At 41.4% G+C, this 72,089-nt stretch overlaps 1 protein-coding gene across 1 annotated transcript; it reads right to left on the reverse strand.

The window, feature by feature from the left end:
• Positions 1-1,600: 1,600 nt before the first annotated feature.
• DUSP19 (dual specificity phosphatase 19) lies at positions 1,601-32,386 on the reverse strand. Its single transcript, XM_075529485.1, has 4 exons — positions 31,669-32,386; positions 24,923-24,969; positions 14,471-14,623; positions 1,601-4,181 (listed from the first exon to the last, which is right to left on the reverse strand). Exons 1-4 carry the CDS (start codon positions 31,892-31,894, stop codon positions 3,942-3,944), a joined length of 666 nt encoding a protein of 221 aa, XP_075385600.1. The 5' UTR covers positions 31,895-32,386; the 3' UTR covers positions 1,601-3,941.
• Between the last annotated feature and the right edge of the window lie 39,703 nt (positions 32,387-72,089).

Consider the following 72,089-nt stretch of genomic DNA (forward strand, 5'->3'; position numbering starts at 1 on the left):
AAACTGATGGTTCCTGACTATCAAAAGATATGGCTTTGTTAGGTAGCTTAGCCTAGGGAATTGGGAAGTCCATTACGCACGCCCAGGAGAGCCAGCAAAAGACAAAAGCTGAATTTTCCCGCCAGTGGGCTTGGATGGGCGTCACACCTGGAGCAGCCCACCTGGGCCAGGTGATTGCAATTCAGCCAATGGGATCGACCTGGGGTCGTTCACCACACCTCCCCCGGGAACCCTTAAAAGGCAAGGGACCTGAAGGGAGAGGCGCTCTTGAGCTCTTGGTCTTGTCTTGCTTGGGCGGTCTGGTGGTCTTCGTGGGAGGAGAGAGATCCTTGCGTGTCCCGGAGCAGTCTCTGCCAGGCCGCATGGTCAAAGGAATCCTATGGGTGCTGCGTAAAACCTGATGCTTCTTTGAACTTTCATTAAATTCACTTGGATCACGAGCCCGGCTTCGGCATGAAATCTTTCTCGCGTGGAGCCAAGGACAGAGGCTGAGATTTTGGGAGGAGAGAGAAACCTAACAGCTTCTGGGGTCTTAAAGGCTTGGAGATAAACAAGAGGACATCTAGCCGAGAAGAAACAAAGCCCACATGGAAGAAGCACACTAACCTGTGTGAGCATGAGGTGCCGACGGGATCAGGTATCAGGCATCTAAGACCCAGAACAAAATCATACCAATGTGAATGGGGTGGGGGAGGGGTACGCAGAGTGGAGAACCAAAGCCAGTTGTAGACAATTGGATATCCCCTCACAGAAGGGTCACAAGTGTGGGAAACAAAGATTTCTTCCGAGTTGTCTCCCCCAAATATATGCCAAACTTAGCTGCTTGCTACACATGGTAAGCACTTGGAGGTCAATGAAAGTAGGTCAGCCATCTAAAGCAATCAGACTGTATAGTCAGTCTGTCCCACCCTAAGTAGGGCCCACTCCCTTCTGATAAGGATAGTAGGTTGTTTTCCTGAAGGAGAGCCCAGGGAGGTCAAGGCCACTCAAGGGTGACCAAGGTTAGGTTTCCATATTGAATCCAGGGACTACTCATCTTGTCACATGTATACCCCTAATCCCTCCCCTTCCTATTACGTGTACCTCTAGCTCAGCCCCTTCCTGTTATGCTTATGCCTATTATACATCCCTTTCCTGTGATGTGTATACTATAGCACAACCCCTTCCTGTGATGTATGTCTTTACCTGCAATCAGGAGGCTTGCATGTCCTCAAAAGATATGTAAGCCTTGGTTAGTAATGAATGGCTCTCACTCACTCCTTCCCTCTCATCTCCCATCTCCATGTGTACCACCAAGAGTTGCTGAGCTGAGCATGCTACCATGAAATGTGTCTGACTTCTTTATGTTACTCTCTCCTATGTCTCCTTATTCTCTATGACTTTACTATAATCTTTATATATCTTAACCATACAATTGCTCTTACTGAACCCGAGATAATGTGAGGGGCTGGCTTCCCCCACAGCAAGGAAGAGGCAAGCCAGTCAGTGTGCAGTATAGCACCAATGAAACATACAACTTTTCTCTAATTCTTTAAAGTTTCCCCCACCCCACCCCCACTATCGTGACCTCAAGTCTACCTTACAAATTTGACTAGACCAGAACATGTATGCTGCTACAGATAAGAGCCCGCAACACAGGGAATCCAGGACAGATAAACCCCTCAGGACCAATAATGAAAATAGGAAAAAACAGAAGGAAAGGGGGAGGTAGGGGGAGAAAAGGGAAATTGTTCACAATGATCGACATATAACCCCCTCCCAGGGGGATGAACAACAGAAAAGTAGATGAAGGGAGTCAAGGGACAATGTAAGATATGAAAATAATAATCTATAATTTATCAAGGGTTCATGAGGGAGGGTGGGGAGAGAGGGAGGGAAAAATGAGTTGATATCAAAGGCTCAAGTAGAAAATATTTTGAAAATGATGATGGCAACGTACATACAAATGTGCTTGACACAATAGACGAATATATGGATTGTGATGAGCCCCAAATAAAAGCATTTAATAAAATTTTTTTAAAAAAAGAAAGTTTAGAAACTGTGGTAGCAATTCTACAATACTGCTTGATGTGATTGAACTATGGAATGATATATGTATTAACTCCCAATTTTAAAAGTATTTTTTAAAAAGCAGGTATGACAGAGCAATATATCTCCATGGGAAGTTAGATATAAAATAAATGGTACATGACTTACATAGTATTCCTTACATATGCACCTCAATGTCTTCCATAGTATTCCTATTTTACAAACCCTATGTTACATTGATCCATTTTAGTGTAGCAAAATACTGTCATTTAGGATTAAAACAAAATTTATGCTCAAAGCACTTCTGAAGATGAAGCAGAAGATTTCTGTTTACGTGGAAACCAGATCACTACAGACATCCACCAAGCATATAAACAGATATAAGTATATATACTATCCGTTATGAAAAGTTTTATTCAAGGCTTCATGTCAGATTCAACGACTGAAAACAAAACAGCATCTAAGAAAGGAAAAATGTATTTAAATGAACTCTATTGTATGAATGGAGAAGGTTCACCAGCAAAACTTTGGTAATGCCGATCATAGAGCCATGATACCTCACTCCTATTTAAGAGAATTCAACCTGCCCTACGCAGCCTAAAATAGCTCACTGTGGGATGAAATGTTGCTGCTTCTCATATAGGATGGCATCTTTTCAGGCTAGAAACAACCTAACTTGCATTTATCACTTCTATTTTCTCCTGACTGCATAAGAAAACCCACCTTCTAATAATGCACACATGGGTCCAAGTACCTTTCTCAAATTTCTGTATAATATGCTTTCTCTACATAATGTATAAGTAACAAGGACTCAAAAGTTTCACATATAAAATATAGATGATATTTTCTAAGCTGTGAAAGGCTTTTAAAAACTTATTTTAAAATCTACGTCTCAATTACTATAATTAAACTTTTTAAAGTTTTCCTCAAAAAAAATAATCAAAGCATGTGCTTAGCCTTGCCACTGCATCCATACGCGCTCCATCCATCTGGCCACTGTAAAGGGAGGGACGGAGGGGGGATACAGATAAAATCTCTGACCAGAGATGAAATGGTAAATGATTCTAGGTCTTTTAAATACTTATTTTAAATTTCTTACAAAACTATAACTCATCTCTCTTTAAAAAAATTCTTCCAAAAAGAGGAATTCTGAAATACAAAACTTTCCCTCACTGACCCAAGGAGAACAAAAAATGATCACATGAGACACCAAACAGGATGTAAGCGATCAAGGGGCGAGGGGTATAGGGGGATGAGGTGTGACTCACACAGTGTGGAAGACCGGGTCACTTAAACTTGATCTCACAATAACATGAGAGAACATTTGTGTATACATTTGAGAAGGGAGGGATGGGAAGTAATAGAAATAAGTTTTAAAAATCAGAATGAAAAGTAGATAAGAGCATAAAAATGTGTGGCTGTTGAACCATTCTATAAATATTGCATATACTTCCAGCTTCATGTAAGCTCACTGGGAGTTTAAACGAGCCCCTTTAATCGTGAAAAGTTTCTTTATAAAGATGTTTACTTTCCTCTAACACAGGGAGAAGTAGCATTACAAATCTTTCCTTTGTGAAAATAGTTGCTGGAGTAGAAAAATGCAAAAAGACTCATCAACAGATTTATCTTTTCTGTACTCTAATACAGATTTCATATCTGGGTCTTTTTCCTCTACAGAAATCAAAGGTGGTTGATACATTGTTATTTTTCCTCAGCAAATCAGAGAAGCCCTTTAATCACACACTGTAGCAAGAGAGAAAAAGCAATACCATTTGAAAGTCAATGTATACATTAGCTCTGTGAAAAAAGCAAGAGGAATGGGAGTTTGTGCACATTGATGCCTCTGAAAAAGGAAAAGAGTAGCTACAGAAAACAATTCAAACATTAGTTCTCAGTCATCATCTAAGTACAACTCATGAACTGTTGCTATTTTCGAATTCCTTTAGTTCGCCGCCCTTAGTACGGCCCTTGTCCTCTCCATACTGACGAAGTTGCTCCATGAAGCCAGAATTTGGACACACACAAGGCCTTGCATTTTTCACCAAAGAAAAAGCACTGGGAAACGGGATTTCCTCAGAATTCATCAGGAAGCCAATTACAACTGCAGCAGCTCTGGAAACGCCTGCATTACAGTGGACAAGGACCACTCCATCCTGCAATAAGAATTGAACAAAAATCATCCTTATCTATTTATATATGGTGATGAAGTCAATAGAGCATATGCATATTACTTCAAATCTTTATATAAAAAGGACTCAGCAAGTGTCTTCTTAGATTATCAAAACACAATTCATGGGGACGCAAGTATCTTCTTCTTTTTTTTTTTAAATCACTTTATTGGGGGTTCTTACAACTCGTTACTATCCATACATCAATTGTATCAGACACAATAGGTCACATATCCCATCGTTCTTTTCTAGACATTTACTCTCTATTGAGCCCTTGGGGTCAGCTCCTCTTTTTTCCCTCCCTCCCTACCCCGCCCCCAACCCTCCTGGTCCGTTGATAGATTGTAGATGTTAATTATTTTAAAATCTCACACCAACTGCTGTCTCCCTTCCCCTCTGGTTTCTGTTGTTCTTCCCCCTGGCTGGGGGGGTGTGGTTATGTGCCATTCATGTGATCGGTGCCTTCCGACCTCCCCACTTCTCCCCTATTTCCCCCTACCCTTTTGGTATCTCTATTCCCAATCCTCTTCCTGGGTTCAATGTGTTTGAGTTTTGTTTTTTTTTAAACGTTTTATTAGGGGCTCATACAACTCTTATCACAATCCATACATATACATACATCAATTGTATAAAGCACATCTGTACATTCTTTGCCCTAATAATTTTCTTTTATTTCCTTTTCTTTTTTTACATTTTATTAGGGACTCATACAACTCTTATCACAATCCATACCTATACATACATCAATTGTATAAAGCACATCCATACATTCCCTGCCCCAATCATTCTCAAAGCATTTGCTCTCCACTTAAGCCCTTTGCATCAGGTCCTCTTTTTTTCCCCTCCCTCCCTGCTCCCCCCTCCCTCATGTGCCCTTGGTAATTTATACATCGTTATTTTGTCATATCTTGCCCTATCCGGAATCCCCCTTCCCCCCCTTCTCTGCCGTCCCTCTCCCAGGGAGGAGGTCACATGTGGATCCTTGTAATCAGTTTGATTTTTGTTTCTTTTTTTTTTACATGAAAAAAAATTGTAAGATTTTTATTAGAATTGCATAAGTATATACCAATGTGTTTGAGTTTTATCTCCTGCCTATACTTAAGTACATGTTCCCGCCTAGTCTAGATTGGGAATGGCACTGGGGTCATGATAGTAGGGGGGTGAGGAGGCCTCAAGGGATCAGAGGTCTATTGCGTGACCCATTAGTGCTCTACTGCACCCTGATTGACTCAACCCCTCCCTGCGATCCCTCTGTGGGGGGATGCTCCATGGTCCATAGATGGTCTTTGGGTCTCTGCTCCACCCCCTCCTCCATTCTCACCAATGCATTTTTGTTTGTTTGTTTACTGTTTGTTGTGAGTCTTCTGATGCCCGTTGCCCAGTCTCAATGACACCTCACGGTTGCACCAGTGAGCTTCTTCCATGTGGCTTGTTGCTTCACTGTTGGATGGCTGTTTGTTTAACTTTAAGCCTTTAAGACCCCAGACATTATATCTTTTAATAACCAGGCACCCATCCTCTTTCTTCACCACATCTGCTTATGCACACATTTTGTCTTCAGCGATTGTGTGCGTGTGAATGCCGCTTTGTTAGAGCAGAGTGTTCTTGTGTTGAGGGAAGGTTTAAGCCGAGGCCTGAGGCCCGTCCTCAGCCTCAGTGTATTACTTTGTAAATATAGGTACGCAGGCCAATACCAAAGCACACCTCACTGCAAGCGGTGAATGAACCATCAGTCAGCCCCGCGGTGCCCCACCCTCCCTTCTTTCCACAGTCTTCCCCAGGAGGGAAATGCCTTCCTGATATATTCACAATTCTGGAAAACAGTATGTTCTGTTAAACTACAATAATCAAACTGCAACCTTTTTAATCCCCATGTTCCTATTGGCCAGGTTGGCACAAAAAAATAAAACTCTATCACAAAGTAGTAAAGTATACACAAAAACCCAGATTTGGTAGCCACATGTATATAAAAGAGGGGAAAACTCACAAAGAATATATGTGGAAATATAAATAAAACTATATTCACAAATTACACAACGCCAAAGACAGTTCGTGTGTGTGTGTGTGTGTGTGTGTGTGTGTGTGTGTAATGTTCCCAAGAAAACAACAAAAATCAACTAGTATTACTGGCTTGGTAATTTACGTATAAAACAATCACGTAGGGAAAATGTTCTACTCCTTGCTCTTTTTTGTCCTGAAGAGAAATAACCTTTAAAATATTTTAACTTTTCAGATAGTAAAATCATGGAGCAAATGGGTGACAAGAATGTGGAGTGGCTCCCGACACAATGGCTGGAGCCAAAGTGGGTGAACAAGTAAATGTGGTGAAGAAAGCTGATGGTGCCCGGCTATCAAAAGAGATAGTGACTGGGGTCTTAAAGGCTTGAAGATAAACAAGCGGCCATCTAGCTCAGAAGCAACAAAGTCCACATGGAAGAACACACCAGCCTGTGTGATCGAGTGGTCCCAAAGGGATCAGTTACCAGGCATCAAAGAACAAAAAATCATATCATTGACTGCACACCTCCATGATAGGATCACTGAAGACAAATGGGTGCATAAGCAAATGTGGTGAAGAAAGCTGATGGTGCCCGGCTATCAAAAGAGATAGTGTCTGGGGTCTTAAAGGCTTGAAGGTGAACAAGCGGCCATCTAGCTCAGAAGCAAATAAGCCCACATGGAAGAAGCACACCGGCCAGTGCGATCACGAGGTGCCAAGGGACCAGGTATAAGGCATCATGCAAAAAAAAAAGATATAAGTGTGTGTATATATGTGTATATATGTGTATATGTATATATATATATACATACCATATTAAATGAAGGGGGAAGTGCAGAGTGGAGACCCAAGGCCCAAGTGTCGGCCAATGGAGATCCCCTCATTGCGGGGTTTAGGAGAGGAGATGGGTTAATTAGGGTGTGAGGTAGTATCGATGAAGAACACAGCTTTCCCCCAGATCCTGGATGCTTCCTCCCCACAACTACCATGATCCGAATTCTACCTTGCAGGGCTGGATAGGACAGAGGCTGTACACTGGTACATGTGAGGGCTGGAGGTACAGGAATCCAGGGTGGATGATACCTTCAGGACCAAGGGTGTGAGGGACGATGCTGGGAGAGTGGAGGGTGAGTGGGTTGGAAAGGGGGAACTGATTACAAGGATCCACATGTGACCTCTTCCCTGGGAGAGGGACAGCAGAGAAGGGGGGAAGGGAGACTCCGGATAGGGCAAGATATGACAAAATAACGAGGTTTAAATTACCAAGGGCACATGAGGGAGGGGGGAAAGGGGAAGGAAGGGGAAAAAAAAAGAGGACCTGATGCAAGGGGTTTAAGTGGAGAGCAAATGCCTTGAGAATGATTGGGGCAGGGAATGTATGGATGTGCTTTATACAATTGATGTATGTATATGTATGGATTGTGATAAGAGTTGTATGAGTCCCTAATAAAATGTAAAAAAAGAGGAGAAAAAAATGATTAGGGCAAAGACTGTACAGATGTGCTTTATACAATTGATGTATGTATATGTATGAACTGTGATAAGAATTGTATGAGCCCCAATAAATTGTTAAAAAAAAAAGAAAAGAATGTGGAGTGGAAAAGGTAAGCCGATCCCAAGATGAGGACAACAACTGGAACATTTCAGGTACCGTGCACATGATACTTTACTGGTGAAAAAGGAGACGGTGCAAGACCAATGCTGATGGGGCAATATTGCATCAATAATGAATGGGATAGATGTGCTGGAACAGAAGCGATAAAGGTTGGCCTGACTAAGGCTTTTAAAAAGTCAGTGATCTAAATGAAATGCACCAAATGATGAACATCCCAGTGACAGTTAAGAGCATGTGTCGGTCAAGAGCCCAGCCTCAAACAACACCCTGCCGAATTAGACATCTTAGTACTTTCCTCCCAGTTCTTCCCTGGGGACAGCACAAAGGAGCAGTAGGAACAAGGGAAGGAAAGGAGGAAAAAGGGACTGGAAACTCTTCCCAGTGCCTAAGGTCACAATACTGTAGTCTTTTCCTGTGGCAAGGCGGTTTTCTCAGGTTGATAAGTCTTCTCAGGTTGATAAGTCTGTTGCAAAATCCTTTTTCTGGATCTATTACACCAAATTTGCAAGCGTCTATGTTTTCAAAGACACCAAGTAATGAATGACAAAAACAGTGGATATTTTGAAAATCCTCACATCAACGGGAATATTTACAATCTAATTTCCTAAAGATTTTTACTCGTTTCTAAATTTTACTATCTGTATAAAAGAAAACAACAGACAAACTTCATAGCAATACGTCTATGAGGCTTCTGGCATCAAATAAGGATGAAATATTTCATGAGACTTGTATTTATGAGAATTTTGTTCATTTGTGACAACAGGAAAGCAGTCTTTCAAAAATTAAAGTCAGCATTTTGCTCTGGATAAGTATTTCTGACATGATGGTGATTCCACTTCTTAGAATTTGCTGTCTTCTGGAGCTATTATGAATAATTCCAAGTAGTACACAGCTTCTTCAAGGCAGCACGATCCATCTCTCCATCTTCTCAGCATGATGGATATTTATTGGCAAATTCACTGAGCCAAATCTGGGCCTTCTTTGTGACACATATCTCCCAACAGCCCCCGTGCATCATGCGGTCTGACAGCTTCCAGTAGCAGCGCATGGGGAGCACATGGTGGAAGAAAATCAACAGTATTACTAAATACATGAGGACTTCATGGGGAAATTCCACGATCTTTTCGTAGTTTGCAGTGGTACTTTTCTCTCCTTTTCCCTCGTTCCCACTTCTCCGTGGCATGTACCAATGAAAGAATCAGATATAAAGTAAGTAAAATGTCTAACTCTGTAGTGTGTGCTCACAGATAATGGAATGTTTCCTTTAATTTTTGGAAGCCTACACACACACACACACACACACACACACACACACACACACACACTGTTTGGTGCCATCGGATCCATTCTGACCCCTAGCAATCTGTGCACCACAGAACAAACCACGCTCAGGCCTGCACTAGCCTCACATGCTCCTGTGCTTGAGCCCGTCGCTTGTCCGTCAGTTTGCCATCCTGTGGGGGCTTGTGGGCTGCTGGAAGCTGTGTCACTGGCATTTCAAAGGCCAGCAGGGTCCCCCACAGTGAACAGGTTTCTGTGGGCCTTCCAGACTCAGAACAGACAGCGAAGGACTCTGTTGCCGACTTCAGAGGAGGTAACCACTGAAACACACACACACACACACACACACTTTATTATACAGGTCTAAGTTGGTTCATGTCACTTAGGCAACTTCGAACTCAACATATCTCTGTAAGGTGGTTTGCTTGTTGCTTTTCAAGGGAAAGCCGATTCTTTTCTCCTGATGGTTTTAAAGACCCAATCACGCTGAGTGAAGGAGCATACGGCGCCCAGACACATCTCAATCCCCACAGAATCTCCTCCTCCTGGGGCCCCTGCAGTGACTCCCTCACTCCTGCTGCAGGCACTGGTCACCCTCCAAGTACTGGTGGGCTCCTACCCCAGGCGGCAGCAGTGCCCGTGCTCGGGAAGCTGCGCACACCAACAGGGCAGTGGCAGCCAGGGCCACGGCAGCTCACTGTGTCCCAGTCCCCACGGCCACCTCTCTGCAACCCCTTGTGCACTCTCGCACCCCACCTGTCTCAGAGTGTGCCAACTCCTGATCGGGCTGCGGGCACACCCCTTGCCCGGCACAGCTAGGCAACTGTAAAGGCCAAGCTCTGTTAGTGGGCTTTGTAGAGCAGGCTCCCATAAAGTTTTATTATAAAAGCTCTATAGGTATGTAACTACAGATTGTACAGGGACTGCCTGTCTATAATGTGATGTTATTACAATGTCCAAAAACCTAATGTCTTATTTTAAAGAAAGCACAGGAAAGATTTACAGCCCAGGAAACCTTGGGGAATAGTTCTCCTCTGTACTGTAGACTGGTTTGGAGTCAGAATCTATTCAATGGTAGTGGGTATTGTTTGGTTAACGTAGATTTAAATAACATATGTATGGGTATATGACTGTTTCCTGAATATATTATACCTGCATATATAATAAAGGTCTGGGGAGTATATAAAAATGTGTTTATAGCTAGCTGGTGGGAATAAGTGTGATTACAATTATTATCTATATTTTATAATTTTTCTATAAGGAATATGAGTTTTTTAAATGTCCATCATCACATCTTCTTAAGTAAATGATATGGCAATCATGGAATATGAAATGCAAGCTTCCATATTAAAAAAACAAACATTTTTCTCATAAAAGAGGAACCAAGTAAACTTTAATTCCCAAAAGAATTTCTAAGGTTCCCATAATAAGCATTACTACTTCCCTCTTATGTGTATTTCTGCCCCTTAAAACAAAACCTGGAGAAAATGATGTATATGAGGTGGAAACACTAGAAGTTTGGGAAAAAAATCAAGAGAGTTTTGTTTAGGTACAAAAGAGAAATTAGGAGAGGCATAGAGAGATGGAAACACACTTTGGGGCAGCTATATGTAAAAAGATGGAGCCAACAAACTAAAACTTGGACAGGTTGTTGCAAAGCGGACAATTCACTGAGACACTGAGATTTAACAACTCATGTATGTACTATAGACAAAGTCATGAAGACATCGCTCCTAGAAAAATCAATAAAGAAAACCCAAGAATTTTTATTTTTAAAGCTTAATATGTATTAATATAAGTAACGAGTTTTCAAGACAAGGAAATATTGGTTGCTCTTAGGAATAACAACATAAAATACAGTGTTCGAGGAATTAGAAAATACAAGGAGGCTTCAAAACATTCATGGAAAACTTAAAAGATAATGGAATTTTTTTCTGTGATCTTTTTGAAGCCCTCTCCTATTACAGAATTCTAATCCATCTTTTATAAGCTGCACTCTGTTCACTCGCTCAGATGCTCTCCTTGCCACCATGTCATGGACTCTCATCAGGCATAACTTCTGTAGCCAGTGGCCCGTTCAAGTTCGATGGCCTGGGAAGGTCTGGCTCTTGCCATGTGGTATCTCTTGCACAGACAGATACACCTAGAGTTCTGGTTTCTCTTCCTGCTTCTGAACTTGGATGAAAATCTCCACCACAGACCATTAGATTTGGCTTCCAGTGGTTTCTGGACGACTACCATGTAGTAACATAACTACATGATAGATTGCTCCCACAACTACGCTGACCAATGGGAAGGAGGAGTTAACCGAGGCCGAGGAATAAACTCCCTTTCTTTTCTCTCTGCTAATGTCGGCCTTAACATGAAGTTTGTTTTCTTGTCTAATGCTGATTTGCTAATTATTACTTCTCTTACTGAAAGCTACTTCTTTATAATTGTATCTAGTTTCACATCAATTCATCTCATATAAACTTTGGGAAGAATTCCATGTTGTTGCTCTTAGTTCCCATCAAGTCTGTTGCAACTCACTGAGACGTGGTGTACAACAGAACAAAACACGGCCTGGTCCGTGCCGGCTGTCCTCACAATTACTGCTGTGTTTGAGACCACTATGGAAGCTAGACTGTCAAGTCACCTCATCGAGAGTCTTCCTCTTTTGTGCCCTCTCCTCTTTACCAGGGGCTGCTCTCTCCCATTAACATGTCCAAATTATATGAGACGAAGTCTTGCCATCCTCACTGCCAAGGAGCTTTGTGGCTGTAATTCTCCCAAGAAAGAATTGTTTTCTTCTGGAAGTCCATAGTATATTGCCAACCCCATAATTCAAATGCATAGGTTCTTATTCAGTCTTTCTTATTCAATGTCCAACTTTTACATGCATATGAGGTGACTGATAATTTCATGGTTTCAGTCAGGAGCACCTTAGTCCTCAAAGTTAAACCTTTGCTCTTCAATATTTTAAAGAGGTTTTGTGTAGCAATTCTGTCCCAAATGATACATGGTTTCATTCTTAACAGCTGCTCCCCTAAGCATTGGTTGTGGGTCCATGCAAGATGAAATCCTTGGCAACTTCAGTCTTTTTTGCCATTTACATGATGCTATTTTTCCAGTTGTGAAGATTTTGGTTTTCTTCACAATGAGTGGCAACCCATACTGAAGGTTACAATCCTTGATCTTCATCAGCAAGTGCTTCAAGTCCTCCTTACTTTCAGCAACCAAGGTTGTGTCCTCTGCACATGCGTGCTGTTAATAAATCTTCCTCTAATCCGAAGGCCACATTCTTCTTCACACAGTCCAGCTTCTCAGATTACGTGCTCAGCATACAGAGTGAATGCATATGGTAAGAAGACATACCCCTCACACACCCTTCCCTGATTTTAAAGCATGACGCATTCCCTTGTTCTGCTCAAACGACTACCTCTGGGTCCATGTACAGGTTCCACACGAGCACAATGTCGTGTTCTGGGATTTCCTTTCTTCTCAAGGCTACCCATGGTTTGGTATGATCCATATTGTAGAAAGCCTTAGCATAGTCAAGAAAACACAAAGAAACATCTTTTTTGTATTCTCTGCTGTCAGGCAAGATCCATTTGATATTGCCAGTGATGTCCTTTGCTTGACATCCTCTTCTGAATTCAACCTGAACTCCTGGCAGCTCCCTATTGATGTACTACTACAACCTTTCTTGAATGCTCTTCAGCAAGACTGTATTTACATGGAATATTAACGACATTGTTCAATATTGTCCACACTCTTTGTGGACATTGGTACCCATTCCTGGAATGGGTACAAATATGGATCTCTTCCACTCAGTTGGCTATGCAGTCATCCTCCAGATCTCTTGGCATAGATGAAGGGTCCAGTTCGTCACCAGCTTGTTAAAACAATTCAATTGGTATCCCTTCAATCCCTGGAGCCTATGACTAATGCTTTCAGTGTTTGGGTTTCTTCATTCAGTACCATTGGTGCTTGAGCATATGATACCACTTGAAATGGTTGAGTACCAACCATTTCTTTTCGGTACAGTGATTCTATGCAAAACATACTAAAATGGAGCCATTTCAAGTTGTAATTATTTAAAAGAGCCAACCAAGGAGATCTGCCTACCAGAGAGTTGGCTCCCAATACCAAGATTAAAGTGTTATATTTGTTGATTTTTAGTCTTCAAAAGTCAGCAAACCAATGGGCAGCTTTAATTAGCATTCTCATGTAATCTTAATAAAGTAAATAAAGAAATAAACATTTAGTCCTTAGAATGTCCTGAAATTTTATTATAAAAATTGCATAGGCCACTGAGTTTCTGAAAGTCATAAAAAATACTGGAACAGTTTATGGTAATGAATGAACAATAGCATGAATATAACTAATGTCAGGGAACTATGCATGTGAAGATTATAAAAATGGCAAACATTTGCTACCAATATTTATCATGATTTTTAAAAAAAGAATTGGTGAAAGGGAAAAATATGAAAAAAAGGGGAAAATATGTAGTTCATTAAAACGCTGAGTTAAAAAAAAGAAAGTAAAAAGTACTATTTAGTATTTCAACTCCTTAGTCAGTCACTAAAATGAATGTTCATATACTAACAGGGCTAGTTCCATCCCTAATTGAAGACTAAGGAGCTCCTGACCCCAGCAAAGGTATTTTCAATCGCCTCATATGCATGTGAAAGTATGGAGAGTGGATTAGGAAGACCAGAGAATTGATGCCTTCCCATTATGAAGTTGGTCATGGATATTGGAAGTAGCATGGCCTGCCAGAAGAATAAACAAATGTGTCTTGGAAAAAGTACAGCCAAAATGCTCTTAGAAGCCAAGAGGACAAACCTCTCTAGTACAGTCTTCATACAGTCCCTGGAAAAAGGACATCATGCTCGGTAAAGTAGAAGAGCAGTAAAAATTAGGAAGATCCCTCACTGAGATGGTTTGAGACAGTGTTTTCAACAATGGGCTCAAACACAGTAACAGTTGTGAAGATGGCCCAGCACTGGGCAGTGCTTTGTTCTTGTACATGGGGTCCCTGAGAGCCAGAACCTACTCGACAGCACCTCGCAGCATCAACATGAGTTGGAACCAATGAGAGATTATCTACAAACAAACAACAAAAATCCCACATATCACCTGACAGCTGGTCAACAACCAGATAGATTCTCGAAGGAACTCTATCCACATCTTTTTACAAGAAAATTCAGTAAGAATATCTTTCTCCTAACAATTTTCAGGAAGGTATAGTAAAATGAGCAATTGAAATGTTAAATGTCTCAGAAAAAAATGCAATGGGAGAATGTAAGTAATAGGAAGAATCAATGAAATAATTGGTAGAGGGACCCACCCACTATACATTCTGTTTTTGGAGAACTTGATCAACGTGAAACTTACCTCCACTTTTGCATGTTCGATAAATTCAAAACACTCTGGAAAATAAGATAGGAGATCGGTTTCTGGCAGATCCAATATAGAAATGCTCTTGTAGGTAAAGTCACTGAGGAAAGCATTTTCAACTCCACAGGCAACATTAAGAATATGCGTCACCTTAAAGAGAAAAAAAAATTTTTTTCAATCGCTGAAATTAAGATGATCAAAAAAAAAGATTAAGATATGGAGAGTTGTATCAAGAACAAAAGTTTTAAGAATGGCCCATTTGAATGGTTCTTTCACTAAGTCTCTGACTGCCTCAACCCTCAATAGACGAATGCCCTTCTACATACTTCCCCACCAGCCTACGGCCCTTCACACGTGGAGCTTGTCTCCATCACGTACAAGGACAACTAAAGCCAGGCTTGCCTTTTTCACCACGGTAGGAGAACACAGAAAGCACTTAACACACTTGCTGAACAAATCAGTGAGTGCCACTGAAGGGAGCAACGTGCATCAGTGGCGCAGACACTCATTTCTGTACTAATCTCCTTCTTACCCTTCCCATTCTCAGCGAGTGCAGCGGCTCTCGAGCTGACTGCACAGTAGAATCACCTGGGGAGCTTCCTAAACTTGCCATCGGCGCGGCCTGATAGGCAAAGGCGCTGATGGATTCATGTGGGGGAGGTGCCACGAACGACCTTTCAGATGATCTTCCAATCACGCCCCATAAGCGACCTCCTACACCTGCGCATGTCAGAGCTTCCTGGAGTGGGCCATCCGTATGGGCTGAGCCATGCAGGAAGTTTGTAACGAGAATCCAAAGGCTAAATGAGTAAGAAAAATGAGCCACTCTTTCTTATCATAATGGAGTGACTAGCTTTACATATTCTCGTTTCTTAGTGGGGTTCATATGTTTGGCTGAACCTCATTGTTTTGGATATGTTTTCACCTATATCTTGAGAGATGTGTCCAGCCCCCTCTCTCTGCCCCATCACCCTCAGAAGTTTGGTTTCGTCAGTGCCCCGCTCCTTCTCCCAGCATAGCTGACTGTATCCAGCAGGTGCTGAGTCAAAATAGGTCGGATTATCTTCGAAGATTGAAACACATGTATAAAGGGCAGCTAGAATGAGCCAGAAGCTTGGGAGCTTTCGGGAAGTGATGTTTTGTTGTGTGCTAGTAAAAGCTCAAAAATGCCTGCTGCCCAGCGAGAAGGATGGAGCAGCGGGCAGCGAGGCGCGCTGGCACCGTGGGAGAGCGGCTGTTCCTCATGTGACCATTCACTCTCTGGCTCCAGGCCTTGCTGCCGCAGGTCCATTCTTCCTTACACATGGGATCCGGGAAGCCCCTGTAGCATTACTGCACAATCTCTTTCCTTACCCAGGGAGCACAAATTGCTTTCTGTGGCTCATAATCAGGAATTTTGACTAAGACACTGAGAGCAATCAGCCAACTATGAGCCTAACCACCTCCTGGAAAGAAGAGAACAAAAAACTCCAAATACCTAATGAGTTGTTATGCCCGAGTTGTTGTCAAGTCAGCTCTGTGTACAACGGAAGGAAGCAGTGCCCACGGTTGTTAGGTGAGTGGAGATTCATAAAAGGGAGGAGATGGGAGAAAGAAAACAGAAGGAAACCCACTTCTAGAAGACAAAGTCTGGGCCATCCTTCCACTTTCCTCTTTCACTCCTGGGGCCAGGATTCTAAGGTGCTGCTTTAGCCACAAATTATCCTCCCATGCTTCATGGTATATACGTAGTTGCCTGATCGTTACAACTCTATCCAAAATGCCAGCAACGAGACATTTTTTGTACACATCTTACCCTCTGTGCAGTCAGGATGACACATAGTTAAACTCTCGGCTGCTAACCAAAAGACTGGTGGTTCAAAGTCCACAGTCACTCCGTGAGAAGAAGATGAGGCTGTCTGCTGCCACAGAGGCTACAGCTCGGGAAACGCTACGGGAGGGCCTACTATTGAGTCACTCTGAGCCCCACGCCACCTCCCAACCAGATGTGCACAATGAGGGAGAGGAGCAGACGAAAAGCTGGTCAAATGCTTTCTAAACCTTGGGCTGATTTGGCCATCCAAGCTCTGTGTAGGGGAATAACTTGGTGAGGAAATAGCATGAGGGTCATGTCTGACTCTTTCTAGAGACACAAAAGCGGAGACTCCAACTCCAGAGCAGTCCAAGGCCTATTCTGACACCAACGTCCCATGCACACTACTCTACTTCTCTGCTGACTTTGACAATTTGTTGAAGTGGCCACAAAGACCCCACAGACAATACTTGTGATTATATTATGAAAGCCAAAGAGTTTAAAAAAATAGTAAAGACACAGTTATTGTATCAGAAGCACTCCTTCGCAGCCATGTTGGTGGGCATCTCAAATCCTTAGCCTCTCAGCCACAGTCACGTGGCCTCTGCCGCTCTAGCAAGCCCATGTGCTGCGCAGCCTCATGGTTGTAGCTGAGTTCCTCTTCTCTGTCTCGTGGTCCCAGTGCGATGGTCTCTGCTGCTTCTACCACTTGCAAGAGCTCCGCTGGAGGCACTTCTTTCTCCTGGTTATGGAATTTCTGTCCTTGCTTCTAAGGTGACGCACTGGAATATCCAGCAGAATGGTAAAACTGGCCAATCCCCTAGTTAGAGTCGCCAATGCCTTCTTTATATGCTCCCACCCTTTCACTGTGCCATACTCCATGCAGTTTATGCCGTGTATTAATGGAATATCCTGACTGAATTTGAAAAACATTATGCTGAGTGGCAAGTGTTGGTAGTGATGGGAGACTCAGCTTAGAACCCTTCCAGTACTGTTGCCCACTACTTGACCATGCTTGGTACAGTAGTGGGACAGCCAAAAGGAGTAGCCCCTCGACAAGAAGGATTGACACAGAGGCTGCACCAATGGGCTCACACATAATTCTAACTGAGAGGATAGTGCAGGACTGGGCAATGTCTCTTTCTCTCTGTTGTACAGAGTCACGATGAGTCAGAAATAACTTGTCGGCACCTACAATAATAAAGCATAGTTCCAAAGTTTGGTTACACACAGCCTAACAATGGTTTGCCATTGGTGTGTCTTTCATAAAAAATGATAATAAGGCTATCCTCTTAAAACAAATCAAACTCACTACATAGAATTGATTCCAACTCATAGTTACCCTAGAGGACAGCACAGAAGTGCTTCTGTGGGTTTCCAAGACTGTAGCTCTTACAAGAGTAGAAAGCCTCGTCTTTCTTCTTTGGAGAACCCACTGGTTTCAAACTGCTGTCTGTATGGTTTGCATCCCAAAGTAATCACTACGCACCCAGGGCTCATCCCCTTTACTGAGTACTTAATAAGTGCCAGGAAAACAGGCTACTATTTAATGGCCACATGTAACCATTATTGCTTCCATGTTTAATAAAATTTTAATGGATTTATAAGGAGATAAGGAATTCTTATTTCCACTTGGATCCTATTCACTCCATTATCCTTCCCTATCATGGTAACCAAGGCAACCTGGTTAGTAGGGTAAGCATTGGGTTTCTAACCACAAGGTCAGCAGTTCAAAGTCACCAGCTTCTCTGGAGGCAAGAAAGGAGGTGGTCTGCTCTTGTAGTTATGGTCTCATGAACCATCAGGAACAGTTCGACTTTATCGTATTGGGTCCTTCTGAATCAGAATCAACTCAAAGGCAGTGGGGTAAAGAAACCACTCTTGTTGGTTTCTTATGTACCACTTTAAAGCGATCTGTATGTAAATATCTCATTTATTTTCTGTTACAGCATCCCCTGAGGTTTTTTTATTTACTTTCCTTCAAATGTCTTACAGATATTTTCATTTCAATTTGTGCTCTCTTTTGTAACTATCTTGTGTTCTGTGGTGTGGATGTGCTATTGTTTCTTCAGCAAGATGCCTATTAATGGACACCTGTCTTGTTTTCAATCATCTGCTATTACAAATGATGCTGTAATAATTTGGAACATTTTGTAAGCTGCACTTAGTTTCTTATCTTCTGCAGTGGTATACACTAGACACTCAATAAGCACTTTATTGAAAGTGAATCATTCTAAGTGCATACAAATATTAAATGAAAGTTTTCCCAGCAGATCATAGTTTTACATTCAAAAATTGATACACATTCTGATTCAACCAACCCACCGATAGAAATTTCTAAAAAATGATCCTACACAAGCAAGAATTCCAATAGCTAGAACCTTTTCCTATTGATTCTAGAATTTTACTTTGATGTGTGTCCTCCATATAAAACAAGTAATTGCATTGTACAGCACTCTTCAATTTCCCTGAAAATCGCCTCTTTAGTTGTTCAGTTTAGCCTAGTGTCCTTCGGGGATCTAAGAGGGTCAGGATCTTCTTCTTCTTCTTCTTTTTCTTCTTCTTCTTCTTCTTCTTCTCCTTCTCCTCCTTCCTCCTCCTCCTCTCCTCCTCTTCTTCCTCTTCTTCTTTTAACTTTTTTTTGGTGTGTGATTTGGGTGAAAGTTTATAAGGCAAATTGGTTTTCACGCAACGCGTTTCTATGCATTTTGTTTCCTGACATTAATCACAGCTGCCACAACGTCACGGCACGCTTTCCACTTCTTCCCTGTGCTTGCATCTCCGTGTGTCCTGCTTTGTTATCCCTTCCTTCCTGGCTTCTGAAGGTTGTTGCTGGGGAAATGCTGCTCCTTTGATCACCTAGAGTCGATTTTTTATGGGATGTGTACCTCCCTGTTGTTATTGTTCACTGTAGCGTCTGGGCTATTATTTGGGTGTAAGTTGAGCCATAGAGGAAAGTTCAGTGCCAGGGTTGATGGGTGTCAAAAGATCATAGTTTCAGGAGTTGTGCTCTCTATCAGACCTATAAGGCTAGTCTGAGGATTTGAGTTTGGTTCCATATGTTTGTCCAATTCTATGCAGAATCCCCTCGTATGATCCTTTTCAGAGTGGTCAGTAGTGGTTGTCTCAGGATCATGGAGACTGGGGTTTATGTTGTCCAATAGTCTTTAGACAAACAGTTGAATAGGTTTTTGATATTTTTACGATTCTTTGTTTCTGATAGGGAGAGGCCAATGGTGACAGCTCAGATGAACACTCATGTAGCAGAACAGCAGATCCTTTTTTTTGGCCATTGGTTACATTGAGTTCACTTTATTTGTTATTCATTTTCTTTTTTTAAATTATGTTATTGGGGCTCATACAATCCATACATACGTCAATTGTGTAAAGCACACTTATACATTCATTGCCCTCATCATTCTCAAAACACTCGCTCTCCACTTGGGCTCCTGAAATCAGCCCCTCATTTTCCTTTTTCCCCTCTCCCTCCCCGCTCCCCTTCCCTCATGAACCCTTGATAATTTATAAATTATTATTTTGTCTTATCTTACACCGTCCGACATCTCCCTTCACCCATTTTTCTGCTGTCCATATCCCAGGGAGGAGGTTGTACGTAGATCCTTGTAATCGGTTCCCCCTTTCTGCCTCACTGTACCAGATCTTTCAAACAGCTAATTCGTTCACATTCCCAGGTTAAAATGATCTGAAATAGTATGTCATTAGGGAGAATAGATGACAAAAACACAAATCAGTCACTATAGCCTGAATTGTGACACCTGCCAGTCTCCACCCCATCCCTGGTCAAAGTATGTGTCATCTTCAATGGGTCTGATTCTCAGTGGTTGGCAATGATCTCCCATGATGTATCATTTAATGAATTGTAAGAAGGTTTCCAATTCTAATTAACGTCTGGCTCTTCTCAGGACAACAACATGTTCCACTCTGATGCAACCTTTAAACGCTCAACATGCTTTCCATATGTCTTTACCCCACACAGGTGATCCTCTAATAGTCCAGGATTCCACTGCCCACTTTCCTTACCATTTCCAGGCCACTGTTCGCTACCCAAATTAAGTAAAAACCAAACATATGGACTCTCATCATGATCCAATTCTTCCATCACAGTTAGGAAAACCACGTGCAGTTCAGCTGACCTGATCTTGCCTTTGAGCTGACCTGATCTTGCCTTCTTCAATTAGGGTCTTTCCACCTGTTGGTCTTAATGTAGTAGATTTCTATATTAAATGTTGTCCACACACGGGAGCTATCATCAGTGAAATAAGCTACCATCTACTGATCAGCAAAAGGTTGTTCATAAAGCAATATCCATGTAGCAATGGGCTCTGGCAGCTTCTCAGGTAGTGTCAGGGTAAGACCGATAGGAAAAGAGGTTGTTACCTACTCATGGCTATAGTAGATGCCTCCTGTACTCCTCTAGCAGCATGTTCCTGTGTGACCATTTCTATTTTATTAGGAAACCATTTGAGGCACTAACTTCCTTATTTGAGTGTTTCTCCAACATCAGACAAGACTTTATGGGTATCTCAGGTCTCATGATGGTTTTATATCCTTCTGTCATTGATAGTCTCAATCATTTCCCAGTAGCCAGTGCAAGATGAGTAATTGTCTTTCAAATTGTCTGTATTTTATTGCAACTGCTAGCAACATTTTAGAACAAGATCCCAATGGTCATTGTCTGGCAGCGCTCTCAGGTTTTTGCCATAAACTCCAGTCTGCATAAGCATGAAGGGCAGATACCTCCAAAATCAGGTGTGCATCTGCATCAGAAGGGCCTACAGGCAAGGAGAAGGCAACTGCTTTCTCCAACTCAGACACACCTGCTGTTTCTCAGGTCCCCTTTAAAATGCAGTTGTCTTCGGAATGGTTGTACAGATGCGCACCAGTACTATTCCCAGATACAGAATTGCAGCCCTCCAGAATACAAATAGGCCAACCAAACATTGAGCCTCCTGCCTAGTCTCGGGGATATGTCAGGTGGCTCAAGGTAGGGCCTATCTGTCACAAGGAGCAAATGTCACAACTTGCTCCTGCCCAAGTTATTCCCAAGAATTTGTTTGGGGAGAGTCCTGGATTTTTGTTGGATTTATTAACCAGTGTCAATTGGCCATGAGGGCCACCACTGTTTCCAGGTGTGTCTTCGTCTGTTCTTCAAAGTTGATACTGACATAATAATATCAATGTAATGTTTCACTACATGTGGGATCAGCATCAAGTCTGAGCATCTTCTAAACATACTGTTCCAGAAAGCTGAAGCAATAGTGAAATAGTGGTAGAAGTATATTGTGGTTCTTCCTAAGTAAACACAAACTGTGTTTCACTGTTTTCTGAGACAAGAATGGAGAAAACAGCATTTGCAAGATCAATCCCTGAGAACCAGTCACCTTCAGCCTGCTGTATCTTCGGCAGCACTGATGGCGTGTCTAGAACAGCTGAATCCACGGGTGGCACTACTTGATTTAGGCCTGCATAATCTATTGTCAACCTACACGAGCCATCTGCCCCTTTAACAGTTCTTCAGAACCGCTAGCCAGAGAATCTGTTGGTACCAACACGCCAGCCTCTACCATGACTTTAATCAAAGTTTGTTGTTGTTAGGGCTTTGAGTCGGTTCTGACCCATGATGATCCTATGGACAACAGCAGGGAACACTGTCCAGCCCTCTGCCCTTCTCGCAACTGGTCCTGTGCTTGAGCCCACCGCTGCCGCTGCAGCCACTGTGTTCATCTGTCTCCTTGAGGGCCTTCCTTTTGTTAGCTGCCTCTCCACTTGACCGAGCACGATGCCCTTCTCCAGGGATTGAGCTCTCCTGACCACAAACTGTTCCAGATTAACAACCTGAGTGGGTTCAGGCAACTGTAATGGCTCCCACTTCGAATGTCCAATCAATACTGGCCTAAGAGTCGACTTACACACCTTCAGTTTTATTTCCCAGTAATCAGGTTACATTGGGTGACCATGTAGAAGGAGTTTCCTTGGTTACCATATCTGTCCTGAGCTGGGTAACAGGTACACTCATTGGATAAATATTCTGATCATCAGAAAGCCATTCTAGCACTGTTCCCATAAGCAACACATTAGCTGATTTCACTGGAATGTGCCATTGAGGACTTAGCGGGGAGAGGGACAGTTTCCCTTCTCAGGGTACATAAATCTCACTACAAATTGTATTCAGTTCATCAGGCTGGCTGCCCTGTCTGGGTTAACCTTCTGTGGGCCTGGATTTGCTAATACCATTATGACCGTTCCATAATAAGCTGCAGGTCTTGCATCAACTAGACACACTCTTCCATTCAGTAGTAATCAAAATGAACGGTACTGCCTCTACACTAGTCATGTATACAAGCCGCTGTAGTAACCGGTCCCAGAAGCTGACAACACCTCTCTACAAACTGAAACACTGCTTTACATTAATACCCCTACTTTCAATACCTTCTTGGTTTTCCAGGTTCCTTTTTAGTGACCAAACATTGTAGGAATATTTCCTGTTTTAAGCATTTTTCCTTTCTGCCTCAGCCCAGAGACAAGAGTTCATAGGCCTGACAGAACTGGATCTGGGTCTGATTCAGTTCTCAAATTTGCCCCATACATTCTTTCCCCCTGTTGTTGCACCTACTTTTGATGCCAGAAACAAAGGAATTGCATGGCTTGTCCTGTCCTTACCATGCTGTATTTCCACATGCCTCCAATGAGTTAATTCCCCGGGAGTTAGAACTACATCCACCAAATCCTTATCTTGCAAATAGCTTTTACTTTGGGTAATAGATTACAGCATAACAGCTGCTTTAATCATGGGTGTTTTTTATTATTCCATCCAGAATCCAAAGGTCTTTAACATTTTCTAATCTACCATATATGCCCGTGAAGAAGATGAATTTTCCAGCACATTTTTAATGCAGTTCTTGTGGTTAAACAAGGTGCCTCGGCGGATATTCAGGTCTGCTTATACTCTAGTATATACGGTATTCTTCTTTTCCAAATACCACATTTCCTCCACCACTCTGACACCAACTGTGGTAATGATTTACTTTTAGAAGAATTAATGCCTACTGCCAAGGGTTAGGATATTAAAGATTTTGCAAGTGTCCAACTTTTCCAAGATGTTATACCACTCCATTTTTCTCCCTCTTAGTATGTCCCTGCATGTCCCTGGGTTCTGCAATTTGGTACGTCTCACAGAACTCATGAAGCTGTAAGGAAATGACTCACATGGCTGTGGGTGCTACTTAAGTCCCAAATGAAGATTCATTTCAGTCAGATGGCTGGAGACGCTGGACAAATGAGGGCAACTCAAGTCCCCAGAATCAACAGTCAGGCAGAGGCGAGCCATACAGAGGGCGCAGCATCAGGAGCCAAAATCAAAGCAGGTCTTCCTGCTTCTATCAGTGCTTAGTCAGATAATGGAGTCATAAGAGGTAAATCTTTGGTGGAGGTGTAGTTTTTGTCTTTAGCAGTCCACATCCCAGAGAAAACAAAAGAGCGGATTTGAGTCACACCTTAGTGCAGTGGTTCTCAACCTTCCTAATGCTGGACGACCCTTTCATACAGTCCCTCATGTGTGGTGACCCCCAAACATAAAATTACTTTCGTTGCTACTTCATCACTGTCATTTTGCTACTGTTATGAATCGGGCGACCCCTGTGAAAGGGTTGTTTGACCCCAAAGGGGTCGCTCGAGACCCACAGGTGAGAACCGCTGTCCTAGTGTAAGATGGAAATTTTGCATACATCCCACCCTAATCATGTCCATTAACATAACAGAAAACTTCTTCCCAAATGGAATTATAACCACAGGCATTGTTGTTATTGTTAGGTACTATCAACTCAGTTTTGATAAAGAGCCAACTTATATAGAACAAAACGAAGTCCTGCTGGTCCTGCAGCATCCCCATAATTGCTGTGAATGCTGGAGCCTACTGATGTAGCCTCTGGGTCAATCCATCATGTTAAAGATCTTCCTCTTTTTTACTCTCCGACTTTGTTACTAAACATGATGTCCTTTTCTAGGGACTGGTCTCTCGTGATAATGTGTCCAGTGTGAGATGAAGTCTCACCACTCCAGCTTCTAAGGAACATTCTGGTTGTCCTTCTGAGACATTGTACGATTTTTGGCAGCCCATGGCATTTTCAGAAATCTTCAACACCGTGATAATTCAAATGTATCCATTCTGTTGCAGTCTTCCTAATTCAGTGTTCAACTATTCATATGAGGTCATTGAACATACTATGACTTAAGTCAGGTGACCTTAATCCTCAAAGTGACATGCTTGCACTTAACACTTTAAAGAGGTCTGTGCGGCAAATTTAACCAATGTAGTTATCATTGATAAAATTTACAATATGCCACAGAAACAATTACAGCTACAAGGGTTATAATACGGAACTGACTATATCATATGCTACATAAGTAGAATGCTTGGCTATAAGCATCAAGGAAAACTACCAAGAATATAAAACTGGAAGGATAGATTATAAATCCACATACTTGAAATAGTTCAAATACTTTCTCTACCCTTTTATGATAAACAAAATGTTATTAATTAAATTCTGAAATGTACCCATAATGAATACAGTTTTTTTCTAAATAAATATAACAAATCACATCCTGTATCTAGTGCTGAACTGCAGCATTTACTTTACCTTGTGCTTTCTCAGTGTATCCAGATCATGAGCAGCATCTTGTGACCCTGTAATAAATAAATCATTATTACCTTAACATATAAAAGAATCAACCTTTCCAAATAAATATTTATAGCAATTTATGTTTTAAACAGAAACTCCCATCTAAAAAAATCTTGGGAGGACCTCAGTCTTAATTTCTAATAGACAATTTAGTATCTCTCATCAAAAAATTATTTACCGTAAATCTGCTCTTGGACTCATGACATTCCAGTTTTAGAAATCTGTCCTAAAGTCATACATGTTGAAAAGATTTATGTATCAGGCTTTTCATTATACTACTGTTTAGAAGTCCAATGACAGGAGTTCCACCAAGTTCAATCCATTGCCATTGACTCAATTCTGACTCATAGTTACCTGTAACTTGAAGCTATAAATCTTTATGAGAACAGAAGGCCCTCCTCTCTCTATCGAAAACCCTGGGCTTTGAACCTCAGACTTTGCAGCCAGCAGTCCAACACATACTCAACAGTACCACTAGAGCTCCTGCATGATGAAGGCCACATTAAATTAAATGAGTTAATTATGTGGTAAAATATATGTAGCTATTAGAAAACATTTACTTGTGCAGAACTATGTTTTCAATACACTCTAGGTGATACAAGCAGGTTATGCCACCAATTTTGTTAAAATAGAACTAGACAAAACAAAAAGATATACACATGTTTTAAAATAGACAGGAAAGGCCCACCAAGCCTTGAGGACAATATCCCTGCTCAGAACAGCCAATGCACAGAGAGGACCTTATGGCTGGCCCCACTATGAGACACAACATCCCCCGATGACCCATGGCCCTACGGGGGACAACACTAAAGACAGTGTCGGGATTGCGCCCACATGGAGGCAAAACACTAAGGGTGTGCGGCAGAGCAGCGGGAGGAGTAGCACACAAGGGAGTGCCAAGGATAGACTTTGGAGACAGGGTGTGGCACCCCATAGGATTTGACCAGAGGACAGTCCTAGAGGTCAACAAACAGACCTTGAACTATTTACAGGTTTTTCTTTCTTTCTTTTTTTTTTTTGCCATTGATTTTTGGTTGTTGTTGTCATCCTTTTGTTTTCTTTTGTCGCTTTGTTTTGCTATATCTTGGGGGTTTGGTGCATATTATTATATCTGCAGGTCTATCTAGATAAGATAGGCTGGATGAACAGTCTGGAGGAGAAAACAATGGGACCTATGGTTCCAGGGGGACATGGGAAAGGGGGAGGGGGAGGAAAGGAGGTGGTGTTGACTAACTCAAGGACAGGAGAACAACAAGTGATCCAAAGTTGAGGGAGATGAGGGTGTAGGAGGCCTGGTAGGACTTTATCAAGGGCAAAGTAACCAAAAGAAATCACTGAAACCCAAATGCAGGCTGAGCATGATAGTAGGACGAGGGAAGTCAAAGGAAATAGAGGAAAGAACTAGGAGGCAAAGGGCATTTATAGAGGTCTAAATAAAGGCATGTACATATGTAAATGTATTTATATATGAGGATGGGGAAATAGATCTATGTGCATATATTTATAGGTTTAGTATTAAGGTAGCAGATGGGCATTGGGCCTCTACTCAAGTACTTCCTCAATGCAAAAACACTTTGTTCTATTAAATTGGCACTCCACAATGTTCACCTTCTCTACACAATCACTGAAGACAAATGTGTACACAAGCAAATATGGTGAAGAAAGCTGATGGTGGCCAGTTATCAAAAGATAAATTGTCTGAGGTCTTAAAGGCTTGAAGGTAAACAAGCGGTCATCTAGCTGAGAAGCAACAACGCCCACATGGAAGAAGCACACCAGCCTGTGCAATCACGAGATATCAAAGGGATCAGGTATCAGGCATCAAAGAACAAAAAATCACATCATTGTGAAGGAGGGGGAGTGCAGATTGGGGACCCAAAGCCCATCTGTAGGCAACTGGACATCCCCTTACAGAAGGGTTACAGAGAGGAGACAAGCCAGTCAGGATGCAAAGTAGCAACAATGAAACAAACAACTTTCATCTAGTTCTTAAATGCTTCCTCCCCCTCCCACCCACTATCATGATCCCATTTCTATCTTACAAACCCTGCAAAGGATGTACACTGGTACAGATAGGAACCGGAAACACAGGGAATCCAGGAGAGATAATCCCTTCTGGACCGGTGGTGAAAGTGGCAATACTGTGAGGGTGGAGGGAAGATGGGGTAGAAAGGGCGAGGCGATTATAAGGATCTACATTAACCTCTTCCCTAGGGATGGGCAACTGAAAAGTGGGTGAAAGGAGACATTGGACTGTATGACACATGATAAGATAATAATAAGTTATAAATTATCAAGGGTTCATGTAAGTTTTTTAACTTACAAAAGAATATTTTAAAAAATCAAACACCCACGAAAAGATCTAACGCCAGCTGGTTTGGGAACACCCAGAAGTTTAAAGAAACACTGTTGTTCCATAGGATCCCACCCACACTCCAGTCTTCCCGTTCAGATCGCTCACTGGAAAAACGGCCTCTAGTTAAGAAGCGAGGTCACAGGGGAGAGCAGTTGAATTGAAACAAGTTATACAATTGAGACGACAGGGGATTCATTATTTCAAATATTATGCATTCTTGAAATAGGTACCATTTCCAGTAATTATGAGAATTTTGTTCTTTTCTTTTTAAAAATTTCACCTAGCTGCAAAATCAGCTGGTTTCTAGTACATGGCTTTAGGTAGCTGCTCTGGTGACACTGTGGTTATACTTTAGGACTGCTTACCACAAGGTTGGCGGTTCAAACCCACCAACCACTCCATGGAAAACAGTTGAAGTTAACTCATCCTGTGAAGATTTATAGCTTGGAAACCTTATTCAGGGCCGCTCTGAATGGAAATGATGCAACAGTAGTGGGTTGATGAATACATTCTTGGAAACCCTAAGAAGCAGTTAGTTCTACTCTGTCCTATATGAACATGATGAGCCTGAATTGACTTTAATGGCAGTGGGTGGTTTTTATTTTGTTGGGGGTTTTTGTTGGTTTGTTTTGGCTCACAGAATGGTCCTGATTCTATGTACTCATAAAAAGGCCAGTTCATCTCTTGATGATACCAAAGTCACAGGCCCCTCGGTGAGCCCACATCCATTGCATTCCAGTAGAATTCTGACTTACAGCAACACCATAGGTCAGAGAACTGCCACGGAGGGTTTCCACAGCAGTAATCTTTATGGAAGCAAACTGCCTATCGTTTCCTGAAGCAGCAGGTGGTTTCAGACACCTAATCATTCGGTTACATACTTTAACCACTGCGCCACTAGGACTCCTACCACACAGCTTTCGTGTGAATTAATTTTGGATGGTAGATAGGTATGTGCGGTGTTGTTCTGTGTAATGTTTGACACATTTGAATAACTTCCTCATTTTAAAGGAATTTGCTCAGTTGTCTATAGGAAATCTTACACCAAACCAACCTGACTTCTATAGAGTCATTTTTGACGCCTAGGGACCCTGCAGGACAGAGTAGAACTGGCTCCGTTTATGTTTGAGCCTTTAAGGGAGCAGAGAGCCTCAACTTTCTCTGGCAGAGAGGCTGGTGGCCCACTACGTAATCCACCAAGCCTGGAAGTCTTACGCATCTCCCAAGCCCACAGCTACTGGTCAGTTCTAACTTTTAGGGACCCCACAGGCCAGAGTAGGATTGTTCTTTAGGGTTTCCCAGGCTGTAAACCTTTACAGAAGACAGTTGTCACATGTTTCTCTCATGGGGTGGCTGGCAGACTCAAATCTTCATCCTGTCAATTAGCAGGCAAGTCATCACCGGGGCTCCTATACAAACCTAGACATCAGTTAAAATTCATACTAAAAACTGAAAACTAAAAGTCTATCTTATGCACAATAAAAATAATATGAAGTTAATAAATGGGAATGATAAATAGGAATGAGAAGGTCTAAGAAAAGTAACAATGTCGTTATATTTTAACATGACTTAAATTACTACTGTTCATTACTTCAGCAAAGCAGCGTTATAGAAATGCTACAGATGAGCAGAGTGGTTTATAAAGAACGCAGATACATACCCTATTGTTCAATATCGTGCAAGCATAGTGGAAGCATCATAAAATAAGAGCTCTGGAATCCTGTTCTCTCTTTAAAGAGACCTTCCTTATGCAAGCACCATATGTGGTATACATTTTGATATAATAATTCATAATTTCCTTTATAATAATTATTTCATCATCTCAAAATAAAATAAAAGAGTTCTTTGACTACTAAAGAGGGAAATCATATTCCAAAGGAAACGGGACATAAATTCATTGGAGCGAATATTCACCCAGATAGAGAAGCATGAGTAGTAATCAGAATTAAGTAACGTAATGTTTATGAAAGAACTTTATAAGATAAATAGCTATGCAAAAATAACAGTGAACAAGAGTCATAGAAATCTTCCCCTATGACATCATTAAAGCTTTTCATCAAGTATTAAACAGAAGATCTCAAAATCTCACCAGTTGCAATTCTTGCCAAAAAAATGGATATAAACAATATAACAGTATTTTTTACTACCCAAAAGAAATGGTCATTTTAATTTTTATAAAGTTTGGGCTTAAGAAAAATACTAGGGTTTGTGCTGTCAAAATATAATTTTGAAGGGCTAAGAGCAGAAGTGTCATTTGCCACAATCTTTTATCAAATGATTAGCTATCCATGGGCCTAAGTAAGACATTTAAATGCACTAGCTGTGTGAATTTATAAACTATAAAAGACAAACAACATTTTTACAGCCATTTTCTTTATTCCACACCAAAAACAAAAGTGCTGGCAGGAAGTTGGTTGTACTGCTCTGAAGAGGTAGAAGGAATTCTAAGAAACAACCTGAAACAGCAGCCCATGTTCTAGAGCAGTGGTTCTCACCCTTCCTCAGGTCGCGACCCTTTCATACAGTGCCTCATGTTGTGGTGACCCCCCCCACCATACAATTATTTTCATTGCTACTTCATAACTGTAATTTTGCTACTGTTGTGAATTGGGCGACCCTTGTGAAAGGGTCATTCAACCCCCAAAGAGAAGACCAAATCGGATCAGACACAGCCCCTGCATGATTCCTGTAGAAGAATGTCAGCTGGGTCCCTCAGGAACAAGGTTCTTGTAACAGCGGAAAATGGTCTCTCTCTCAGAAGAAAGAAGGTTGTGACTGATGATGTATCTCATTTCCTAGTCCAGAGGGGGAGCCATAGAAAGACTAGTCTTAAAGGTTCACCGAAGCCTCTGGAAGGATGACTGATACACCAAAATCTTAACAAAAAGAGTCTATGCTATTATTGCTAAAACAGTAACAGCAACAGCAAAACAAAACAAAACAAACAAAAAACAACCAAATAAACAAAAGCCACACCAAATGAAAACCAATTGCTTTTGAGTTGATCCTGAGTCACGGCAAGCCCAGGTGTTGGAGAGAGGAGCTTGTTTCCAGAGGTCTCTCAAGGCGGGACCTTTGATAGCATCCCATTGTTAGGTCTTTTTCTGCAATGCAACACAGGCCGCTTTCACTGCCCATCTGCTGATAGAGATGGGCAGTGTACCTGTCTGCAACACCCAAGACTGCCATTATTACGATAAGAGAAGTCAAATAACTGAAATATCAACCTGGGCAGAAGGCTTTGGGGAGTACTGGAGAGGGCAATTGTATTAGTTCATCTACCAAATTAGATCTGAAAGCGCAGACCATTTGAGCGAATCTAGTACACAGACAGGGAGCAGGGCTTTGGCATCAATTAGATTTGGCCTTGATTCCCAGCTCTACCATTCACAAAGTGTGTTACTTGGGCAAGTTATTTAACCAGCTGGAAATCCCAGTTCTTATTTGTAAAATGGAGCCAAAAATCCCCACTTCACTGCATACTTAATAGGAGTGAGACCCAATTCAGTACCCTTTCTGTGACCTACAGGCCTAATTGTCTAAATATCGGCAAGCCATTCCATCTTTATGAATCTTAATTTCTCTATAAATGACATTGTATTAACATATTGTTGACTAATTTTTTTAAATTTTAGTTATTGACAAGAGTATGGCCTGGAGTACTTTTTAAAAAATTAATGCACAATAGTTGAAAGTAGGTTTACATCATTACCCGTTTATAAGTAAAGAAATTAAGACTTATAAAGATTAAATGCCTTGTCGATACTTTGGCTTTTCCATAATACAAGAATTAGTAATACTGTCAGATTCCTCCCTCTGAAATGAAACTCATCTACTACTTAACCCTCCAAAAATAGACACCACGATTAGATGTGCTTGTCCATACATGCATTCATATGGTTTGTAAAAGTTCAACAGGTAAAACAAACGCATAGTTATTTCAATTATTAAATTTTCTAGAACTAAGGGTTGTTACTTGTTACCTTTGCTTCATAAAAGCATTCTTTTAAATTTGATGATTTAAAAGAATCAAAAGGCTAAATTCTTTTATGATCCAAAATACACCAACTTCCTCCAGAGAAAATTTTAAATCCTGGGAGAAAATTTCTCTAAAATTCAAATGACTTGTCCCATATGCTACTAGGATATATTTTTCCTTATGTATTGTGGGGCAGAAACCTATCGAACTTCCATACCCCAAAACGGAAACACTTCCATTTTTGGAAACATTTCCATTTCTTCAGAAGGACAGCTGGTGGCATAGATTATTACACTACGGGGAAAGTAAAGAACCATGGTATATAAAAAAATAGGACTCAATGACTTAGTGGCAAATCAATATACTCACCCATGAGCAACCATGGCTTAATAACGCCAACTTGCAGGTCCAAGCTATGGTCCTGCACGTACCCACAGCCACCCCCACTGCTTGGCTCTATTTCTTCCAAAACATGCATTCTGGCATCTTTCCATGATTCTATAATTTTCTTTCCAGTTAGCGTGGTCACCCTGGTGCATTGCTTCCTGAGATTATTCCGGGAGAACGCTTTAATTTCCTGGTTAAGGGAGTGCATGACATGAGCAGGAACAAATGCAAGTCACGAGACAGGCTGACCTGCTGGTCCCTATGGCTCAGGTAACAAATGCCCCCTTAGCAGGGCTCCCTCCTCCAGGTGCACAGCGGCCAGGCGCCCGCGCGGCAATGGAAGCTGCCGTGTGATTGGCCGATGAGAAACGGGCGCTGATTGGGTGCAGTTTCATCTTTCTGCCCAAACAAAACCTGCGTCATCTCTACAGATTCGAGGCATATGCCAACGACTTTTCTTATCCTTGCTGTTTTCATCTAGGTGTATTATACAAACGGAGTGACTTCGTGGGAGCCAGCGCTGAGAGTCCCTCGCTGCTGCGTTAAAAGCAGCGGCTCCGAGTGACGTCACTAGCAGGCGGGGCGGTGGAGGGTCCGGATTGGCGGCGCAGTCCCGTGGCAAACCCCCCTCCTAGGCGGAGCCTCGCTGGCCGCCGGCTTCTAGAGGGACGAAGACTAACGTGGCTCCGAAGGCGTGGTGGGGATGAGGTCAGAGAAGTGATAGGGACTGTGGATGTTATTCGGAGCGAGATGGGAAGCCACTGGGATGACGTAGGAGACACCCCACCCCCGCCGTGATGCGTGTTGCCCAGTGAGTGGTGCCTGCTTGCTGTCGCTACTGCTCAAAGTATTGACCACTATCTATCAATCCTGCAGGGATTGCCTGCAAGACAGAGATGCCTCCTCTGAGAGAGACTATGCGGACCTTAAATGTGGCTTCGCCTTTCCTGTGCCCTTCACACTTTCTCTTTCTGCCGGTAATGCCAAGGGGAACTGCCTAGGTAAAAGGGTTGTATTTTTAAAATAAAATCTGAAAAAGAAACTGATTTCTTAATTTTAATTACTAAGAATTATGTTTTGTATGCAGACTGACAAGAATTTAACATTACGGATTCTCCAAGTTCCCTGCTCCATTTTCAGCATCTGACAGGGCCTTTATGCAGTAAACATACACTCTATTCATAAGAAGCATTGCAGCAAGTCTTTCCTTACAGGGACTTGGAGATCATCCAGGGCACATTCGAATTTACACGACAGATAAATTATATAATCTGCTTACAAAGGAATTCTCTGTTTTGCAAAGGAGATAACAATATTCCTTTGAGTAGTAATGTTTCTTAGCTCTCTTAAAGTTCAATTTTAAGTGAATTTGACATGATGTATAAATACATGGACTGTGAGGAAATTCTATTTACAAAAACATATTCTCCAACACTGCACTGAAATTTTGGTTGTTGCTGAAATTGTGGAACCAAATGCCTTTCTCCCTGTTGGAAGAAGAGTGACATTTCAGCCCAGGCCATCTACAGAACTATAGTGTAATATTTAATATGGCTCTTCTTGCCATAGGCCTCCATTTTGTAATGTGTTGTAAATTCTAGCCTCTTAAATCTGTGATTATAACCCTGTTTTGGAGTGAGTTATCTGTTTTTCTAATGAGGCAGGAGTAATGTGGGATATAAATTGAGTCCCCACTAGAGGTGTAAAACTCAAATCATTACCTTTTGCTTGTTTGGGAATGTGGTCTGCAGATTGGTCTTTGACACAAATGTTGGGATAAGTGTTGGTGGTTAAACCATAAAGTCCCCCTGTTCAAACCCACCAATCGCTCCATCAGATCACCATCAGGGTATATGTTCCTGTAAAGATTGACAGCCTCAGACACCCAATCTAGGGTCACGCTCAGTTGGAATAGATTCCACAGCGGTGCATTTGGTTTTGGTTTCTGCTTGATATCATGTTAAAACAAGGGCTGACTTCTGGTTTTGAGATGGTCCTTTAATAGGCAAATCGTCAGCAGCCTGCTCAATTGAGAAAAGCAAGAAGTTGGGATCACAGACGAGCTAAAACTAGACCCTGCCCACCTAGATGAGCAGAAGTAATGTTCTCCTACACCAAATGTTTAATATCCGAAGGCAAAAACTACCCTCTGTCAAAGCCCAGGAGCTGGGCAAGACCCTATCTTTGTGACCACATCCTTTCTGACTGAGCATGCACCGAAGACTTGGGACGAGTCACTGGAAATGAACAACAATCAACACTACCTACTGCCCTATTAAAACCTGGCCCTGGACTCAGGAAGTCAACTGGGCCTAAGGTGAGCAATTCTGAAAAAGTCCAGTCTCTTGCTCTGGTCCTGCTTCTGGCTTTCCTCTGCCAGAACTCTAGCTCTTGGCACTTGAACCAACTGTCTGGCCTGTTCACCAGCTGCCCTAGCCTTATGAGTCAACAGCCCATTTGGTAAAAATGAAGAGACTCGTTTAGACAGACATCTGAGACTTGTCCTCATCCACAGCCACCTGAGCCATTTCTTTGATGTTCGTGAGTTCTGTGAGGTGTTGAAGCAAACTGCAGAACCCTGGGACATGAAATAGAACACCGAGAGGTAGTATGAGGGTCTTGGGACATCTTCCACTGTGGCCTCATTGCAACCAGCTTGGTAAAAATCCTAAAAATGTTATTTTATAGGGACACTCTAAAACAAAGAACTTAAACAATCATAAGTTCATCAAAAACAATACTAACACTGAATCAAATCAATTAAGCATAACAATTGTTCAAAACAATGACCAAAAATAACTGTCAATTATTGAGCACTTATTGTCTGCTCGTTACTGGGTTTATCGGCAATGTTTAGCTTCTTAGTGGCCGGGTGCGCACAGTTGCTGCACACATTTTACCCCATTTGATCTTACCATATGCTTAAGATGTAGATGGAATTAGAATGGCCTACAGTTCGTGTACAACTGAAGACACCCAAATGCAGAGAAGTCAAATAATTTCTGGTAAGTTTAGAACCACTAACAAAATATAGGTTTGTTTCAGCCCAAAGTTTAGTCTTTAATTTCTATGGCATATGTGTTAGTCCAGGTAGACTAGAGGAAACAAATCCATAGACACTTATATGTGTGTAAGAGAGAGTTTTATACAAAAGGTACATTAAGAAAATATCCCAGCCCAGGCCAGATCAAATCCATAAGTCTGATATTAGCCCATATGTCTGATACCAATCTATAAAGTCCTCTTCTGGCTTATGAAACACATGCAATGATGTGAAGCAGGCAGATCACAGGCCAGTAGGTGGGAAGTCTTATAAATCAGTGGTATTGTAAGCATCTCAGCGTTGGCAAGGATCTCCACTCGGTTTCTCTAACACCAAGGACTGCTTCAGGGGAAGTCCATGTGGCTTCTCTAGCCTAAGGCACTAGCGTAGTTACATGTGTCTTGTCAGGTGCAATATCTCCCAGGGAGTCAGCAGAGAGAGAGAAATGTCTCCTGCCGCCAAGAAGGAAAATCCAGATTTCCCAGAATTCTCAGGAGAAAACCATGCCCACACAGAGGCCTCCTTGGCTATGATGTGATTGAAAGACTAGACTCCACCCCTTCACTCTTAATCCTCTCAAGTGTCAAATTGACACCAGCTTATGTAACTACCACAGAATACTACTCTGCCTTCAAAACATGAGTAGTTAACATATATTTATTGAGCACCTACTATGTGCCAGGTACTATTAAGGCACAGGGGATAAATCAGTGAAGAAAAACAAAGTCCTTACATTCATAGAGCTTATATACAAGTTGGAGCCCTGGTGGTGCATAAATTAAACCTTTGACTGCTAACTGAAAGGTCAGTGGTTCAAACCCACCACCCCATTCCACAGGAGAAAGATGCAGTGTTTTGCTTCCATAATTATTGACAGCTGTAGAAACCCTATGAGGGTAATTATCTGTCATAGGGTCACTGTGATTCAACTCAATTCAACAGCAACAAATTTGGCTTTTGGTTTTATATCCAAGTTGGATGTGATGGGTGTCAGATAAGAAATAAGTGCCGATAAATATGTATTCATGGTAGATCATAATAAGTACTCAATATAGATGAATAAAGTAAGCGAACAGAGTGAAAGAATAGTGTCCTATTTGCAATAGAGTGACGAGAGAAGCCCACTCTAATAAGTGTAATTTGTGCAGAGACTTGAATCAACCCTGTAGATACATATCTGGAGGTAGGGATTCCTAGGCAGAAGGAACAGAAATTGTTGAGCAGCGTTTGCTTATCTTGATGAGAAGTGGGGATGTCCGAGGAGCAGCAGGGTGACTAATGTGACTGAGGGGTAGAAGATAAGGACAAAGATAAACTGATATGGGTTTTAGGATGTTATTCTGAGCAATGGCAAGCCCCTGCAATGATGTGGTGATCCCTGTGATGTTTGTTGCTCAGTTCATCCTTCAGTGCATGCGTGAGAGCTCCCCTACTGCAAGTGTTGTCAGCTCTCTGTAGCTGAGGCAACCCCTGAATGAATTGATACCTGTTGCCTAACAATACATTCAGTAAGGGGGACATTAATCATGCCTGAAATAACACTCTTTATGGGATAACCCACTATTTTGATTGTCCGTGTGGGAGCATGAATGCCTAGCCATCTTTACACAACACAGGACAGTTCTGAACAGTCATTGTACCATGAGAGCCCAACATAGGGTTGACCGATCCTGTCATAGGACCTGCATAACAGCTTAGTCTTTCCACCTTCCCAAGCCTGCTTCTTTGCCTTCCCTTCAAGAAATGTTGATCCAGAGGGAACTCTTTTCTTTCTTTCTTTTTTTTAAATAAAAATGTAATGTGTTTTCAGTCAAGAGTTACGCAGCCAATTAGGTTTTCATTTAACCATTTCTATTACAACTTGTTCAGTGATACTGGCTACACTTTTTTTAATTCAAAAGAAAAGAGAAAATAACAAATCAAAATATAGGATAAATTAGGAGTGGGTTTAAAGGGAAAACAAATAAGATGTTAAATTTTAACCTAACTACATCTGTAATAATTCACTTTCTGATGCACTGTTTGCAGCCGGGGCTTTTCCCGTCCCTGGGTGGTAGTTACATAGCCTGGTGTCAATTTGGGACTTCAGAGGATTAGGAGTGAAGGCATGGAGTCTAGTCTGTCAATAAGGTCATAGCCAATGGGTCCTCTGTGTGGGCATGCAGTCTCCTGAGAATTCTGGGAACTCTTGTATTTTCCTTCTTGGAGTGGGAGACACTTTCCTCTCTCAGCTCACTCCCTTGCAGATGCTCTACTGACAGACACATGGCACTACGCCTTGGAAGCTGGGGAAGCCACATGGACCTACTCTGATGCAACCAGACCTCTGGAACTGGAGAAGCCACATAGAGGCCCCTGCCAGCGCTGAGATGTTTACAATGCCACTGGATCCAGAAGACTTCCAACCCACTAGCCTGTGATGTTCCTGAGTTCCGTGTCATTGCATGTGTTTCATGAATCTGAAGAGGACTTTATAGATTGTTCTTGGACATATGGGCTATTGGAATTATGGACTTGATCTGGCCTGGGCTGGGATGTTTTCTCAATATCCCATTGCTCTTATATAGAACGCTCTTTCTTATTCACATGAGTGTCTATGAATTTGTTTCTCTAGTCTACCCAGACTAACACACTGTTAAATGACCCAAGGGTATTCAATGGAGGCTATTCCTCATGGGGTCTGTGAAAATGGACTTGCCTTTCACTGTCATCTGTATCTACAAACTGGATACTCAGAATTTAATATTTCCTTCCTCTGCTCTTGGATTTTGTTATATATAATCCTTAGATCACACAAGTTGATATGCTCCTTCCATATGGGCTTAGTTGTCACCTCACTTAGATCACTGCTTGTTTTAAGATAATCGTTTAAGACCATAGTCACTCTACTTTCTGATAGAAGAGCACCATCTGATCTTTTCGCCACACTTTGACATAGCATCCTTATCTTCAATGACCCCTGCATGAGGCTAAGTATTGAGGAGGGCAACATCCTAAAAACAGATTGTTCTTAAGTTAGGCCTTAAGTGTAATGTGAGAACAAACTCTATTCTTATATCTAAGTTTATATATATATTTCCTGTTCCACTTAGTGGCATTATTACCAGTGTTTTGAAGGATACTATAAATGACCTCCATGGAGCATTTAGTATTTTAATAATACTCACTGCCATTGAGTCCATTCTAACTCACAGGGACCTTAAAGGACAGCACAAAGCTGCCCCCTTGGGTTTCTGAGGTTATAATTCTATAGGAGAATAGAAAGCCTTATCTTTCTCCCAAGGAGCACCTGCTGGATTCAAACTGCTGGCCTTGTGATTATAGTCCGACTCGTAACCACATCACCAAGACTCCATTTTAAATCATAATATCAATAATAGTATCATTAAACTAACTGCTGGCATGGAACTTAGAATGTTGTTGAGATGGGAAATGTTTGTATATGGGATAGCGTTTTAGATTAAGTTACATGGGATGTTCCATTATACATCTCAAAAACGTAAGAGGCTGAATCCTGTGTAGTATGGCAGAGACCAGATCAAGTCCAGGGATGCACATGGTAGACAACTGGGGAGGAGGTGGGGAAAGAAAAAAAAAAAAAGGATGAATATAAGGAAGAAAAGGGGTGCAGGGGCATGGGGCACTAACCCACCAAAGGGGAGGCTATTGTTTATATCTCCACAGGGAAAGTGGGACCAGTCTTCAACCCAGTGCCGCAAGGTGTGAATGCAACATTCCGGCGTGGAGTAGGGAACCAGTGGAGAGGTCTGGGAGGCTGGCCTCAGTACCAAAAATTAAGTGGATGCCTGCCCCTCCCCCCAGAAGAATTTGTTTCAAACGATGACATTGATTCTGCAGCTCCAGGAGAGGGACATGTCTGATCGGAGCACACGGGAGCAGATGAAGGGGAAGGAGGAGAGAGTGGAGGACAGGCTGGCCCACCAGACCATGAGGATGATGTTCCTGATTGGAGCAGCCAGTCCACAGAGAGGACAACATGGCTGACCCCACTATGGGACATGGTGCCCCTCAGTGACCCATGGCACACGGGGGACAGCACCAGAGACAGTGTGCGAATTGCACCTGACCTGATCCCACACACCGCGACGAAGCACTGGGGGAATGCAGCAGAACAACTGGGAATGGGGCGGTGTGGTCCCCAGGGAGTGCTGGGGGTGGACTTTGGGGCCAGGGCATGGTGCCCCAACAGACTGGACTGGAAAACATTCCTAAGGGCCAACGAACGATCCTTGAACTAACTACAAGCTTTTCTTTCTTGATGTGTTTTGTTTTGTTCTTTTTCAGTGTTTTGTTGTTGTTATTTTGTTGTATACTGTTGCTTTGTTTTCCTCTGTCTTGTTTTTGTGCATGTTATTAACTCTACAGGTCTGTCTAAATAAGATAGGCTGGATGAACTATCTGGAGGAAAAACAACGGGACCGACAGTTCCGGGGGGACTTGGGATAGGGGAAGGTGGGGGTAAGGAAGTGGTGTTAACAAACCCAGGGACAAGGGAACAACATGGGATCCAAATTGGTGGTGAGGAGGGAGTAGCAGGCCTGGTAGGGAATGATCAAGGGTAAGGTGACGTAAAGAAGAAGTATAGCTGTAACCCATGTGGGGACGGAGCATGATAGTGGGGCAGGAGGAAAGTCAAGGGAAATAGAGGAAAGAGCTAGGAGGCAAAAGGCATTTATAGGGGTCTAGACAAAGACATGTACATGCAAATATAAATGAGCATGGGGAAATAGATCTATGTGCCTATATTTATAAGTTTAGTGTTAAGGTGGCGGAAGGACCTTAGGCCTCTACTCAAGCACTCCCTCAATGCATGAATACTTCCTTCTATTAAATTGGCATTCTATGATGCTCACCCTCCCGACACAACTGCTGAAGCCAAAGCGGGTGAACAAGCAAATGTGGTGAAGAAAGCTGATGGTGCCCGGCTATCAAAAGAGATAGTGTCTGGGGTCTTAAAGGCTTGAAGATAAACAAGCGGCCATCTAGCTCAGAAGCAACAAAGCCCACATGGAAGAACACACCAGCCTGTGTGATCACGTGGGCCCGAAGGGATCAGTTATCAGGCATCAAATAACAAAAAATCATATCATTGGGTGCATACCTCCATGATACGATCACTGAGGAAAAATGGGTGCATAAGTAAATGTGGCGAAGAAAGCTGATGGTGCCCTGCTATCGAAAGAGTTAGTGTCTGGGGTCTTAAAGGCTTGAAGGTGAACAAGCAGCCATCTAGCTCAGAAGCAACAAAACCCACATCTAGCTCAGAAGCAACAAAACGCACACCAGCCTGTGCGATCATGAGATGTCAAAGGGATCAGGTATAAGGCATCATTAAAAAAAAAATCTTACCTTAGTGAATGAAGGGGGAAGTGCAGAGTGGAGACCCAAAGCCCATTTGTCGGCCAATGGAGATCCCCTCCCAGAGGGGTCTAGAGGAGGAGATGAGTCAGTCAGGGTACAATGTAGCACTGATGAAGAATACAGCTTTCCTCCAGTTCCTAAATGCTTCCTCCCCCTCCCCTACCATGATCCGAATTCTATCTTGCAAGTCTGAATAGAGCAGAGGTTGTACACTGGTTCAGATAAGGAGCTGGAGGCACAGGGAATCCAGGGTGGATGATACCTTCAGGACCAGGGGTATGAGGGGTGATACTGGGAGGGTAGAGTGTGAGTGGGTTGGAAAGGGGCAACCGATTACAAGGATCTACATGTGACCTACTCCCTGGGGGATGGACAACAGAAAAGGGGGAGAAGGGAGACGCCGGATAGGGCAAGATATGACAAAATAATAATTTATAAATTATCAAGGGCTCATGAGGGAGAGGGAGCGGGGAGAGAGGGAGAGAAAAAAGGAAGACTTGATGCAAAGGGCTTAAGTGGAGAGCAAATACTTTGAAAATGATTAGGGCAAAGAATGTACAGATGTGTTTTATACAATTGATGTATGTATATGTATGGATTGTGATAAGAGTTGTATGAGCCCCTAATAAAATGTTAAAAAAAAAGAAAAGAATGAGGGTTAAATACAAGGTGTAAAAGTTCATTAACATTCATCCCCTATGCCACAACAATGTCTGCAGAGCCAATACATGTCTTAGAAAGATAAGAAAATGTGAAAGTGTGAAACATATGGTGATCTTAATTTACCTGTTATTGGGCAACTCAACAAGAAGAGGTTTGAACCTAGTCCATAATCTTAGGATAGCAGTCTTCCTCTTCTCCTCTTCCTGGGGTGTCACAGCTTTAAATTCAAAGGAGTAGCTTAGTTCCTTTAATCTGCAGCAGGCGTGTTCAAAGTAAATCCTGGTTCATTTGGTGGGTTTTCCAACTCAAATCTTTCTGTGGTGGCCTATGTGGTAGGCTGCACACCTCTAAAGGAAAAGAACTATAAAGTCCTAGATCCCCAAGAACTGAACAGAAACCATGTTAAGCATGCAAGCTTAGCCAAGAGTACTGGGCAGGTTCTCATGCTTGGGAGACCCTAAAGACAATGTCAAGGTTTTCCTCAAGGGCAAACCACCCTTCTTTTTTAGACAGACACTTCACAACTCCACTCCTCTTGGTCACAACTCTCTATTAGAGTACACTGAACACGAATGAATGTAGGCATGCCTACTCCATAGGTATGACTGTTACAGGGCATTGCCACCTGGTATGGACTATGTGTTCCTCTCCTGTCCTTCTAACAAGGAGCTGTTATGAGATGAGGTCTCCACGGGAGTAGTGGTCTTTATGATATATGAGGGCATACCACCTCCCAAAATGGAATTTTTTCAAAGCTATTTTTTTTTTTTACAAAACAACCCTATAATTTTCAAAGTACTCTCCATTACACTTCATACAGTTGTAAGAACTGCAATTCCATTCTTGGAAACATTTTCCAAACTCTTTTGTTTGGATGGCTGACAGCACCTCCCTCATTTTTTTCTTCACCTCTTCTCCATGGTCAAATTTCTGTCCTTTCATGTCTCTCGTCATTTTCAGAAACAAAAAAGAAGTTGCATGGAGTGGAGTGAGTGAGGTCAGAGAAGTCAGGTGCATGTGGCAAGAAAGGAATGCTGTTTGGGGCCAAAATATGGCACGCGGAGGTGGCTGCATGAGCAGATACATTTTCGTTGTGGCAAAACCTGTCCCCCATCTGCCACAGCTCGGCCTTCTTCCCCCACCCCCACCCCCCGCCCTCCCAGCACACTGTTATGCTATCTTTTCAGAACCTCTAAATAGAAAGCTTGATTAACACTCTGACCCGGTGGAACAAACACCAAATGCACTATAAGTAGACATTCTCTTCTGTTTTGGAAATTGATGGACCTCCAGAAGGAGTTTTGTCAGCAATTGACATGTCTCCTTTTTCGAAAGGAGGAAACCACTAGCACACTTGAGTTTTTTCCATAGCACTGTCCTTGTAAGCTGTGTTCAACATCAGATAGTTTCTGCAGCATTTTCCCCCAGCAGGAAAAAGAAGTTCACAGCCACCCACTGTTCACTTATATTAGACATCATCAAAAATTAGGGTCAAACAAAACTGTTTGTATGAAAAAATTCACTGTGACCAGAGGGAACCTCCCCAGGCTACACCACGGGTGCACTAACTGAGAACCAGTGGCCCGATGCTCATACAAATTAAGAAATGATAGAAGAGTGATGACAGGCACTAGACAGCCGATTGCTCCATTACCTGTATCAGATTGGGTGCTTGACCTAAGAGCCACTGCCCGTCTTTGTCTTGGTGTTTGCCTGTATAGCAATGGTTTCATACAATATCTGTCTCTTTTTCCTTTGCACATAGTAATGTATGACATTTCTCCAAAACAAACAAACAGCAAAAACCCCATCACAGTCCCCAGTTCAACAGTAAAAGGAAAGATAAAACTCAACAAAGCAAACTACCAGCATTTGCTTGCTTTAGAGCTCACGGCATAGTTTTCACTCCCAATCGACAGTTGGGTTCTCCGTTTTGGAGCATGAATTGCTTTTCAGATGAAAAACCTGGGGTGGCCGAGGTGTCTGTGTGGACGGGGGGAAAAAACAGGGAGGGGCCATCCTGGGCATTTCTCTGGTCAGACAGGCACGTGAGGAGTAGTTATTCGGAGAACTCCAACAGAGAACCTTTCACTGATGTGCAGAGAGCTGGCAAGTCCAGAAGCTTGTTGGCAAGACTGAAGGCAGCAGCAGCAACAGTCCTCCCAGGAAGTCAGCACCAGTGTCAGTGCAGCTGGAAAGTGCCTCCTTTCTGATAGAACTTGTGAAGCGTTTTGTTGCATACCCCTCCTGGCAACCAGTCCCATGCAACCTTGAGCCCCACCGTCACTATTATTGAGTTGTTTCATTCCGATGAATTTCTCGTACCTAGTGGGTAAAAGTCATCTTCGAATCCTTGCTGGCTCCGGGCTGAGGTTTCAATGAATGGAATCCCTTCGCTTGGGGCAGTTCCTGCGCTTGTTTTGGGTCAACTGTCCTTGTTTCCTTCCAGCACCACAGGCACATCATCTGAGTCCTTTTCTCATTTAACTTGCTCCCTGTAGAGGTTAATCTCTGCAAATGATTTGCTATTATTGGTGGCAATGCACTCGTGTCCAGCTACATCCAGGATGTCCCTCAGGCAGGACTCACCATCCCAAACCACCTGCTTTCAGCAGGAGTCCTCTGGAGTGGGATCATACTCATCCACAAAGGGGTTCTGGATTAGCTGGATGGTTAAAGCGCTTTTCCCAACACCACCTGCTGCAACCATCACCAGTTTGTACTCAGTCATCTCACACCAGTAAGGACTTCAAGCTCTTTTGCCCTTAGTATCAGCTCCTCTTTTACCCCTCCCTCCCATACCCTCCCACCCTTGTGAGCCCTTGATCATTTATCAGTAATTCTTATTTCCATAGTTCACATTATCTACTGTCTCCTTTCAACCACGTTTCTGTTATTCATCCCCTTGCAGGGTTGTACATCAGTCATTGTTATTAGTTCCCCTTTTCTCCCCCTTTCTCCCCACCTTTCCCCCACCCTCCTGGTATCGTTACTCCCATTATTGGTCCTGAGGGGTTTATCTGTCCTGGATTCTGTGTGTCAAGAGCTCTTATCTGTACCAGTGTGCATGCTAGTCAGAATTGTAAGATATAACTGGTGTCATGATAGTGGGGGGGGGAAGCATTAAAGAACTAGAGCAATGTTGTGTTTCATTGGTGCTATCCTGCACCCTGGCTGGCTCGTCCCTTCCTCGTGACACTACTGTGAGGGGACATCCAACTCTCTATAAATGGGCCTTGGGGCTCCATTCTGACCTGTCTCATTCACATCAAAATGATTTTTTGTTTTGGGTCTTCTGATACCTGACCCCTGATCCCATCAACACCTCATGATCACACAGGTTGGTGTGCTTCTTCCATGTGGGCTTTGTTGCTTACCTGGAGATGGCCGTTTGTTTAACTTCAAGCTTTTAAGACCCCAGATGCTATATCTTGCAATAGCCAGGCACCATCAGCTTTCTTCACCACATTAGCTTACGCACCCATTTTTTCTTCAGTAATAGTGTCGGGAAGGGCATCACAGAATGCCAGGTTATTGAACAAAGTGTTCTTGCATTGAAGGAGAACTTGAGTAGAGGCACAATGTCTGTGTGCTTCCTTAACATATAATCTATAAACATATGTACACAGATCTATATCCCTCATTAAATTTAAATATATGTACATGCATATGTTTATACCTTCATAAATGTCTTTTGCCTCCTACTTCTTTCCTCTATTTCTTTTTACTTTCTTCCTGTCCCACTATCATGTTCGACCTTCATTTGGCTGTTTACTTCCTTTTGGCTACATTCCACTTGACCCAATCCCACCAGATGTTCTACACATTCCTCCCCATTGATTTTAGATCTCTGTTGTTCCCTTGTCCCTGGGTTTGTTGACTCCCCTATCCCTTCCCCCTCTCCCCTGTCTCCCCAGAACCATCAGTCCTGTTGTTTTCTCCTTGGGATTTTTTTATCCAGCCTATCTTATAGAGAGAAACATGAAAAAGAAGAAAAAAATCAAAAAGGGTCTATAAATAGTTCCAGGTCTTTCTGCTGACCCTGCCCTCTGAGTCTGAGGTCTAATTTCAGGATTCCTTGGGGACTTCATTGCTTTGCTCCCCTTGCTGCTCTGTTGCATTCCCTTTGTGTTTCACTCCTGTGTTAGTCTGGGTTGACTAGAGAAACAAATTCATAGACACTCATATGGGTGCAAGAGAGAACTTTTTATCAAAGAGCAATTGTACATTAAGAAAACAACTCAGCCCAGTCCAGGTTAAGTCCACAAATCTGATATTAGCTGACAGGTCCATTACCTGCCTAAAAATTCTTCTTTAGACTCACATAGCACATGCAACGATGCCGAATGCAGGAAGAAAGATCACAGGTGGAACGTTTTGTGGATTCAGTGGTAGTGGAAGACTCTCAGTGCTGCATGTGTCTCCATGTGGCTCCTCCAGCCCCCGGGCTCTAGCATAGCTCCATGTGTCTGGTCAGCGGGAATGTTTCCCAGCAAGAGAGTATCTGGCCTCCAGTGAGCTATTCATCTCTGTAGTGCCTCCAAATGAGGTCATGAAGTGGCAACCTGATTGACAGACTAGACTCCACCCCCTTCACAGGTTGACACCAGATTATGTAGCTATCACAGCCCTGGTGCAGGGGGTCAATCCAGGCACAATTCCCACACTGTGTCTCCAGTGCTGTCTCCTACAGGTCTGTGAGTCAGTGAGGGGACCTCGTGTCTCGAGGTGGGGCTGGTCCTACGGTCCTCTCTGTGCCTTGGCTGCTCTGAGCAGGACTGTCGTCCTGGGGACTTGGTGTATCTTTGTTCTTTAAGAGCTATCTATATGGGATCAAATTAACCACTCACGGGCACAGAGCAGAAGCTCAGGAGGCAATGAATTGCCTTATTGGTGGTAAAATAATTTGAAAAGGATAGTAAAAATGGCTGTCCAACTCGAGGAATATAATCAATGTAACTGAATTGTGCATGTAGAAATTGTTGAATTTACCAAAATATATATTTTAATGAGTTATGTGAATGTATAGTTTTCATTATTTTATGTTACCTATATGAGTAAAAATATATTTATAAATATGCCAAAATCCACTTTTTAGTACAGTTTTCGGTCTGAGTTAATAATCTTAATTCTGCCCCTTGCTGAGAACATACGACATAGCCTGGAATGAATACAGAGAAAAACAAACCTGCTCTCATAATTTGGGCACCTACTCCCACTGTGTGATCTTGTAGAAGACATTTTTAAAATACAGTTCAATTAAAACAAGTTTGAATGCAAATTTCATTTATGAACACAATGCCTCGTATATGAAATTGTCACTGGAGCATTTTGATGATACAACCTCTTTTAGCTACATTTGCTGGTTGTTGCACTTATTAATAACTGCAATATAAGAAGAAACAATAAAAACCAGAAGCAGAAATTTTATACAATTTCCTCTAAATATTAATCTTTGATCTGTCTGTGGACCCCCCAATCACCCAAAACAAGTCAGCTCTTTTCAAAGCACTGAAAGAGAATTTAGAATATAATGCAGAAATTCAGAGTCTTTTCTGATATACATTGTAAAAAAATAAAAGACTCCACATACTTTCCTAATTCTTGTTCATCTTTTTCACTTACTACTCAGAAAGGTAAAAAAGGTAAAAATTAGTGACATGGTAGATATATAGGATCTCTTTATTGAAGCCACTTTCTGTACTTTAAACTCAGATAAGTTAATCAAGTACCATTTGGAGGATGAAAAGAGTTATTAACTCACTGAACTGTTCATGGAAAGGCTGGAGATTCAATTCCACCCAGAGGCAAAGATTTGGCAATCTACTTCAAAAAAAAATTAGCTTTTGAAAACTCTATTGAGAAAAGTTCTGCTCAGACACCTAGGGGTTTGTCGAGAGTCGGAATGAACTTACAGCAAGCAGGTTCTGGGTTTGTTTCTGTGTCATGAGCTTCAGACTCATCAAGGGAGTGTATCTTCTCCTCTCCAGACATAACTATGTGTTTTATTGCACGTAAAACATTATTAGTTAATGAAATGTGCCTTTTCTATGTTTTCAAAATTGTCATTTTAATAAAAATAGCAAATATTGAAAAATCTTCTGTGAATCTTTCTATGAAAAAGAAGGTTGTGAAGCAGGACACACTGTTGTATAGTTGTACTTTTGTGTATTCTTTAACAGTTACTGGGTGTCTATTTACTAATCAGAAACATTCAAATAGTTGTCTTGGGAAAAAAGCTGAAGCCCATATTTATTTTTCTTATTTGATGTTTCTATAAAACGTATGCTTCAACAAAACAAGCCAAAGTGCATGGCTTCTCTTAAATAAACTTTCAAATATGTATGCACTATCTAGTTGTCTAAAAATTAGTTCTAGTGTATGTTTGCTGTTGGAAGAAGAGGAGGCAGAAGCAGCAGATGAGCGAGCATCTTATGTAATTCATAAGCCACAGATGCTACACCCACACCTCGCTTGCTGACATCGACAAGACAGTTGTGAGAAAATCAGTGTGAGGAGAAAATGGAGGGTGATCAGAAGACGCAATGGAGGATGACTACACGCTTGGATCACTGTCAAATTGCATCACCGGATAACTGCCAGACCACTGAGGATCATGACGCAGCCAAGTTGACACACAGCCTTCACAACCGCAGCAGCTTTAACCTCACCTTGCATCTCGGAATGTCTTTGTATATGTCAGACATGGCAGACACTGTTAGATATATGTTACTAATGAACAAAATACTGGGATGGTAGATTTTTCTTTACTATTTCCATAAATGCAGAAAATCCAACAATGAGATAGCTGATAGATAAGTGAAGGGTAGGTATGAAATTGCTTGCATATTGGAACGAATCTTTCCAGTCCTTATCACTGAATGACTAAACCCACCCGTTTTTGCAATCTAGCTCTGATAGAGATCCTATACGGCATAAGTTACCAGACTTATTTGGTTTACCTACCTCTTTCCAGAGACAAAATTACTCCATGCGCCCAGCCCCTGAAATTTTAAACATGTGTACCATAGCGCATAACCCAGAATAAAAGTGCAGTTATCTGTTTTTGCAGCCCCACCCCGGATCATTTCAGTGCCTCCCAGAGGACTGTTTCACCCTCCTCCATAAACACTGCTATGTAGGCTTTCCGAGAATGGAAATCTCAGTATTTCTGAGACTGCAAATCTGCTTCAGAGGCAGAAGCAGATATCCTCTACTCCTCCCCTGCGTGGCTATGAGGCTTGAACTCTTGACCTCTGGCAGCCCAGTGCTTACCCAGCAGCAGCACTAGTGCACCTTGAATTACTAACCGAAGTACCTCATATTTTTCCTCCACTCTATAGTTTTTTCTTCATTTCTTGCAAACTTGAAAGGTCTTATTATACAATAGGCTTTAAAAATTTAATGGGAAAATGTTTAATATCTCCTATTTGGCCCTCTATGCAAGGTTGCCAATCTTCCTTGTGGGAAAATACCATTATCTATTAATGCATTTTTCCACAAAATTTTTTAAGTATCCTCATACAGTAAGACCTTTCAAGTTTCCAAGAAAAATAGGAAGTAAAACTAAATAATGAAGAAAATGGTTTCTTATTAGCTAGTCTAATTATTTACATGAATTTTCATGATGATGTTCAGGAGTTGATTCAAAATTAATGCAGTGGGGAGGAAGTATTATAAGTGGAACCAAATGAGCCATATGGTCACAAACGCTAAAGCTGTGTTGGGAACTTTGGAGGGGGATGCTAATGTTACTGTCTTCTCTATTTGTAAAAAAAATTTCCATATAAAATTAAAGCAAATAATAATAAATTAGCTGCTTTCAGATTATATATTTTTGTGATTTCCTAAAAGCAGTTAGTTTCTTGGACACTTAGCATAATAAGATTTTCATTTCCTGAAGGAAGAGCAGGTACGAGAAAAGAAAAATTAACTAACTAAAATGATTGTACACAAAGGGAAGAAGAGAAAAATTAGGCAAATAAGTATGCCCCAAATTAATGAATTATTTGGAAAAAATAACTCAGGAACATTTGTTAATGCATTCTAATTTTGACCTTTTTATTTTCTCATTTTTATATTTCTACTTTTAAAACAATGTTCAAGAATTTGGGCCTTATAAAATATGTTATCATTTTTATTTTAGATGGGTGTCATTTTTCTTTAAGCTTCATTCAGACTAATATATTATGTTTTAAATTTGTTTATTTCATGACATAATAATAAAATTTAAAACATCTAGAATTTGTAGTTTCTTCTACCAGCAAAAGTTAGCACTATATGACATATACTGTTATTGTGTCACAAAAAGAGAAGAGCGGCATTGGAGTCCATGTGTACATGGCTCCTGTACATCTGTGTGTGTGCATGGCTATTTATACCTCAGTAGCATAGCTAATTCTAACTCACAAGCTGTGTAGTCACACAACGTGTGCTCATCTCTATGGTAACCAATTCTAAGATAAATGCACTTCTGAACAATGTTCCCGAAATAGTCCGTTACCCACTTTTGTAGAGTTCTATGATCACAGCAAAGAATAATCTTGAAAAACCTTCATACATTCCTTTACTAACAAATACAGAGACAGAACATATATGTCTAAGCCTGCAGAGAAAAGATGGTTATGTATAATGACAATTTCTATAATAAACTCGAGATTTCATGGAAGCTGATTTCATTTTATAGCTTATCTGTATTTACTTCTTATATATGTTTTCTGACATTTTAGTCATTCTATTTATTTATTTATTTATTTATGTGGGGTTTTTTTAGTCATTTATTTATTGAGATTCTTTTTAATCTATAAAATGAAGGGGAAGAAATTATATCTCATGTCTTTATGTTCTAAACTTTTAGGATCACTCTCTTGAACCATTATCAAAAGGTGAACAAGGGAAATAAAAACAATTGAAACTAAGTCAGACAATCTTTTCCCCTTGTTAACTTAGAAAAAGAAAGTTTTTAAACCTATTGCCCATAAAGACTGGATTGACATTTCTATAAATTCAAAATATTTTTTCTAATTAAGTTTGCTGTATTTTATTAAAGGTTAGGGTATCTTAGCAGATTGAAAGAGGTTCTTTTTTTATCAGTTTATTGAGATCTTGTACAACTCTTATCACAATCCATACATACATACATTGTGTCAAGCACATTTGTACATTTGTTGCCATCATCATTCTCAAAACATTTGCTGTCTATTTGAGCCCTTGGTCTCAGCTCCTCATTTGCCCCTCCCTTCTCACTCCCCCCTCCCTCATGAACCCTTGGTAATTTATAAATTTATTATTATTTTGTCATGTCTTACACTGTCCGACATCTCCCTTCACTCACTATTCTGATGTCTGTCACACAGAGAGGGAATTATATGTAGATCCTTGTAATCATTCCCCCTTTCTAGCCCACCTTCCCTCCACCCTCCCGGTATCACCACTCTCACCATTAATCCTGAGGGGTTCATCTGTCCTGGATTCCCTGTGTTTCCAGTTCCTATCTGTGCCAGTGTACATCCTCTGGTATAGCCAGATTTGTAAGAGAATTGGGATCATAATAATGGGGGTGGGAGGTGGAGGGTAGGGTACGGGGGGAAGCATTAAAGAACCAGAGGAAAGTTATATATTTCACCTGTGCTATACTATACCCTGCCGGGCTCATCTCCTCCCATGACCGTTCTGTAAGGGGATGTCCAGTTGTCTACAGATGGGCTTTGGGTATCCACAGGCTGGTGTGCTTCTTCCATGTGGGCTTTGTTGCTTCCAAGTTGGATGGCCACTTGTTTATCTTCGAGGCTTTAAGACTCCAAACGCTATATCTTTTGATAGCCGGATACCATCAGCTTTCTTCACCACATTTGCTTATGCATCTGCTTTGTCTTCAGCGATCGTGTCAGAAAGGTGAGCATCATGGAATGCCAGTTAAATAGAACAAATGTAGGGAGGGGGAGCGGGGAGGGAGAGGAAAAACGAGGACCTGATGCAAAGGGCTTAAGTGGAGAGCAAATGCTTTGAAAATGATGAGGGCAAAGAATGTACAGATGTGCTTTACACAATTGATGTATGTATGGATTGTGATAAGAGTTGTATGAGTCCCTAATAAAATGTTTTAAAAAATGTTCTTGCATTGAGGGAGTACTTGAATGGAGGCCCAATGTCCATCTGCTTCTTTAATACTAAACCTATAAATATGTGCACATAGATCTATTTCCACATCATCATATAAATATATTTACATATGTATAAGCCTGTATTGACTCTATAAATGTCCTTTGCCTCCTAGTTCTTTTCTCTATTTCCTTTTACTTTCCTCTTGTCCCACTATCATGCTCAGCCTTCATTTGGGTTTCAGTAATTCCTCTCGGTTACATTGTCTTTAATCAAGCCCTACCAGGCCTCTTACACCCTCCTACCCAATGATTTTTGGATCACTTGTTGTTCCTTTGTCCCTGGGTTTGTTAACACCACTACCTTTTCCTCCATCACCTCCTCTCTCATGTCCCCCCAGAACCATTGGTTCCATTGTTTTCTCCTCCAGATTGTTTATCCTGCCTATCTTATCTAAATAGCCCTGTAGAGATAATAATATGCACAAAAACATGGCAAAACAAAGCAATAAAACACCACCCAAAATATGACCCCAAAAAGCCTATAAATAATTCAAGGTCTATTGACCTGTAGGAGGGTTTTCCAATCGAGTCTGATGGAGTGCCACACCCTGGCCCCAAAGTCTATTTTTGGTATTCCCTCAAGATTTCCTTGCTCTACTCCCTTGTTATTCTTTTGCACGCCCTCAGTGTTTTGCCTCAGTGTGGTAGGATCAGATTGAGCAGAATTCCCACACTGTGTCTACAGTGTTGTCCCCTGTAGGGATATGGGTCAGTGAGGGATGTCATGTCTCATAGTGGGGCCAGCCATATGGTCCTCTCTGGACATTGACTGCTCTGAGCAGGGATAACATCCTCAAGGCCTGGTGGGCCAGGATGTGCTCCACTCTCTCTCCCTCTCTCTTCATTTGCTCCTGTGTGCTCTGATCAGACATGTCCCTCTCCCGGAGCTTCAGTGCTGTTCTCTGAAGTAAATTCTTATGGGGGGAGGGGCGTCTGTCCACATAGACGTAGTGGCTAGGGCCTCAGACCTCTCTACTGGTTCTGTGCCTCATGCCGGTATGTTGCATTCACATCTTGTAGCACCAGGTTGAAGTCTGGTCCCTTAAAGAGGTTTTTACACTGGGAAAATTTTTCTTCATAGGTTTAAAGGGGCTCACTCGGAACATACCCCTCGTCTGAGCATACGCCTTTTCTGGTGGACTTTCAATGCCAGTGCCCTTTAAGGGAGGAGGAACGTCTCTCTGATTCTTTAGTGTCCAGGACCAGGACCTCTATTAATGCAGAGTGTGTTCAAAGACAAAGCGATTGGTACCCACTCTTTCACATCTTGGGAAATGGAGAATTGACTCCTGGGATACTTTGTCTCCCATCTCACTCTGCAGGCCCCTATTCACTACCATCTAATTGATTCTTACTCAGAGAAATCCTGTAAGACCGGGTAAAATTTCCCATTTGGGTTTCAGAGACTACATTTTTATGGGAGTAAACAGTCTCATCTTTCTCCTGCAGAGCAGCTGGTGGGTTCTAATCACTGACGCGAATAGCCCACTACATTATCAGGGGTCCTAGCTCATTCCCATCATCCGTAAATTCTCTATGCACCAAGAGTGAGAGGAAGAGGGAGAACGTCAGTCCCTGGGGAAAAGACCTGACCTTCTAAGTCAGACAGATGATGGCCTCAGAGGTCCTTCTGGCGTGGCATGAGGGGTTGTTAAGAGGTAGACGTTAGGCACACAAGGTGCCTGAAACTTTGTTCTAAATTGTGACACAGTGTGACACTATCACGTTTGTTTTGGTAGAGAAATCCTTAAGGCGCAACTCTCAGTAAATTCCTTTAAAGAGCTTCATGTTCTTTTCAAAGTGCCTTCCATGGGTCACATCCTCTCTCCTGGCGTTCGTGACCATCTCCCTTTTCTTCTCTCTAGCAGAAAGCAGGCTTCCTCTTCCTCTCTCAAGGCATGGGGACCCATGACGGCACATTCTGGCCAAACTCCTCACTGTCTTTTGTTCCAATTCCAGATATACTGAGAAATATTCTAACTCTGCTTATTTCCCCCCTTAGGACAGGCTGTCTACAGATGGAATGCATGTGAACACAAGAAGATCCCCAACCGGAGAATTTCCTGTGCCTTTGGGATTGTTGTTGTTGTTAGGAGCCACCGAGCTGGTTTCAACCCACAGTGACCCTGTTGTGCACAAGAAAAGCCTGCCAAGCCCTGCGCCAACCTCGCGATTGCTATGCTGGAGCCCGTGGTTGGAGCCACTGTGACCATTCAGCTTGTCAAGGTCTCCCTCTTTTTCCCTTCTCTTATTTACCAAGGATGATGGGACTGCTCTCTTCTGACATGCCGAAAGTATGTGAAATGAAGCTTCTCTGTCTTAGCTTCAAAGGGGCAATTTGGTTACATTTCTTCCAAGACAGATTTGTTTGTTCATTTGGTAATCCATGGTACTTTTAATATTCTCTGCCAGCACCATAATTTGAATGTATCAATTCTTCTTTGGTCTCCCTGACTTCTGGATAGAGCAAAACAAAACAAAACGAACTCACTGCCATCCGTCATTTCTGACTCATAGTGATCGTGTAGGCAGAATAGGACTTCCTGTAAGGGGTTCCAAGACTGTCAGTCTTTACGGGAATAGAAAGCCTCATTTTCCTCCCACAGACTTGCTGATGGTTTCCAACTAATGGCCTTGCATTTACCAGCCCAAAGCATAACCCAGTTCACGATCAGGGCTTCTCGCAAGAGCTTATGATGCTGCTCATAGTACATCATCATGATGGTGTACTAGGTATCCTTGTAGGATTTACTTTACCAGTGTAAGATTTTCTTTTAGTTTTCAAAAGCATTCTACCCAAAAGAGACCCAAAGATAAAAAAGACCTAATCTCCATGCTTTCTATTATTGATATGGAAATGCTTAGACATTTCTACTTGTGAGCATGTGGTAACATTTCTAACTATTTTCAGACTGTTGAAATTTATGTTGAGTGAATATATATATTACTATAAAGTATACCTTGGTGAACAAAATCCTTGGTCTATTTAGGATTTTTTCTTAGGAAATATTTCCAGTCATGGATTTATTCAATGTCTGAATGTGTATTAATTTTTTAAGGGATGAATATTTTGAATGCTTTTCATGGCCTTGTTCTAACTGATCAGCAAAATGGTTCACTCTGTTTACACTATTTTATATGAAAGTGCCCTTTTCACAACAAAAGCAATTTGTTTAAGCGACCACTCAGCAGCTATGCAGCAAGCCCATTTGGCAGAAGCACACTACCAGTGTGGTCATGAGGAGTCAGAAGACACATAACATAACAAACAAAACACATTGCTGAGAACAACGGGAATTGGAGAAGAGACCCAAAGCCCACCTGTAGACAATGGAACAACCCCCCAACAGAAGGGCACCGAGAAGGGTTGAGTCAACCAGGGTGGCATCAATGAACCACACAATATTCCTCTGGTTCCTTGAGGCTTCCTCAACCCCCACTCTCATGACTCCAGGGCTGCTTCTCAATGCAGACTAGAGCAGAGCAGGAACACGGGTATAGATAAGAGATGGGGCCTCACGACATACGGAATCCAGGAGCAGGAGTGGGAATAGCGATACCAAAAGGCTAGGGGGAAGGTGGGGAGAGGAAGGGAGAAAGGAGAACCTTCCGCAATGATCGACATAACCATATACTCCTTTCCAGGGGAAGAACAGCAGAAAACATGGGGGAACAGAAAACAGCGGTCTGTGTGAGATATGAAAATAAAAATAATTTATAATCTATCAAGGGTTCATGAATGTGGGGGTGGGGGAGGGAATAAAAGATGAGCTGATCAAGGGCTCAATAGAAAGTAAATGTCTTGAAAATTATGGTGGCAACATATATACAAATACGCATGATACAAATGATGTGTGGATTGTTATAAGAGCTATAAGAGCCCTCAAAAATGATATTTTAATAATAATAAAAATAAATATCTTTTTAAAGCAGTTTGTTTTTAAACTTAATTTTCCTTGTTTTTCAATCCATGGGGTTGTACTGCTTAGCATTTGTCAGGGGAAGCCAGCCCCTAACACATCATTACGGGTCCGGTAGGCGCAATTGTACAGCCATAATAAGTAAAGATCATAGTAAAGTTATAGAGAGCATGAGAAATAGAAGTGAAGTATAGAAATAAATGGAGTCGTATATGATTCATGGTAGCATGCTCACCTCTACCCCACTCGATGGTCCACGTGGAGGGAGAGAGTCATCTTTAATGTTAGCCCAGGCTTCTTATATTCTCCGGGGACGTGCAAGCCCCTAATTACAGGTGAGTACATACATCACAGGGAGGGGTTGTGCCATAGGTAATACAGTAATGAGAGGGGGTGGTCTAGGGACATACATCCAACAGTAAGAGGAGGAATTGGGGGTATACATGTGATAAGATGGGCGGATAACGTAACTTTGGATGTCACAGAATCAGTTTGGCCTGTTCCCTGACTCATCTGATAGAGATCATTATTGGTAGGGTATGAACGCTTGGTCGCAGGTCTCAAGGAGGAATAGTTTATTGTCCCCAGTAGCAGGGAGTGAGACCTGCCATATAGTCTGGTGACTAACTATCCTCAGAGAGGCTGTCTGTAAGTGTCTGACCTCTCCCCACAAGCGTTTTTGAGACCTCTTTTTTTCCCTCATATTGCAAACAATTAAGAAAATAAAATTTAAATGTTTTGGTATGTTATAGAAAGGAAAGGGTGTTTGATCTTATGAACAATGCAAAAAATGTAAAGTTAATCTTTATTTCATTGTGGCTCTTTTTTTTAGCATGACTCTTAAGCTTAACTAAAAATTTACTAAATAAATTAAAAGTTTTTATTAACCTTGCCAGTAAAATTTGTCCAGATTTAAATTTCCCACAACTATAGGCAATATGGCCAACAAAAGTAATCATTTAGGATTCTCTGGAAACCAAAAAGAGAAGAATCTATTCTAGATTGGATCAGCAAAAGTAAGCTTATAATTTTTCTTTTTCAATAAATGTAAATATTTAGCAAGTGTTTAATACTGTCTGAAAAAAATGTTTTAGTCAATAAAACACTTTCCTGTAACTCTGAATATTATCTGATTTCTAAAATTGTTTTGCTTACACCTACATACCAACTTTCTGCATAATCAGATTGCCAGCTCACCATTCATTTGCCTGAGTTCAAAATATACTGAACAAGTACTGGGTGAATTTTATCTTAGATATGGCAAGTAACAAAGGCCTGCATGTTTAACAAGTGTCAATTCTAGTGAATTAACCTATGAGTAAAAAAAATAAAAAATTTCATTAGATGGTTGATCTTTCTTTCAATCCGGTGACTCAGCGCAGTAAAAGTACAGGGCGAATATATCACTTGTTTCTCAAAGAAATCACGATTCAGGAAGTAGAGCCAGAATGTTCCTCAGAAGCAAGACTGTGAGACTTCTCACTTACTCTGGTCATGTCATCAGGAGGGATCAGTCCCTGAAGACAGACGTCAAGTTTGCTTGGTCTTGTATCATCCTCATAACAGCTACCATACTTGACTGATTGCAGATTGCAATCACTGTATCAGTCCATCTTCTTGAGGGTCTGCCTCGCTTTTTGTTGACCCTCTATTTGTTTAACCAGTGTTTTCTTCTGTACATGGATGTGCTACGAGTCTGAACTGACATGGCACTGAACCTGAACATTCTCACTACTGACTGTCAGAAGGATGAGCAAATATTTATTGGAAAAAGTATGTGAGAGGGACCAGTGCATAAGGAATGATATCGTGCTTGGTAAAGGAGAGGATCATCAAATCACAGTAGTAGGCCCTCAAAGGCCTAGATTGGCACAGTGGCTTCAACATGGTGCAAACAGCAATCGTGTGAAGATGGTGCAGTAACCTGGCAGCATTTCATTCTGTTGTAGAGTTTCTCTTTGAATCACAACCAACTCAACTGTACAAGACTAACAGCTCACACACCCTCGTGTTATCGCATGCTGTTAGCTTAAGGTCAGTTTGATAAAGAAGTATGCATTTCACTGATTTTAAGTTTTATCCCTAGGTTTGATGATTACTAGGCATGCCACTTTAATGTTTATTCTTTTGATATTTTAAGACTTGCTAAAAAGTACTGCAAATAAAATGAACCCCATTTCAAGAATACTATTAGTATGTCTAGGTCTTTTTGGAAATAACAGTAAATAGTTATCTTTTGGAAGATAATTTAAAGTGATCTCTTTCAAGATTTTCTATGTTGAAAGAGAAAGAGTGGACAGCATCCTGGCCCACCAAACTTCAAGGACAACATTCCCTTTCCAGGCAGCCAATGCACAGAGGACCGTAGGGTTGGCCCCACCACAAGACACAACACCCCATTATGGACCTACAGAACTACAGGGGGCAGCACCAGAGACACAGTGTGGGAACTGTGCCCAGCCTGCCCCCCTGCCCCCTCCCCACACAGACACACACCAGGGTGTAACACGAAGGGAGCATAACAGAGCAGCAAGGGCAGCAAAGTCCCTGAGGAATTCTGAACATGGACTTCAGACTCCGGAGCAGGGCTTGGCACTGCATCAGACTCAGTTGGGACACTGTCATGAGGGTCAGCAGACAGACCTGGAGCTGTTCCTAGGCTTCTGCCAACCTGCCCCCACTTTTTCATGTCTTCTATCTGTATAAGATAGGTGGGATAAATAATCCTGAGGAGAAAACAACAGGACTGACACTTCTGGTTGGACAGGGGAGAGGAGGAGGTGGGGGGAAAAGAGGGAAGAGTCAACCAACCCAGGGACAAGGGAACAACAAGGGATCTAAAATCAATACCAGGAGGGCATAGAATGCTTGATGGGGTTCGATCAAGTGCAATGTATTCAAGAGGAAGTAAACAGAGCCAAATGAAGGTCGAACATGATAGTGGGACAAGAGGAAAGTAAAAGGAAATAGAGGAAAGAAGTAGGAGGCAACAGATTTTTATAGATGAATAAACATAGACATGTACATATGTAAATATATTATTAGATAATGCTAGGGATATAAGTCCATGTACATACAGTTATAGGTTAAGTATTAGCAAATAGATATTGGGTCTCTACTCATGTCCTCCTTCAATGCAAGACCATTTTGTTCTAATAACCCGACATTCTGTGATACTCACCTTTCCAACACGATCACTGAAGAAAAAATGGGTGCATAAGCTAAAGTGGTAAAGAAAACTGATGGTACTTGGCTATTACAAGATATAGCATCTGAGATTTTAAAGGCTTGAAGTTAAACAAGCGACCATCAAGCAGGGAAGCAACAAAGCCCACATGGAAGATGCCCACCAACCCATGTGATTACGAGGTATCAATGAGATGGGTGTCAGGCATCAGAAGACCCAAAACAAATAACCATTTCGATGTGAACGAGGCGGGTTGGAATGGCCTATCTGCAGACAGTTGGATGGCCCCTCACAGAAGGATCGCAAGGAGAAGGACGAGCCAGTCAGGGTTCAGTATAGCACCAATGAAACACACAACATTGCTCTAGTGCTAGTTCTTTAATGCTTCTTCGTCCCACCTCCACCCCAACTTTCATGACCCCAGTTCTATCTTACAAATCTGCTAGACCAGAGCAGGTACACTGGTATAGATAAGAGCTCTTGACATACAAAATTCAGGACAGATAACCCCCTAGGACCAATAATGGGAGTAGCGATTCCAGGAGGGTAGGGGGAAGGTGGTGGGGGAGGGAGGGGAACCAATCACAATGATTGATGTACAACCCCCACCCCCAGGGGGACGAACAGCAGAAATGTGGGTGAAGGGAGACAGCAGACAATGTGAATTATAAAAATAATTTATAAATTATCAAGGGCTCACGAGAGTAGGAGGTTGGTGGCAGGAGGAGTAAAAAGAGGAGTTGATACTAAGGGCTCAAGTAGAAAGAAAATGTTTTGGAAATGATAATGGCAACATATGTATAAATGTGCTTGATACACTTGATATATATATGGATTGTTATAAGAACTGCAAGAGCCCCCAATGCAATTATTTATTAAAATTAAAATATTTTCTATATTTAAATGATTTATATTCTAATTATTATAGCATAAATAAAAGCATTAAAACTATTAAGGGATTATTTAAAATTCTTTATATTCAACTTTTAAAACCACTGGGTGAGGAATACATGATAAGCTATTATAGTCCAAGTATGGTTGAAATGTTTTGGTAATAAAATACTCACACAAAACATTATTCTCACAAAAGGTGGGAATACTTATTGCAATAATTAAAATAAAAGAATATAAAAGAAAAATCCTTCACATAAAATTATTTGTCTCCCATTGAGGGAAGAAACAAAATCTCTAATCCTATCATTTGATTGTATCTTTGCATGGCCCTGTTTCACAAAAAAATTCTATTATATTTACCTTACTCTGAGTGTTGGAATCAAATCCATTGCTGTATTTCTTATAACAAGGAGGAAAAGGGAAATGAAAATGAAAAATAACTTGTAGAAAACTTAGAGACTGAGTGATAAACCGTTTTCCTACCTTTCTATTTACTAAAGTATTTAGTCAGAGGTTGAAGTTAAACAAAACTAAAATGACATGAGTTTCTTGTATTCAGTTCTCCTTCCCACCTTCATTTAGAGGTGCCAAGATCTGGGACTCAGAGAGAAGCAAATGAACAGAGAATTTAAATATTATGGAATAGTTAGCATTTATAAGAGGGTTGATTATTACCATAGAGTTAGGTATAAGGTTGTATTGCTGGCCATATGAATGTATGGCTTCTCCTCAAGGATGTCTTGCAGGAAGTGAGCCTTGCTAGCTGAAGCAGGGAACTGGCTAAGCCAGCTGCACCCTGGTCTGACCATCACAAAGCAAGGGACCCGAGAACTGAAAAGGTGAGGCTCACTGAGACCTTTTATCTCTCCACCCTTCAGTTAAGCCCAGATGTGTTTATCGGCCAGATTGGCACAATAAACCCTAACTATCTCATGAAGTGTTGAGAAGTAAATTCAAATTTTGAATATAGATAGATAGATAGATGCCTAGCTTCATTAGATGTATACAAGTATCCACAATAAAAAACTAGTACCTTAAGTAGAACCAAGATGTAATTTGTCAAGGAGTCCAGGAAGAAAAAGATTGTTTGGAAACTGATTTTGGTAGCAATTGTATAATACTGTTTGATGTGATTAAACTATGGAATGACATGATATATGTATTAACTCACAATTAATAATAATAATAAATTCAGGTGAGATATACCTAGGGTTATATTTTGACTCTCGTGGACTTGTTTTAATTTTTTTCACCTTCAACCTAAACTTTCACATGAGCAATTGATGGTTCATTGCACAGTGGGCACCTGGCTTATTTTAAGCTGCTGATGTTGAACTTTTCCATAAACTTTTCCCATGGTCTATATTATGTCTGTGTATACCATCTGGGCAAATCTAGATATATATTTACCTTTTATATGGTTGAAATAATATATTTGTGATTAAAAAGTATATTTTCAAAATTATATCATGCAATCTCCAGCTTTGTTTCTATCACCAAGGTCATATATTCCAACTACAATTCCTTCCTCTTTGTTTCTAATTTTTGAATTCCAATCACCAATACTTATCAATTCATGTGGATTGCATACTTGTTCCACTTCAGACTGAAACCCATAAAGATTGATACGCTAACATTAGTGAGCTGAAATGTAGTGGTCTTGGCCATTTTGACTCCGGCAGTTATATGATTTACGATGCCAGAATGACAGAATGAGCAGGGACCTTTCCTGAAACATCAAAAGGATGATTCAAGATCGATCATGAAATACAATGTGGTCTGTGATAACATAATATCTATCCACATACAAGGAAGTCCATACCATGTAACCATAATTCAAATTTTTGTACCAACCACTAAAGCTGGTGATGCAAAAATTAAAGAATCTTACCAATGTCCAGTCTGAAATTGAACAAACGATGCAATCAAGATGAAGTGACTCCACATGTTATTTCCATGACTATACACCTTTACCTGTCCCAATGGTATGTACAGAAATGATATAGACCATGGGAAAAGAGGGTATACTTTGCATGTGTTATCAGCAAAGCCCAGTCCCTAGAAAATATATTTTTGATGAAAAAGCATAATTTCAAAATTTTATCATGCAAGGTCCATCTCTGTTTTTAACATCAAGAAGAAAATCAAGAACTATTGTGTTGTGCAGCACTTTTGCTGAAGAATTGAAGGATTTTTGTTGGGCTGCCATTCAACCAACAACATATTAGCTAATTCTTCATAGCAGTTGACAAGTTGCAAATCAATCACTCAACTTCAGAGATCCGGAAGAGAATAACTGAATATGAAACCAACTGCAAAAATATCAATAGTAAATAAAAAATATATATATCAGTGGTCTGCGTACAGTTCTTCTAAAAGGTAATACCAACCAAACAGTACCAAATGTAATCTGTGAAGAGAATGTGTACATGTTGACATGTGTGAGGGCAACCACTACCTCATCAGCTTACATGCATACCTTTAATCCCTGAATCAACCTAAGATTGTTCAATAAAGCAACCTTGAAAGCAATGAGGGTTGAATCAAACCCAAGCATTTCCAGAGCCTGCAGTAAGGCTTGTCCCGTGGTCTTAGGATGAGGTGTCGACTTCTGATGCCACCTGCTTGTGGCTCCCAGAGCGTTTGGATTTTAACTTCAGGCCGTCTGTCGTGCAGCAGTCACGCTGAGTAAATGGAGCTTTCTTTACGTGAGACGGTGAATCTGTGATTTGATTCCCTGCTATCTTGTACTAGAAGAGCTAGTGAGAAGGATCCCGTAGGAACCTTTCCAATAGACATTAGGGAAATAGTTCAGTTGAATTTGTTCTCAATAAACATAATCCTCAGGTAAAATAAAAGGCAATTCAGACATATGTAATTTTTAAAATAAAAACTTTATTTCTGAATTACTCTCTTTAAAATGTGAAGTAAAGTTTTACAATATTTTAATAACTGACTTTAATCAATCCTGGCTTACCAGTAATGGAGCACCACAAATTGTCAAATTAGAATCTTATGTACAGTTAACTTATGGGTCCCAAATGGTGTTGATCCTAAGTTTAAAAGTACAGTATGGAGCATCCAGATCTGTAATAGATGCAAAGAAATGGGTACCCACACAGCGGGGTCTCTATGCTGCCATTAGCCCTTCCCACAGGGTCTGATGGGAAAGGGCAATACAAGCAATGCAGCCTTTGAAACTGTGGGAAAGTCTTGCATATTTCACTTACTACTTGTCCGGTGAAATGAGTGCCTCTTAAAACTACGAAGAATCATAGGAGTTCCCAGTTAGGAATAATGTATGCGTTAAGAGTTTCTTTCTACAAAAAAAAAAAAAAAAAAGGAGTTGCTTTCTACAAAAGCAGCTGCGGCGTGATAGCTGGGAAAATTTCCACCCAGCATGAAAATTTCCAAATCCTTACCAACACAATCTTGCTGAAGCATTTCAATTGGTATTCCACCAATTCCTGGAATCTTGTTTTTGGCTGATGCTTTCAGTGCAGCTTGAACTTCCTCCTTCAGCGTCATTGGTTCTTGCTCATATACTACCTCCTGAAGTGGTGGAATGCCAACTAGTTCTTTTTGGTACAGCGACTCTCTGTGTTCTTTTCATTATGTGATCTAATACAATATAATCACTTTGATTATGAGCTTTTCTCTGAGCAGCCAGGTACTTATAAGATCATGATGGTATGCAACAACTTTTCTTAAATCATAGTCCTGACACACTCAATTGAAGGGAAGTTTCTTTGGGGGCATGGCCTTCTTCCAATATAAGTGGATGCTATGAAAAAGCTCTTTTTCTTTTTTGCATGCTGTTGATTCTGAATCCTGCATCTGGCTCATTGGCCACCGTTATTTTAGATTTGAGTAAATGACCTAACATACTGCCTGCTGATCCTGGAGTTGTCAGCAATTTTTTATCTGACCTGCCAAACGTGGATTCATTTACATCTGTAGGCACCAGCCTGTCATCTTCCTGTTGCCATTGGGTTCAGCAGTCCTGCAGCTCTCCATGTGTAAAAGGAAAAAAGTATTAATTAACAAGATGCTTAAGAATGTGGCCTCCTCCTGCGGGAGGTGGAAGATGAAGTTTAAAATAGTTAGATTTATTGTGCCAACTTAGCCAATAGGAAAGTGTGGGTGGAGATTAATCACATCACAGTTTGATTGGAGGGCAATGAGATAAAAGACTCTGCAAGGCCTGCCCCCCTCTCTCTTGCTTTCTGGTGATAGGACCAGTGTGCTACTGCTTTTTTTTTTTTTTTGCTACTGCTTTAAGTAGTTCTGTATCTCAACCTGTGGGCCAAGTTAACCCATGGATTGTGTTGCTAGACCTTCAGGCTCCTTCAAACCCTGCTTCACCAAGCTGGTGGTGCATACATCACTTGAGCTTGAGGTGGTGGATCCTGTTGCCTTGCGTTGCTTGAATTGGATATCCCATCCGATATCCTATCCAGCCTGCTTTGCTAAGCGCCTGTGCTACTGACTATTGCTGACTGTTGACGGTGACCCACCATGCTGTCTGCTGACTTTGGGCAGATCCTGCCTGTTTTGTCTGAGGGAAGACTCCACTGTCTGCTTCCTTTATCGTGGACCAAAGTTCCTTCCTTCAGTTGAAGAACTTTCAATTATTCATTATTTCACAAAAGTGCGTTGAACTGAGCCCTTTGTACTGTTGTGTGGACAAATTAGCTATATATATATATATATATATATAATCATAAGTATCCTGGTTTTGTTTCTCTAGAGAACCCTGCCTAACAAAAAGTTTTAAGGACATCACAGAGATAACATTTACCCCTTCAGCAGATTCTTTTGAACTAATGGAATTTCTAAAACAGTGTTAGCAGAAGAGTAGGTAATCAGAAATAAGTACAAGGGAAAAACAACCAGATTGGGGACCAGAAGGAGAAGGCGTAGGCACCTAACATTATAGTTCTTTTTGTATTTTGGTTAATTTGAAAATAGTATCTTCCATGGAAGCCCATTTCTCTTGATACAAGCTCCTATATGATAACCTAAAAGTATAAATCTTATTATGGTTGGAAAATGTAGTGCTTTCCCTGCCCCTTCCGCCAGAAGAATTTATTTCTGAGGACAGCACTGAAGCTGCAGCTCAGGGAGAGGGACATGTCTGATCAGAGCACATGGGAGTGAATGATGGGGGAGGAAGAGAGAGTGGAGCACATCCTGGCCCACCAAGACTTGACAACAATATTTCCACTCAGAGCAGCCAATCCACAGAGAAGACCATATGGCTGGCCCCACTACGAGACACGACATCCTTCACTAACCCATAGTTCTACAGGGGACAACACTGGAGACAGTGTGGGAATTCTGCCCGTTCTTATTGCACCACATGGAGGCAAAACACTAAGGGAGTGCAACAGAACAGCAAGGGGAACAGCAACGAAGTCCCCAGGGAATGCCAAAAATAGACTTTTGAGCCAGGGCATGGCATCCCATCAGACTTGACTAGAAAAACTCCTAAAGGCCAAAAAATAGTCCTTGAACTAACTACAGGCTTTTCTTTGTTGTTGTTCTTTTGTCATTGGTTTTTTGTTGTGGTTTTTGTTTTCTTTTGCTCTGTCTTGTTTTTTTTGCATGTTATCCTCTCTGTAGGTCTGGATAGGCTGGATGAACAATCTGGAGGAGATAAAAATGGGACTGACAGTTCTGGCGGGGCTTGGGAGAGGGAGAGGTCGGGGAAAAGGAAGGAAGTGCTGTTAATAAACCTAGAGACAAGAGAACAAGTGATCCAAAAAGGTGGCGAGGAAGGTATAGGAGGCCTGGTAGGGCATGGTCAAGGGTAATGTAACCGAAAGCAATTATTGAAACCCAAAGGAAGGCTGAACACGATAGTGGGACAAGAGGAAAGTAAAAGGAAATAGAGGAAAGAACTAGGAGGCAAAGGGCATTTATAGAGGTCTAAATAAAGGCATTTACATATGTAAATCTATTTACATATGATGATGGGGAAATAGATCTATGTGCATATATTTATAGATTTAGTATTATGGTAGCAGAAGGATATTGGGCCTCCACTCAAGTACTCTCTCAATGCAAGAATACTTTCTTCTATTAAACTGTCATTCCATGATGCTCACCTTCCCGACACGATTGGTGAAGACAAAGCCGGTGAATAAGCAAATATGGTGAAGACAGCTGATGTTGCCAGGCTTTCAAAAGCTATAGTGTCTAGGGTCTTAAATACATGAAGGTAAACAAGCGGCCATCTAGCTCAGAAGCAACAAAGCCCACATGGAAGAAGCACACCAGCCTATGTGACCACGGGGTGCTGAAGGATCAGTTATCAGATATCAAAGAACAAAAAAATCATACTATTGTATGCTCACCTTTCCGATATGATCACTGAAGACAAATGGGAGCATAACCAAAAGTGGTGAAGAAAGCTGATGGTGCCCAGCTATCAAAAGATATAGTGTCTGGGGTTTGAAAGGCTTGAAGGTAAACAAGTGGCCATGTAGCTCAGAAGCAACAAAATCCACATGGAAGAAGCACACCAGCCTGTGTGATCACAAGATGTTGAAGGAATCATGTATCAAACATCAAAGAACATAAAATCAACTCATTGTGAATGAGGGGGAGTGCAGATTGGGGCCCAAGACCCATCTGTAGGCAACTGGACATCCTGTTACAGAAGGGTAGTGGGGAGAAGATGAGCCAGTCAGGGTGCAGTATAGCAACGATGAAACATACAACTTTCCTCTAGTTCCTAAATGTTTCCAGCACCACCCCCATCATGATCCCATCATGCACAGTGGTACAGATAGGAACTAGAAACACATGGAATCTAGGACAGATGATCCCTTCAGGACCAGTGGTGAGAGTGGCGATACTGGGATGGTGGAGGGAGAGTGGCGTGGAAAGGGGGAACCAATTACAAGGATCTACATATAACCTCCTCCCTGGGGGATAGACAACAGAAAAGTGGGTGAAGGGAGACATCAGACAGTTGAGATATGACAAAATAATAATAATTTATAAATTATCAAGGGTTCATGAGGGAGGGGGAGTGGGGAGGAAGGGGCAAACAAGGAGCTGATACCAAGGGCTCAAGTAGAAAGCAAATGTTTTGAGACTGATGATGGCAACAAATGTACAAATGTGCTCGACACGATGGATGTGTGTACGGATTGTGATAGAAGTTATATCAGTCCTCTAAAATGATTAAATATTTTAAAATGTAGTGCGTTCCCTCTCTAATTTACTGCACAGAAAAACTTACTTATCTCGATCAATGCTTAAAATTAGACACTGATTATCTAAGTTATCCAGTAAAATTATGCCAGATTTCTCAAAATAGGCAATTACAAGGACCAAAATATTTGTTTATGAAAGCATCTGGGGTGTCTAAGTGTGGCTTTGTTGAGTTGTTAGAAGTGGTGTTTCTAATTTTTTTTTAAAACAGTAAACTACACATGCTAACAAGAATCTGAATATTCACTAAGCCTTAATGTGTATTAAAACCTCAGTGCATACTGAAACTGGAAAATTCACTTGGAGAGATAGAAAAAATTCTGATTTCAACTTTCAAGAACTGGAACCTAGATTGTCCCAAAGTCAGCTAATGCCTTAGCAGGAATTGACCACATGTTGGTGTTGGTGTTTTATTTGTTTGTGTCGATTGTATGCCTAAATGGTGTGTGTTTGCTTGTGGCTGGTGGATAGCTTCATATTCCGGTCAGCTTTCTTCTAGCTTATTCTGTTACAGGAGTCTTTAACTACTCAGCAGTGGCACCAGTAATGGCAAGGGACCATCCTACTGGCATTTAATTTAAAGTCTAACATCCTTATTTTATTTTATTTTTTGTGGCTCACAAGACTTGGAAATACCATGGTAACCGCCACATTAAACTAAATTTGAAATGAAATCATCAAAAATTTTCAGAGAGAGAACTGAAAATGGAAGTGCAAAAGAAAACATAGAAAAAGCCAAAAATACATTATGAAGAGCATCTATGCAAGAAGGTGGAGCTTCCTTTGAGTGCTCTTGGACTTGGTGCCTTGCCCGTGAACCTAGGGGGACTGAGACGGTACAGGGGACTGAGATGTTACCGATGTTTCTGCGCTCTCAATTTTCCAGGGGCCGCTGAAGACAATACGCCCATTAATACCACTTCCAACATCATTTAATCAAAGAATAAGAATATATATTTTGCTAAAAATCGAAGCAGAGAGATTTTGTAAAGGCTTGAGACGGGCTAAAACTGGCCTCACAAAGTGAAAAACAAATGACCCAAAGAAGGAGAGTTGTATGATCATATTTACATAGTAACATCAGGAGTTAATAGTTCAAAATTTATTATAGAATTTCGAGAAGAGGTAGACTAATATGAGAACTTTTGTGTTGATTGGTTTATAGAGTGTATGGGACCTAATTATTCAGTTAGATGAGATAATGGTAGGAGTATAAAACTCAAAGGAGGTTTACAAATGCGTGCACTCTCAGAACATTTTCAGTCCCTGCGTCTTGAGGCAAACATCTTCTGAAGAGTGTCTAACCTGAAAGAAAAAAAAAAATGGCCCAGAGGTGGCTAACACCAAACCGTATATACTTCCATGGCAGTCGCCTTCTCTGCTGGGTCTGACAGTTGTTTGCAACGACACACAGACAATACTCTATTAAAGGGTTTTACTTGATGAGCTAGCAGGTTACCCTAAACCAGGATTAGTGAACAACAAGGATACGATAAATCCTCAATCTGCAGCAACCCCTCCCTGAGCCAGCAGCCTGCTTCCCAGGCTCACAGTGTCAGAGCTGGTCCTCTGCTCTGTCTCATAGTCTCCTTGCCTTGGCCTCTGGTGCCTCTGGTCTTGGCCTCTGTCACTTGAGACAGAGATTTTGAAAGTGCTGCATGGAGGATTCTTCCCTTTTGTCCTGGGATTTCTCTTCCTTATGAGATGCCTTATCCTTAAAAAAAAAAAAAGTTTCATTGCCATGGACTTCACATAGCATACAATTTAACCATTCATCATATTAAGGAATCATCACAACAATCAATTTCACAACATTTTCTTCTCATACTCATTGATGTTAGTTCCCTATTTCCTCCCTGCTCTTCCCTGACATATCCCTAGGTAATTTTAAAATATAAATTATTTTATTGGGGGTTGTTACATCCATACATCATTCATATCAAGCATATTTGTACATATGTTGCCATCATCATTTTCAAAATATTTTCTTTCTACTTGAGCCCTTGCTATCAGCTCCTCTTTTATCCCTCCCTGCCCCCCTTGATAATTTATATTTTATTTTTATTGTTCACATTGTCTACTGTCTTCCTTCATCCACATTTATATTGTTCATCCCCTGGGGGGTGGGGATTGTACATCAATCATTGCGATTGGATCCCCCTTTCTCCCCTTTTCACCCACCTTCCCCTACCCTCCTGGTGTCACTACTCCCATTGTTGGTCCTGATGGGTGTATCTGTCCTGGATTCTGTGATTCAAGAGCTCTTACCTGTACCAGTGTACTTGCTCTTGTCTAGCCAGATTTGTAAGGTAGAACTGGGGTCATGATAATGGCAGGGAGGAAGCATTAGGAACTAGAGGAATGTTGTGCGTTTCCTTGGTGCTATACTGCACCCTGGCTGACGTGGCCCTTCCTTGTGACCCTTCTGTGAGGGAATGTCCAATTGTCTACAGATGGGCTTTGGGTCTCCCCTCCAATCCCCTTGTTCATATCAAAATGGTTGTTAGTTTTGAGCCTTCTAATGCCTGATACCTGATCCCATCAATAACTCATGATCACATGGGCTGGTGTGCTTCTTCCATGTGGGCTTTGTTGCTTCCCAGCTAAACTATGCCTTATCATTATAGCCATGGGAGTAGCAACTAAAATGGACAGATCCCCTCTATTATTATTGCATATGCTTTGTTTGCTGCATAATTCAAACAAATGATTTCCACCAAATTAACATAAAAGAGATAAAACATTGGCACTTAGACCCCTCTGAACTATTCTTCCTATATCTCTGGCTTAATAATAATGCAAAGCTTTTCCTTGGCAACATGCTCATAAATTTGTAGGAGGGGGGGAATGGGGAGGGAGGGGGGGAAAAAAAAGAGGACCTGATGCAGGGGGCTTGGGAGGAGAGCAAATGCCTTGAGAATGATTGGGGCAGGGAATGTATGGATGTGCTTTATACAATTGATGTATGTATATGTATGGATTGTGGTAGGAGTTGTATGAGTCCCTAATAAAATGTAAAAGAAGAAAAGAGAAAAAAATGATTAGGGCAAAGACTGTACAGATGTGCTTTATACAATTGATGTATGTATATGCATGAACTGTGAGGAGAATTGTATGAGCCCCAATAAATTGTTAAAATTTAAAAAAAAAGAATAATTGTAGTTTTATAAGTACATTAAATAAAACAAATGTTTAAATAAAAAAAATTTGTAGCAGGGTCACTGATAGTAAAAGATGTAAATAGGTCCTACACTTAGACCTGGGCTAGATGTTTTACTAAAGTCAAGTACCTGAACAGTGGAGCTTCTGCTCATGTTTATACAATTGTTTCAAATAGGAAGGGGCTTCAAAAGTTCATTGGGAAGTTCCATTACTTTACATTTCTTTTTAATGTGGTTATGTCTGTATTTATTTTAATTAGTGCATTTATTTGTAGCAATTTCACCAACATACAAGTCACAGATCATGCATTTCAGTAGTTCAATCCATTCACAACAGTGGTGCAACCATCACGACAATCCACTCCAGGGCGTTTCTTCATCCTTGTCCTCGTTGATGTTAGCGCCCCATTCCTGGTCAGTCGCCCATGGCATGTCCCTTGGACTGGATTGATCCAGTTGTTGTCTCTACAGGTTTACCTTCATGTGGCTTGGAACGGGAGAACCGAATACAAGGATCTGCATGTGACCTCCTCCCTGGGAGACGGACAACAGAAAAGTGGGTGAAGGAGATATCGGACAGGGCAAGGTATGACAAAATAATAATTTATAAATTATCAAGGGTTCAGGAAGGAGGGGTGAGTGGGGAGGGAGGGGAAAAAATGAGGAGCTGATGCCAGGGGCTTAAGTGGAGAGCAAATGTTTTGAGAATGATGAGGGCATTGAATGTACAAATGTGCTTTACACAATTGATGTATGTAGGGATTGTGATAAGAGTTGTATGAGCCCCTAATAAAATGATTTTAAAAAACCTTACTATACAAGCATATCTAAGTGGGTCGTGCATATCTATGATTTAAAGCAGAAAAAACAGTATTTGGTAGTGACCCCTTAGCTTGTTTAACAGTGAACTTGAAGATACGTGAGAATATAAGTTGAATTTAAGCATCAGTGAACACCTGACCCATTGTAATCATTCAGATTTCAATGTCAATTTAATGAAGAAACATCACACTATAATGAGTTTATAATATTTTAGCATAATGTATATTTTATAGTAATAATAAATGTAATGTTAGCATTTGCACATAATCAGCAATGAAAAGCTTCGTAGTTATGGTGTAGACTTAGCCTGAAAAAATGAAATACTATTTTCAAATATTATGACTTTGAAATAGGAATTTGTCCAGCAAAGCACTGTTAATACAATTAGACACATTTTTAATTAGTTTGGTTGAATGACGAAACATAACGAATTAGCTATTGAAAGTAGGTTTTTATTCCCTAGCCACTACTCTCAAATCCTTTGTCACTGTTTCTTTCCATCATGCACATTAGAAAAATCCACAACCCTCCAACCTTCCAGTGACTGGTAAAACTGATGAAAAATCACATAATTGGACAGTTTAGAGCAATAATAATGATAACCATAGTAACAGCACAGGCAATGGTCATATATAGCTCACTTACCAGTATAAGGTGCAGCGCTAAAAATGATCTCACTGAAGGGCAGTGAATTATTTAATGTGGCTCTGCAAGTCAGTCTCTAGCTCCCACCAAATGGCTTTTTTCTGCATGTGTCTGGTAGAAAGTGAAGATGGGATTCACCTATGTGTAACTGAGAGTAGGAATTCCGGAGTGCCAATCTGCTGTGTATAAAATGAGCCCTCTGTGAAGCAGGAGGAGGGAATCTCCTTACTAGCAAGAGCCGAGTGGCGTGTGTTGTGTGGACCTGAGATTCCTGTGCAGTGATCATCCTGGATCCAGAAGGCAGCTATAAAGTCAGAGGTGCAACAGTAGAACCAGCAGCAGAGAATGAACAGATGGTGGACTTCCCCACCCACGGAGCAAGCAACGCTGAGTGCTTCTGTGCAGGAGGCTGGCTTGTGGAGCGGGATGCCTCTGGACAGTTAATTGGGGAAGCTGGTCCTGCTGACACCCAACAGTGAAACTGAGTGCCTTCTGGATGAGGCTAACTGGAGTGGGGAGCATCCGGGCACTTAACTCAGGGAGCTTATGCTGAATGCCTTCAGGTGGAGGCTTACAGCAAAGTAGTAGGTCCCTTAGGGCATTTATTATCAGATCTGAAAGAACTTTATAACAAGTTCTGATGAACACCTATCAAGAGCATTTCTCACTGTCATTACAACTTGTTTGCTTCCTTAATAAACCTTTCATCGTGAACTTTGTGAGTTCTCTGTAGCCAGTGGACATTAGATCCAAGAGAGGTAAAATATAGAACATCTATTGAGAAAATACACAAACATATCTTTTAGAACACCCTGTTAATGTAGGTAAAATAGTATACTCTTTCAAGCTGAAAGACTGAGGTTTAGAGAACCTTAATTCAGGACTACAACTTTAAAACCTCCCTGGTGGTCTAATTATGTCAGTAATTTTGTACCCAAAGCAGTACATTGTTTTGCATAAAATTTGTTTTATATTGTAGGCCTGTAATTCTTAAGAAATTACTCATTTTAATCTCTCTAGTAGACATTCCAGGTATGATAAACTTCAATACACAAAAACCATAAATTATAATATAGTAAATACAATTTTTTCAATAATGTAATCAATGTATCGCTCCATTCTGCGAGTAATTCTAAGTCACTGTCACTATCATTTATCTGGTCTAAAACTCCTTTTGTGCTAAAGTGACACTTTTTTGATGCCATGGACAAAAAATTTCCAGGCAAAAATTTTCTAAACGACAATAAAAGGGTAGGCAGGACACTAGACTGATCTAGGGGCAAATCTGAGGTGATTTGC

The sequence above is a fragment of the Tenrec ecaudatus genome, chromosome 13 (assembly GCF_050624435.1).
Source record: "Tenrec ecaudatus isolate mTenEca1 chromosome 13, mTenEca1.hap1, whole genome shotgun sequence".
Classification (NCBI taxonomy): Eukaryota; Metazoa; Chordata; class Mammalia; order Afrosoricida; family Tenrecidae; genus Tenrec; species Tenrec ecaudatus.

Excerpts from the sequence above, each read along its gene's own strand:
- DUSP19 (XM_075529485.1), bottom strand. The coding sequence starts at position 31,894 with ATGCACTCCCTTAACCAGGAAATTAAAGCGTTCTCCCGGAATAATCTC. Across the intron at positions 24,970-31,668 it reads TAAGCCATGGTTGCTCATGG|GGTCACAAGATGCTGCTCAT; the intron begins GTGAGTATATTG and ends TATTTATTACAG. Across the intron at positions 14,624-24,922 it reads ATACACTGAGAAAGCACAAG|GTGACGCATATTCTTAATGT; the intron begins GTAAAGTAAATG and ends TTTCTCTTTAAG.